Here is a 72,089-nt window from a genome sequence, read left to right as displayed (position 1 = left end):
ATTCGTAAGTGGTAGATGTCGCTTCCGTCCCCGCTTCATGTATGGTCTGTGAAGTGGAGGATTGATGATGGGGCTAGTCGGATGTTTGCAAGGACGAAGTAGTGGGCAGTTTGCAGAGGTGGAGCTATAGGCGGTCATTTATTCATTTTATTTGATTTGCATGCACAGATTCACAAGGACCCAGAGGAAAGAGTGAGAGAGCAAGCTGGCAACTGCCACCTGGATGGGCACAACGCCTGCTCACTATTTTGGGAGGAGGGAAGAAACAGAGGAAACAAAGATTAGAGGGGAGAAAGAGGAAAGAAGATGAGGAAGAGAAAAAATGACGACGACTTCGACTAGTATGAGTAAAAACATAAATAAAAAATATTAAAAAAAGAAAAAAAAGATCATCTATAAACGGGTGGCCAGGTCCGTTTGGTTCATAAATGTAAGGAGAGCTCGGTGGGCCTGGTCGCGTCAGGACGCACTAACACTCGGACAGAGGTTGTCGTCTAGGGTCGCGAACTTTAAGTCCTAGGAATTTATATTCCTTAATCAGAAAAGACCGCTGCGTAGCAAATGTGGGACAGTGCTCAAGTGTTTCACAGGAGCCACAAGCTGCACACAACGGACTGTCCACACGCCCTTGACGGTGTAATCGTTTACGCACCAGCACAGAGCCCACTCTTAGTTTGTGCAACAGCGCTCGGGAACGACGAGGCAAGCCACGGCCACGAACACGGGAAGGGAACGATCCATTCGCCTCACGCTGGTCTGAATGCTGCTTTAGGAGGTGTCGGCGTATAAGCAGACGAGCGTTGTCCATCGTACATAAAATTCCCGGACAGTCACAGCCATCATGGTTGCATGACGAAGCAAGGCCATCCACTTCTTCATTGCCCGCAATGTACAACAAGTGTACAACAAGTGTACAAACAGGTCATGTACAAACAAGTGGACAGTATACAAGGGATAGACAGACCCACGCCTTAAGGAGCGTTGCCCATAATAATATAATTACAACACAGTCACGATCCCTCCAAATGCTTCGCATACATCGATTTCAAAGGTACGTGTGATCTGCCCTTTTTTTTTACCGAGCAGCAATCACTCAAAGCGCTCATAATATCCTCGTGCATCCTGAACTCTTACGACAACAGAGTTTCATTTCCTTTAGTATTCAGCACATGATAATCTCGCGTTACAGAACTGATATCCCCTTCTGTTGGACCACCAGAACACTAAGACTCTTAAATAGAAAGCTCGTGAAATAGCTGAAGTTATCATTTTTTGCAGTCTTTTTAGGGTAAAGAGCGAGATTACGAAGTTATTCACTTATCAGACCACGTAATTTGACATTTCCAGAGCCTTACAAAAATCCTTAGATTCAACAAAAGGCACCATATCACTGGAAGAGGTACAAGATCCTCAGATCTTGCGATAAATCTTTAGGACTGGCATCAGTGTCCGCCGCGCACGGAACGTCTCGCGAAACCACGAGCGGCGCCACCGTCAAGATCCGGTTTTGGGTGAGGAAGGCTAAAAACGTCACTCCCTCGCGTTGAGCTGATGTACTGTGGAAGAGGGGCGAGTCCAAGGAGGCTCAAAAAAATTGCTGGAGTGTAAATTCTTGGCCCCCTGAGTGAAGCCGTGCCAAGCGTAACATGGTGGCTGCGGCAGCCATCTTACTAGGGGCATGATGAGCTGTTGGCGTTCGGCGATTGAGAAGGAGTGTTTTCCTCGCACGCGCAACGAGTTTAACGTGGCAACTTCTTCTGCTGAGATAGTGCTCAAACTCGTACTTGTGTTACTAGATTTCTTCAGCAAGCCTGGTATTTGAGGCAACTTTTATTGGAGATTAAGTTGCCGATACTAGTATCTGCGGATTATTTCTTCGGAAACAACTATCCTTGAATTTATAATTAACGCAGCCTTCAGACTAACAAGTTAAAGCCACTTGATGTCTAAGTGGCCACAACCAGAAAATGGCATGTTTCTGAGATCTTTAGAGGGCAAAAGCTGGCTTCGCTGTTGCCAGCAATGTATTGCGGGAGCCTCCACTCCAGAATTTTAAAGACTATGTTTTGTATGTCTGCCTTTATACTAGAAGAGGCACACAGAAGCAACTCTAAGGAATGTAGCGTTTATCGCGCTGCGTTGACAGTGCAACGCGATGCTCAAAAAGCCGTTTCCAACGCTTTGCTACGACGTCACGGTGGTGGCACCTGTCCGTCGCTTTGCGTTCCACACCTTATCACCTCCGAGACTGGCGCGCATCTTTCTCCCCGGGCGGCATGCCTTCGTTTTCGAAGATAAAACTGCCAGATGCGCTTGTATCTATTGTGCCTCGATGCGCTCGTTCGTCTCCGCTACATGCTCGAGGCACTCTAATGCAGCGCCTCCAGAATACCTTTAACCGATTTTCTTGTGCAGAACATTAAATAAACGTTTTGTTCACTTTCATCAGACGCAAGACTATCGTATTTCGACTACATTTGCGGTGTAACATGCGGATTTGGAACCAATTTCTTTAGATCTCTTTGGGCGAGTCATGATCGGACATGTGGATGGCAGTCTCTATCCACCTAAAGAAAAACTTACACGCAGCAAAAGCTAACTTCCAAATTGGCGTTTAATAGGTGGTCTCGGGACGCAGTTACTGTGGGACTATTCCAAACCTTGATGAGCGCTCAGTAGGAGGCGAAGTAATATACACTTGCTGCTCGGGCATTGGGGTCACAATAGGCTCGCTATTCTGCGGAAGGTATTTGCCATTAAAGGCTGATGAAATGCTCCCGTGTGATGAGATCATGCTCAGGGGCCTCCACTGTTTCTGAACCTACAACTGAGGAATGTGTGAGTAATGGATGCATATGAGCGTGTTGTATGCGCAGTGGAAAATAAATGCAAAATAAGGGCCTTTTTCGTGAGAACTGTTAAATTTCATGGTAGTGGAGTAATAGCCCCTCAAAAACAATATCTAAAGCTGAAGTGCGGAATCGTACATAAATGCAAAATTTAGACATTGCGAAAATTTGATGCCAATGTCGTGGCGGTTCCGGCATGCGGCTGTCGGGCCCAATACAGACGCCGACGAATGCCAGAAAGGTGGTCAAAAACGCCTAGCCGGTGCCGCTACCCCCCCCCCTCGCCCCCAAAAAAAAAAACGCTGTACTCTTTTAATAAAGCTCTTCTCATAACGCTTCTCCTGGACAACTGCAATGAATTTAAATAAACTTAATTTGACAATGCCCAGAGGAGATTTTCCGTCCATTTTCATTCATTCATTCATTCATTCGTTCACAAAATAGTTCGTTCATTCGATGATTGTTACGGCTAACTGTGACTCTTTTGGTAGATTCTGCCTCTTGTTTCTAACCGACATTTAAAAACCGCAGGTCAGTGTACTTTCCCTACCTTGTAGTGGCTCGCTTAAAGCATAGAGAGGAAACTATAATTTTTCCCGAAGTTTCTTCATTGTGCAGGTTACAAGAAAAGATATCCTGAATAGGCCGCCGAAACCTGAAATGTAACGGGGTCTATCACAGAGGCTCTTCAGGATGACTTGAGCCACTGTGTCCTTTATCTGGGCGACTTGTTTGTAATAAATGACATTGACTCATTTAGCAGAAGAGTACCCTGTGCTCTAAATCGTTACCTCCTTTTTTTACTCCCCCCCCCCTCCTTCCCGGACCAGGATTTCTCGACCTCGTGAGTCTTTTATGTAGTGGGACGGCTTTCTGCTCTCCCATGGTAGAGTACCAAGTATTCTAAATTGTTGAACATTTTTTTCTAAACATGAAAGTTTTAGCGGGACAGCTCAGTGCTCTTCCATAGTTGAGTACAAAGTACTCGAAGTCGTTTACATTTTTTCAACACAACTCTGAATCATGAACCACTTTTTCTTAACACACAGCTGTCATCCTGACAGCTGAGGCTAAAATTTTTGTCAGCTCGGCCTCGTCAAGTGTAAGGGCCCCCGGGACCACTTTATGCTCTCCCATAGTTAAGTACATAGTACTCTAAATCGTTAACTACTTTTTATAAACACACATGAAATTTGAGGTTGACGGGACGGCTACAGCGCTCCCATAGTAGAGTACGAAGTACTCTAAGTTCTTAACAACTTATTCTATTCACGCTCGCATTCCTTTTTGTAACGCTTTTTGGGTGTGTCCGAGCATGTTGTGTTCCGCCGCGATGTTTTTGGATTGGAGTTGGCGTTCACTGTTCTTGAGAATAAATTTCTCTACACACATATCGGGAAAGCTCAAAGCCCTCCCATAGTGGAGTACACCGTATTCTAAATCGTCGAAAATTTGTTTTAAACACATTATTTTTCGAGTTTGCCACGTTTTACATAGTGGAATATGCCGTCATTCAGGCTACGCATTCTGTGTACTGATGGACTAGCTGAAGCAGCGAAGTATAATGACTATTTTTGTGACCTGCACCTTGAGGTTGAGGACGTTGTAGGTAGCCGGCGGATCTAGCCTTGCATAATTTGCAGGCAATTGCCCCACCCGGTTTTCTCTTTGCTAGTTGTAGCGAATGTCCTTTGTTTTTTAACTAAACACGAGCAGGCTTTTAAAATAAAAATCGTGCATAGCGCGACGTAACCCTGTATAAGACGGCGGCCTTTATGCTATTCCACTTGCAGTATTGTGCCGGTACTCTATCTCGCTGCACTATACCCTTAAACATAATTGTCACTTATCACCAGTCGCATGTGCGGTCTGTAGCAATCAAACATTTTAAGGGAAGTCGCGACACCTGTTTCCTGAAGATCGAGGAACCACGCGGAAACACAATACCAGTCACTCTGTCACATGGCGAGCCTAATTGTTGCAGTTTCTAAAATAAAATTTGCCGTTTCTTCTTAAGCTCACGACATTTAAGCAAATAGTGTTCTATATCACCGTTTTCCTTGCACTTCGAGCACCAGGGCGTCGCGGAGAGTCTGATCTTGTGAAGCCATGCTGGTGTACGCGCTGATCCCGTTCGGATGCGATGAAGCAACAGGCCTCTTCCCTTGATAGCTCTTTTGTCACACATGGTTGGTGAGGCATCAGCCATAACGAGTGAAAATGCTTATTTACAGCTTCTCGTAAAATAGGCTGATTGTCTTTGGGAGTCTTCTTCATTGGTGTTAAGCTCCCGAGCACTCCGGGCAAATCTGTCAGCCGCCTCATTACCCGTTATACCCACATGTGATGGAATCCATTGAAACTTACTGTTTATACCAATGCCATGCAGGTCTTTAAGGATTCGCAGTGATCTTTGAGTGCATAGATCCAAAATCAATCCATGTTTTAGCCGTTGCAAAGCGGGCTTACTGTCCGAAAACAGCACGACTTGTTGCTGCCTACAAAGCTTCAGTTTCTTCAGGGCTGTGTTTTCTTGACGGTCAGTATGTAATACTGACCAGACATTTTAACCGTGTCTTAGGCATGAAGAAAAAGAAGAAGTTTAATTAGAAGAATGAAGAGAGGTCGGTCTGTATTAGATATGAGTGCTGCTGCACAGAATGTGGGATGACAGTGGACCTGACACGAATGCAAGCGAGCTTGCGTCGCTTGGTCCAGCAATTATCTTTGATAGATGTGTACAGATTAGCACATGGATCACAGTATTTATTCAGGGATGTGCAGGGATACTTTACGTATGGTATACAAACTTAACGTACGCCAAATTCTGGAGTTTGGTTGCGTTATGTTTTCCAGAAGTGCTGAGTACAAACTAAGACCTATCATATTGCTAGAAAGGCAAGCGCTGCGGCTGTGTCTCGGGCTACTTAGGTGTGTCGCGAATAGCGTGCTTTATTTGGAAGCTCGAATCTTTCCACTTGGTGCTAGATTTTGACAGCTTACCGCGCAAACATTTTTAAAACTCTACGATGTGCCCCTCTCCTGTTCACAGACAGTTTTCATCAAATATCCAGTTTCTTTCTTTAAGCGCCAATGGTGTCGTTATCAAAGACCCAAGTCATTTTTGTCGAGTCTCTGTTATAAAATCTTCACGTTTCCTTTCAGAATTTAACTACCCAAACCCTATGCTCGGTGCCAGTTGACTTAATTTTCCATGACATTTTCCCAAAAAATGCCAAGTTACTTCCAAAGCATGTTCTGGAGGGCCTCCTTCAAGACCATTTCAGTCATTTTCCCAATTATTTAGTAATTTCAACGGACGCAACGCAAAATGTTCAGAAGGCGAGAGTAGGTATTTTTCTCATCATCTTAATTTGCTTTTTGGACTCCGATTGCCTGACTTCACACCAATTTATCTCGCATAATTTATGGCTATTATATTGGCTCTTCGAAAACTAAATTCGCAGCACTAAAAAGCTATTATTATTTCGGATGCTTTGTCTGCTTGTACATATCTAACGTCCGCAAAGCAGTCTCCTCTTCTCAGGATATTTTGGTCTCTCGTACCGCGCAGCCTATCAGACGTAGGGTTTATTTGGGTCCTTGGGCATGCTGGAGGAATTGCACCAAATGAAATTGCTGACTCGCTCGCTTCGGCCGCTTTAAATTTCCTGGTGGTGCTAGTATCTCCACAGTTTCCTTTTATTAATGCCGAACAATTCAAACGCCTGTTAATCTTAAAAATCAACGAAACATCGCTCCTACAATCTGATGAATTTCGGCACTTGCAATTCTACATGGAACTCCGCAAAATGCATTTCTCGTCAATGTGATTTGACGCTCACAAGCTTTCGCTATAGAGTTCCTCGGTTAAATTTTTATCTCCACAGATCAGGATTTTCATTAACTAACCTTTGTGCAGTTTGAAATGAACCGGAAACAATAATCACTTTCTTCTCACATGCCACCGCTTCACCTCACTGTGCCGAATAATGCTTGAGAGACCGATTGGTATGCTCGGATTGCCAGTTAATACATCCACCCTTTTATCGTTCGGAGCCATCAGTTGGGTGCGGGCCGCAGTGCTATTCTGTCAGCGCTACATAAATTCATTCAGGCAACCGGAAGGATACGCTGCTAATGGTAATGCCAGATACATCCAATTCTTTGTCCCCCTTCTTCATTCTTGCTAATTTGTTTTGTATATTCTGGTTTATCTTATTCTTTTGCACTCCTTCACATTTTTTGAACGGAACATTGTTCTTATCTGATTTCTCTCTTTTATAGCAAGCGTTGTATAAAAATTTTCTATTATAAGGTACAGTGTGGCCGGTCCCCCTTGTGGGTATGAGCCAATATCTTCTAGGCGACAAGATAAGACAAAATTCCTTTAGTGAATTGCCTGTTAGAAACGCTGCTACATTTTTCTTTACTTTTCGGGCACAAGTTAGCCCCAATGAATAATTATTCTTACATCTGGATTTTGCGTAACGATTATGGCGGAGGAGCCGAGTAATGATCCCAAACCCGTTGGACTTCGAGGAAGCAGCCCGGAACCACGACCAGTCGCGCCAACCGAGCTCACGCCAGTTCATCAGTGCCAGCCGTCGTCTACGTGGTGAGCCGCCGGAATTTTCCCTGCCACCAAAGCCTAGAGGGTCTCCAGCCGTCTCCGGTGAGAGTACTGAAATGTCGTATCCAACCACTGCCGCGTACGTCGTTTCGTCTCCAGTCGCTGCATCCACGTCGTTGCCGATGAGCCACGGACGCCCGACCCTTTTCATGGCTATCCTCATGAAGACGCCGAGGGTTGGCTGGAAGCTATTGAGCGCGCGCCAACTGGAACAGATGGACCCAGGAACGGAAGCTCCGCCGCGTTTATTTAGCGTTGCAGGCAGCACACGAACGTGGTTCGAAAACCATGAAGGTGCCATTCAGTCGTGGGATGACTCCCGACGGAAGCTGCTGGTCACATACCCGAGCACAGACCGGAAAGAAAGAGCTGAAGCTTTCTTGCAAGCAAGAAACCAGCGCAAAAAAGAAAGCGTCGCAATGTATGTGGAAGACATGTGCTGGTTATTTCGCCTGTCTGATCAAAATATGAGCGAGGACAAAAAACTTCGGCACCTGATGCACGGGGTGAAGCAGGAGATTTTCGCTGGTTTGCTCCGATTCCCCCCGCGGAACGTCGCCGAATTTCGTACCGAGGTGACAGCGGTTGAAAAGACTCTGCAACAGCGAACGAGGCACTACAATCGAGATGGGAACGTCGCATCTGTAGACGCGGTGTCAGCAGTCTTCGGGAATGGCATCGACGTGTTACGAGAGATATCCGATCAGTGGTTCGAGAAGAGCTCCAGGAGCTCTTCTCGAACCCCTCAACGGTCTCGTCGTTAGCGGAAGTTGTTCGGGAGGAAGTCAGACAGGCAGTCCATGAGCAGCAGCCTCAAGCACAGTCGGTTCAAGCATTGGTTCTGATGCAGCCCGTAGTCTCGTATGCCGAGGTGCTGAGAGCCGCCCCTGTACCTCCTTTCGTTGCCCCTGGACCCTAATTCACCGCAGCAACCACCCATCTGCCGAAACCTCAATTCACGCCGTCCCCAGCTGAGACGAGGATCCGAAAAGCTGATAGATGGCGCACTCCTGATCAAATTCCACTTTGTTATCACTGCGGCGAAGCTGATCATCTTTACCGGATGTGTGAATATCGCCGAGCTGGACTTCAGGGTTTTCTCATAAACGCTGCATGTTCAATGAATTGGGAACGGCCTTATGAAATCGAGGAGTATACTTGTCAAAGCGTCAAGGTACTCCCTCCTCGCAGCAGCATGAGTCTCGGTCGACAGTGCCACTGAGGTGTCGGTCACCAAGTCCGCACCCATCTTCAAACTCTCCGTGGCAACTTCCCCAAAGCCCGCTTCGGAAAAACTAGAATCGGAGACCCGTGGAGGTAAGACTGCTGCCGACACAAGAAAACAACCTCCAGTGCCGATTTCAAAATGTGATGATGGACAGGAGACTACGTGCGAAAACGGTAACGTCGCTTCTGATTTGTCGGTACTTATAGACGGCTACGAAGCAAATACTTCGGTAGACACAGGCGCAGACTATTACGTCATGAGCAAGGGGCTTGACAGAACGCTGAAAAAAGTGCTGATCTCCAGGATAGGACCACAAGAGCGAACCGCCGGGGGACACCTTATCGATCCGGCAGGAATGCGTGCCTCTAGAGTCGAAATACGCGGCTTCTCCTACGTAGCCAGTTTCATTGTCCTGTCGGAGTGTTCAAGAGATGTAGTTATTGGAATGAAGTTCTTGCAGGCCAATGGCGCAGTTATAAACTTGCAAAAAACGTGCATCTCGTTCTCGACGAAACACGCCATCGCGTCATTCGAGAGTGAAAAACGATTCGATGCGCCCCAGATTGCAGGTGACGATGTAACAGTACCTTGTTCCGAAGCCGAGACCCCAACAAGGTCCCGAAGGCGCCACTGCTCCGAACTCCGCCAACACGGTCAGCAGCCGCTTGGTAGCGTGTGTTACTCAGCTCGCGACTGCTTTTGCGCAGAGCTGATAGACGAGTGGACGAGACGACGGTGAGTTAAGGCAAGGTTTATGTACAGCATAGCAATAGAGGCGTTACATATTCGGCACTGGGGCCGACAGCTGTTACGAAGCGCACCGCCGACAAGGTTACGAAAGGCGCCACGAAACTCGCCGCTGCCAAGGAGACCGGGTGCGCCGACTGCGAAAGGAGCTCGAAGCAACGAGATGCCTCTCTGACACATAGGTCTACTGCTGGCGACGCGCTGCAGGGCTTTCTTATAGGCACCAGGTGGATCCTTTGAGTCACCAAACGTCCAACCAGAAGCGCCGCTGGCCGTGATGTAAGAATCCTCCAATGGGGACCCGCCGCTGGGCCACGTCATGCTCATCCAATCCGGAGCCGCTGCGCGTGGTTGCAGCCACGGACGAGTGACGTTCCCACGCTTGCGTAAGACTCGCCAGACTGGAAGGCGCCGATTTCTTCAACGGGCTCGTGGGCTGAGGGAGCTCGCTGCGCGTTGCGTGACAGACCGGTGCCGCCGCTTGATGACGTCGTTGAGTCGATCATGTCAGGCGGGCTCGATTGCTGGCCTTGACACAGATTGCCTTTGCAGAGGCATTGGCGTCGGCGTGGACTCCCAGGCGTAACAACCAAGATCCATCATCGTTGTCACCGTAAAAAGCTAAGTATACAACGACTATGAAAGAATGGCAGAAAGCAATACTGGGCTATTATTTGAGAAAGGGATCTGCGCACCAAGAGGTATTGTACGGCTGCGTGAAGGGTGTACGAATGTCTTCCTGATAAATTTCCGAAATGAGGTGCAACATCTTGCGAAGGGAACTGTTGTTGGTCACTTGCACGATTACGTTCCGATTATGGATTTGAATTCTTCCGAGACTGAACCACTACACCTTGACGGCATAGATTCCATACTCGCATCTATTCACATCGAAGCAGCCCTATCACCGAACCAGAAACAGAAAATCGAGAGCCTTATGCGGGAGTACGCCTCGTGTTTTTCCACGTCATTGAAAGTGCAAAGAACATCCATAACCAAACACCGCATCATAATCGATCAATCCTGTTAGAGCTATTTGCCAGCACCCCTACCAAGTGTCACAAAAAAAAAAGACAAGTCATCAGAGGCCAAGTTAAAGAAATGCTTTGAGACGACGTAATTCAACCATCGGTCAGCCCACGGGCCTCACATAGTGCTGGTAAAGAAAAAGGACCAGACTTTGCGCTTCTGCGTTGACTACCGAAAATTGAACGTCGTCACAAAGCGGGATGTCTATCCTCTTCCAAAGATCGATGACACCCTTGACAGACTACGAGATGCGAAATTCTTTCCCTCTCTAGACCTCAAGAGCGGATACCGGGAGATAGAGGTGGACGAATGATATTACGAGAAAACTACTTTCGTCCCCCCAAATTCGTTATAAGAGTTCAAGGTACTCCCATTTGGCCTGTGTTCCGCACCCGCCACATTTCAGCGGATGATGAACACTGTGCTTTCCGGGTTAAAATGACAGTCCTGCCTTGTTTATCTCGATGACGTCGTGATCTTTTCGGCCACCTTTGATCAGCATGTGGAATGACTACGGACTGTGCTTGAAGCGCTTAGTTCAGCAGGGCTGACGATAAAACCCCAAGAGTGCCATTTTGGTGTTCATGAACTGCTTTTTCTCGGTCATGTGCTTAGCTCTGAAGGCATTCTACCTGATCCCGAAAAGACAGCAGCTGTAAAGAAGTTTACTACACCGACGGATAAAAGGACTGTCAGACGATTCTTAGGACTTTGTGCCTATTACAGAATATTCATAGATTTTTCGAAGATAGCGGATTCACTAACTCGACTGACGAAAGAAGACGCGCCTTTTACCTGGACGCGTTCAATGAGCTACGACAGCGACTCCTAAACCACCCCGTCCTTCTCTATTTCCACGAAGAAGCTGAAACAGAAATTCACATGGACGCAAGCAATTTGGGACTAGGCGCTGTCCTCGTGCAGCTGCAAAACGGAGAGGAACGAGTAGTCGCATATGCTAGTCGCACTCTTTCGAGAGCTGAAATGAATTACTCGGCGACGGAAAAAGAATGTCTGGTGGTAATATGGTCCATACAAAAATTCCAACCGTACTTGTCTGGTAGACCATTTCGAGCAGTGAGCGATCATCACTCACTGTGCTGGCTCGCAGGCCTAAATGACCCTTCTGGGCGACTTGCTAGATGGAGCTTCAGACTGCAAGAATAGGACATAACAGTCGTACACAAGTCGAGTCACAAGCACAGCGATGCTGATTGCCTGTCACGCGTACCAGTGGGATCTGTACCTGTGGAAGATGGAGACGACTTTCCGTTTCTTGGAGCCGTCAGCACTGCAGACATGACTGAATATCAACGATCTGACGAGGAGTTGCCTCAGCTGATCAAGCATCTGGAAGAGCAACCCGTGCGTGTTTCTCGAGTTTTCGTCCAGCGATTGTCGTCGTACCTGATGAGAAACAACGTTTTATACATGAGAAACTTCGAGCACAGCAGGGAGAAATTCCAACTCGTCTTTTTTCGGCCTTGCGACCCTAAATCCTGAAAGCCTGCTACAATGACCCAGCACCAGGACACCTCGGAGTGAGTAGAACATTGGCTCGCATCCGCACCAAGTACTTTTGGCCAAAGTTACTGGATGTTGTAAAGCATTATGTGAGGACATGTAGAGATTGCCAGAGACGCGAAACGCCTCCATTGAAACCTGCAGGATTTCCCCAACCAATAGAACCTCCTAAACCTCCATTTGAACAAGTAGTAATGGATCTACTTGGTCCACTTCCTACGTCCTCAATGGGCAACTGATGGATAGTAGTGGCGACAGACTACTTAACTCGGTATGACGAGACAGCCTCTCTCACCAGGGGCACGGCTATAGACTGAGAAATGTTAACCACTGAGCAACCGAGGAGCACAACGGCTATAGAAGTCACTGAATTTTTCGTCACAAACATTGTACTACGGCACGGTGCCTCAACGGTGGTTATCACGGATCTAGGAACTGCATTCACAGCCTATTTGACGCAGTGCATTATGAAACTTACCAACACATGTCATAAGAGAACAACGGCTTACCACCGCCAAACGAATCGGCTAACCGAGCGACTCAACCGTATTCTAACCGATATGTTGTCCATTTACGTTGACTTGGAGCACCGTACGTGGGAGAAGATACTGCCGAACGCCACTTTCACTTATAATACAGCTGTCCAGGAGACTATTTAGGTGACGCCATTCCAGCTAGTCTATCTTTGAATAGTTACCACGTCCGTAGATGCAATGCTGCCTGTAAGTGACAATACAGAGCACAAGCCTAAAATCAGCGAGTTCATTAAGCGAGCCGAAAAAGCATGGCAGTTGGCGCGACATCACATAAAACAACAACAACAACGCATTGATGCAAACCGTTACAACCTTTGGCGGAGAGGAGTCGACTACGCACCAGGTGACAGAGTTTGGATTTGGACTACCGTGCGGACGCCTGGCCTCTCCGAAAAGCTTCTGCGCGGCTATTTCGGCCCTTACCAAGTCCTTCGTCGCGCCAGCTCCTTCAACTACGAGGTCTCAACGGAAGGACAAGTGAGCTCATCGAGACGCCGAAGGAGCACAGAAATCGTGCATGTGGTCAGAATGAAGCCATACTATGACAGGCAATGAATTTCGAACTATGCACATCCGATCATGAGGAATACCTATTTCTCCAATGGAGACCACGCATTCAGACCATACCAGCAACACTGCTTCTGCGCATCGGGACGATGCGTTCTTAGAGGAGGGATAATGACGCAAGACAGACGCAATATTTAAACTACGGGCGCCCCCATAGAGATCAGCGGCCCGATGATGAGACAACAAAAGGCCGTGACGGTGCGCGCCTCCTCAGCATGGGGTTTTGACGAGAAAGAAGTGGTGCACCGCTCGAGGTCCCCTCGGAGATTGATTCCTTTTGCGGATCGCCTGTTAGAAACGCTGCTACATTTTCCTTTACTTTTCGGGTGCAAGTTAGATTTAGCCCAAATAAATAGTTATTCTTACACCGTCTGAATTGTGCAATATATATATATATATATATATATATATATATATATATATATATATATATAATGTGTGCGTGTGCGTGAAAGAAGAAAAATAGAGAAGTAGAAAGAGAAAACAACCAAAAGCTCACGTGCAGTGCCATTCATTACTTATCTATTATTATTAATTACACCATCCAGAAAGCAGTTCTTTCCGCACGAGCGAGACAGATGGTGCGCTTACACATTAAAAACCATCACATACGGCTGCTTCAACACTCAAACTGGTTAAGAGAGAGATAAATAGAGAGGAAAGGCAGGGAGGTTAACCAAGCTTGGCTCGGTTGGCTACCCTACACTTGGGGCGGGGGAAAAGGAGAATAATAGAACGGAAAGAGATAGAAAAGAAGAGTAAGAAAGAGAAGCATGAATAGTCAGCTCGATACTACACAGCACGGTCTCGCACAGTTCTTTCACAAGCGGTCGTGAAGTCTGGTGGTCCTTAAAAAGTACAAGAGGGCTTCCGTGGCTTTGCGCGTATGGGAAGCTGTCGGCCAAGGTCCCAGGATCTCCTCTTCTGTAAGCGGCCGGGAATCCAGCTGACAGAGCTTGGCTTCCATAATACGTCGTTCGGTCTGGTATGCTGGGCAATGACATAGACTGTGCTCAAGCGTTTCCTCGCAGGCGCAGATGTTGCATGCCGAAGTGCTCGCCATTCCAAGGAGACGAGGGTACGAATTCGTGAATGCCACGCCCAACCTCAGGCGACACAGTAAAGTTTCAGCGCATCGTGGGAGCTGGTTAAGAAATCTCTGTCACGATATAGAACGCATGTGTTGTCGAATGTGGCACACAACCGCAGTCATTACAATTAATAGCCAAGTCACCATCGATAGCCTTTTGCACTTTATTGGGATGTTGTTTCACCCTCTCTTTATTACATCGTTCAGTCAGGCCAAGGTAAGTGCGGCCGCAGGACAAGGTAACTTTATAAACAACAAACTGTGCACACACAACATAGTCATTAGGACGCTTAACTTTAAATCCCTTGTTTTTTTAGAAGGGAACAGGCTTTGCGGCATATCTTTGACAGTTTTTTTGGAGCAGACGGGACCACTCGTACACCAACCATATTTATAATATTTTCAAGATTGTGTGTCACTCTATAGATATAGGGCCAACATTCGTCTTATTCTGTGGGAGGGAAGTGTCATGACGCAGCCGATTTGGTTTCTTTAGGTCCCTATAGAGTGATTCCGTGACAGGCTACAGCCAAAACCAGTCGTGCAATCGGTCCCATACTTCGTGAGTTTTATGAGACATTTGGATCGAATAATATATCAGAAGTTGTTACACACAAAAGTTATAAAAATCTCCAGGTTATTGATAATATTATCAACGATTATTTGATAATATCTAAATGCGATCTAAACTAGTTTAAAAGTTGCATTGATTTGAAACGTGAAGTATTTGAGGTGGTTTTCCAGCCTCTAAAGCTTGCACGAATAATGACATGGTGGTACAGGCTCAAGTTTCTTGATCTTTCATCAAAATTTCAGGGTGACCACGTTTGTTGACTTTATGAGAACAGGAGCAAAAATTCATGGCTGCCTTTCTCTTCTGCGCATACTAAAGTAGTCAAGAGGTCTGTTTGTCAGACGTATTTGCCCTTTTACTTCTGTAACAAAACTGTGCTTTGACTAGCACACAGAAAAGCTTCGAGCAACAGGTTTTGCGACTGCAGGCTGGAGGTTACCTACCACGACTGGTCTTGGCTGTCAACGGGAGTTGTCTTCTGATTCGTGTTATTTTTAGACGTCATTTCCGTGACGGAAATACGTCACTGAAGTGTTCGTGCACCCCGTAAAAAAAGACGTTTCTTCTGTTTGTTTCTGCCACAACTAACGGTCGCTTCCTGAGAATTCTCGGACCTTTTTGAACACTGAAACTCTTCTTCGTCTCACTTGCACAACTAGAAGCAGTTATTTGCCCGAGGATATGGGCCGCCATTCCATTAAACAAGTGGAATCCACCTCCTTCGGCGAACAACCGTTGCGACACACGTGCATGTAAAGGCGTAAAGGTTCGTCGTGGTTGGGTTCCTTTATTGGCGTACGTTCTTTAAAATCCGGGCTGCACTCGCCTGGTATTATATTTCGGAATCCCGCATCCTAAGATTTCTCAGCTGCTTCCACACATTTCTGAAAAAAAAAAGAATAAAAGAGAGAATAATGTTCAGTAGTGTTGGAAAAGCAGTTCTGCTGAATGCCGCAAGATGGCGCAAGGGTTATGAAAGAGAAAGCTCGCAAGCACGCTACTGTGCCACAAAACCGCATGAAAATCCTTACAGGCTTAGCATATCCCAAGGAAAGTTTTGTAGTTCATGAAAGCTTATAGGTGACAAAACCTTAGTTGGTATAACCTCAGTTGTAACCTTAGCTCCTTAGCTGACGGTGTTGGTGGGTTGATTTCAGAGTAGTGTCGTTAGAGAACCTTCTGTGTGATTCTTTTGCAGCCCCTTTCCCCTTCCTAAGTACAGGGTAGCCAACTGGAGTTCTTTTTTGTAGACCTGCCCATCTCACCACAACGTTTCTATTTTTTCTAAGCTAAGAAAATGCATGGATCGGCCTCAGGTTTGATCCCCAGTCCCGGAAAAATGTTTCAGCTCCCAAGGAGCTTTGTGACTGTGAACTCCGTGCGTATTTCCTCGCGGCTTTGTGCTACAATTGGATGGTTGGCAATATTCTGGTATGCACCGGGAATACAAGATGGATATGCTAATGGCTGCTTTGGAGATGTCCACACCAAGAATATACCATGAAAGACAGAAAGAACAAAAATACGTGAAGTCACGGTATTACCCGTTTTCACGCCAGGAATTAGTATTCGAGCTTGCTTAGGTACTGTATAGGTCAAGGATTTTACGTGCATATTTGCGCAATGAAGACTTATGAGAAGTGCGGACGCACGTAAGTAAATTTGAATTCAAGGTTTCTACAGGGTATTGGTTCGGCCGTGGGTGTGTTTCGAAGCGACGTCAGCCCAATTTAGGCATTGAACACGACCGCTCCTGGCAAGGGACATGGCTTGCACCAGAAGTTCGAGTTCACTGTCGTGCTAACAAACTGAAATTTACTAGTTACCTCTCTGGCGAACTAATACAGCGTGCCTAGCTACATTGCAACAGATGAATTTCAGCCAGTTTGTTCACGAAGCGTTTCTATCAGCTTCATCCCGTTCATTCACGAAGCTCTCGACGGAACGATAATTACGTTCGTGTAATTCTTTATTCCGTGACGAACCGCGCCGTTTTGTTAAAAATGCAAGCGTGACAACTGTGCACATTTACAGCATGCACAGAGGCGCATGACAAGATGGTCCTAGCTTGGCTAGGTTTTTATCCTCCTACCACCCCCCCCCCCCCCTTCCCACACTTTTTCTTACGTTACCATGCAAGGCTACGTTATGCTCTTCTTTTTTTATCTTCCTTCTCCGAGTCTGTGTTCTTGTATCTCGTTATTTTTATATATATTTGTTTCTTTTCCTTTCTGTATCCTTTTTGTTTTTCTTTCCTTTCTTTCTCCTTTTCTTCCCCCCCCTTTTTTTTCTACTTGCTCTCTTTCCGTGGTCAATCTGTCACCTTGCATATTTTGACTTTTTCTTTATTTATTTATTTCTCTGCACTTCTTCCCTTCGTCTCTTTTCCGTCCTCTTCACTTTCACATCTTTTATCCTCCTCCGCGCTTTCTTCCCCACCCACTCGCTATACTTTACTACACAAGGCTCTGCTCTGCTAATGTGCCTAGATAGCCGTGGGGTTAGAAAGCCCTCCTTCGAATCCTTGGGGCGCGGGCTCGAGTAGCACCTCCCCGCAAAAAATTTTACTCCCAGGAATTTTTTCTCTCTCTACATTTCCTCCTCTTCCGTTCGCTCAATACTCGGTTTCTAGCCACTTACAGCTGTTGCACTCCACATTGGAGAGAGAGAGAGAGAGAAAAACAACTTTATTTATCCCATCTTAAGGGAAAGGGGCTGCGAGAAGGCGAGGGATTCTACTCGCGGTAGGCCTCTTTTACCACCCCAGCCCAACTCAGGGTAGCCTCCTAAAGGTAGGGGTTGTAGCTGCGCAAGGCATCCTCCCACAGCTGCTGACTACTTATTTGGAAAAATCGGTGCACGTGTTTTTACAGTGAAGCAGGGCCGAAAGTACAGGGAGGAGATGAAGAAGAGGACGAAGAGATCGCGTACCGGTTCACAGAGATTGCAAATTTCTATCCGCGACACAGGGCGATACTCGACGGCAACAGCTCTGTGGTATAAAATACGGGAATGGATGAAATCGGTACGATACCTTTTCTTCATCGGTGAATGCCTAAAAAAAAAAGAGAATACAGGGCGATAAGAAAGCGTTCATTTTTTATAGTAAGCCTCTATATTTATTGGTTATTTCACTTCATAGTTTTATTTAATATATGATTCCAGGTGAGAAGAAGCGGTGCAGCGTAATGTCCACTCCACAACGTTGAACAAAGGGGCGAGAAGTGCGCTGTACGCAAATACCGTAGCCTCTATTGACTCAACGAATGGCTATCTATGGACTATTATTATTGGCAGTGAATATACCCATGGGCAATATTCGCGCTGCATGCGCCAGATTAAGTATTACGCACTGTCCTGAAGCGTCAGTAAACGTCTAATATATATATATATATATATATATATATATATATATATATATATATATATATATATATATATATATATATATATATATATATATATATATATATATATATAAGAAAAGAAGTGTATTAAGGACTCGTTTTCCCGTGTTTTTACACAATATAATGATATCTAACTGAGACAATAATGCCATGGATAGGGGAAGTTATTAGACCAATTGTAATGTGAATGTGAAGAAAGAAAAGTGATTGGAAAGATAACTTGCCGTGGACAGGAACCGAAACTGCGACTTTCGAAGAACACGTTCGATGCTCTACCACTGAGCTACCACGGCGGCTATCCCCCCAGCAACTTTATTGAGCACATATGTGAATTTAAACGTGGGAGTGTCAGTCAGTGCCAACAATAGCCATGGTTGCGAGTTTGCGAGTTATATATATATATATATATATATATATATATATATATATATATATATATATATATATATATATATATATATAGGCAGGCATGGTGGTTGAGTGGCCGTAGCGTTGCATATAGTCTAGTAGATCCTCCGTGAGCGGTCACAACGTGGTTTATTTCGACGTTTCGGCCTAGAGTCTGGCCTTCAGACTCTAGGCCGAAACGTCGAAATAAACCACGTTGTGACCGCTCACGGAGGATCTACTAGACTATATATATATATATATATATATATATATATATATATATATATATATATATATATAGACTACGTAATCAGTGCCTGGAAGCATTGTAGCAGGAATGAATATCCGCCTTATGGTTGTTCGCAGTGTATAAGAACTTATACACAGTTGAAAGCAGGCAGTTTAAGAAGGTGACACCCTGGCTTCATGTTCACGCTTTATGACAGCGTGTGTTAGAGGTGCTCTAATACTCGTGGCGTCAAGAGTTGGCCGTGACCCGTCTGTAATTTATTATATGTGTGAGGGTTGTACGAGGCTGAAATATATACTGAAGGCAGGCCATGCTCTTGAAAAAAAAATAGAAGGAAAAGACACATGCTACTTACCATTTTCTCGTTAATGCATGACTTCTGTTGGAACAGAGAAAGAGAGATGTTACATATCGCACAAAAAAAAAGAACAGCGAGAAATGCGGGCGAATAAAGAGGCTGTGAGCAAGAAAACTGATGTCGAAGCACACCTGCAACCCCAAAAACTCACAGGATCGCCTAAGCATTCGCCGAAGACGACTCGAAGGCGAAAGCCATCTTATAGTTAGGAGAGAAGCTCTCTAATTCTGCACCTCACCGTCGCCACTATCGAAGCTCGCCGCCGCATCAGCACTCGCACTTCTCTCCCAGATGCGTCTCTCTTCCTCTTTCTTTTTCCCTGCCCTCTTTCCTGATTGATGTTGGGGTTTAACGTCCCAAAACCCTCTCTCCTCAAACTGTAGCTGTGTTGCCTGGGCTGGATCGCACTGCGATGCGCGCGCCGCACGCTCACTCGTTCCACCCACTGAGTGCAGCAGAGGCTCTCTCCATCCTACCGCCTTCATGAAAGCCTGCAGCGAGATCAGGCGCGTTGTTGTTCGGGTCCAGAACAACTGCTAGTTTTTATTGCGATAGCAATTATATGGACACTCTCGACTGGATTTTGCCGCTGGCGTCGACTTTGACGTTGGCGTCAGCGTTACCGTCACTCACCGTATACGTATAGGAATCTGTATATGCAGAAAAGAAAAAAAAATAGCAGAAAAGAAAAAAATAAAAAAGACGGGCACGCGGAATCGAACTTGGGTCGTCTGAATCATCACTGCGAAATGTTAACCACTGAACAACCGAAGAGCACGGCCTTCACCGTAAGCTATTTATATCTACCACTTACCCCTGCTGACGGGCATCTCGGGAAGAATTATCGTGTTTTCAGCATTACCAGCAAGACGGCGCAATGAGCGCGCGTCGTCACATCACGCGGCGGCGCGCCCTCTAATCACCCACGCGTACTTTGCCCCGCTTCGAGGCGATGAGCGACGCTCCCTTGCACGCCCTTATCTCGCGGTGAGGAGGAGGGGAGGATCGTCCGTCTTGACTGACCACCGGCTTTACTTGGAACGATTCTGTTGTAGTTACTGGGCACTCAAAGATTACCGCAATCATTGCAGTCTCCGTTTGCGAAAGGCGCACGCTTTTCAGACACAGCGAAGTAACAACTGAGACGCTTATTTGCGTGCCTTTGTACCTGTGAGTACGTTTTGTGCGTTATTTGTGCGTGAAAAACGCGAGGCTCGTTTAGATCTGCTTGCTAATATTCGTATGACCTTCCAATTCGTTGCGATCGCGTCCATTGCTTTGCCTTTGCGGCATAGCTGCAACATTTTTTTTTTCTTCTACGTAGGCTTTCTACCCCCCATCGCACTTTGGCACTGCCTCCTTGATCGGCTCATCTATGAACGAGTATCGAGGTCATGGTAAGATGTCATGATGTGACGTCGGAGTGACGTCATACGGTGACGTTGTCACTTGATAATGAATTTCAGCGTCACTCGTGTTGAGGCCAAAGGCACTGACGCCTACAGGTAATCTTCGCGTTTTAAGAGGAGTTTAAGGCTTCCGTCTTAATGAATTATAACCTTCCCTTTCAAAGAAAACTTGCGTAGACCGCATCGTGCTTTAAGGTTGAGCAATAAATACAAACAGTTTAATCCCAATTCAAAGAATCGCAAGTCAATTGGCTAACTCTCACGCGTACTTTGTCCCGCTTAGAGGATATGAGCGATGCTCCCTAGCACGCCCTTATCTCGCGGTGGGCAGGAGGGGAGAATCGTACGTCTTGGCTGGCCTCAGACTTCACTTGGAACGATTCTGTGGAAGTCAAGAGACGCGTAATTTAAGGACTGTTGGTCCTGCGCAGGGTGTACTTGCAAATAACCAGCAATGTTTGCGAAAACCGAGCGGCAAGCGTTATGTGCGCTGTCGACGCTGATATGTGTTAAAAAAAACGGTTAACGATATAGAGTATTTGGTACTCGAGCTGAAAGCCGTCCCGTGGGCGTCACACTTGCTGAGGTCACATCCGTGTCTAATAATATAGGCCTTGCTACCTCAACAAAGCGAGATATCCCCAAGTGTTGAAGATTAGGCGAGTTGGTTCGTCGCGTTTGCACTGTCATACCGCAATACGGGAAAGAAGATACTGCTGAGCTGCTGCTCAGCAGGGAAGAAGATACTGCTGACGAAAAAAAGAGTCCTCTTGCGTCGGTAGGTTAAGCAGTTCCTTTATTCCCCTAATGCGCTATACCAGTTCAGGAAGTGAGAGAACCCGCTGCGCTTTTGCACATATCTATTTGTGCTGTCAATCCGGCCCGTTTTCTAATTGTGACCATTCTTAAAAATCGCACAAACTCGTGTTCGCCTGTGTGAGAATGACGCCATGCTTCCTAACTCGATGAGTTCGCGAATAATTACTGCGATATCGCAAGGTTGATGCAAGCACGTACATCTATAGCAGCAGAACTTCTTTAAGTGTTGCTTTCGCCATCGGTGTTATCAACTTCCTTTGCAATGTGTCACTGATGTATTTTTTGCCGAAGCATGTCGTTCTGGTCGATGCTAAAAAAAGATGTACACCACGTGCTTGCAAAAACGCTGCCGTTATGAAAGCTTTATGGAACCCACGTATATTATCGCTACCATATTCCCGTATATTGAAACATTTATGCTGAGTGTGCCAGTGGCGAGGTCATTACGATGTCATTTGATTCCAATAACGCTTTGACTAAAGTTGTAATGTTCGAACAGCAGGACAACAAAGCTAATGGTGCTAAGCATACATACTCAAATAGCAGCTTGGTACCAGGTGGGCATGCTCTACGCACTGATTGGTCCATAATGTTAATGCAGATGCGACGGTAGCAGAATAGGCACGTAGATAGCTATGTGCAGCGACGATTCCTTTTAAGATAAACACCCAAGTAATAATTAGGATGGTAAAAATACAGCGTTCATTTTACTTCACGAAGGAAGTTTCCATTTCATGACGTCTGATGATGGCGTTGATAACTGTAGTAATAAATTTCACAATTACGTGTTAAACGTGCATGAGCTTCTAGGAGGTCTTGATTACTATTTAGGTGTTCATTATAGATGTTCTCCCCGTGCATATGTGTTAGGGGGGTAAAGAACTAGCGAAAATTTTACGTACCATTTCTTCCTTCACTTTGCCTTCTTCCTTGCAACCATTCACAGCCTGTTTCGAGACAGCAAAATGCCAGAAACTTTTGTTCATTGTATGTACAAGAAGAGAAGAGGGAGCATGCTAATGCGAATCGCGTTATCCTCAGGTTGACTTGGACAGATTCATGAAACAAAGGAGTACTTCAGTTCAAAGCCCGCTTACTTGAATGCGATAGAATGATCCCACGAGAAATTATGCAATTATGCTCGTTTCGCAAGAATTGTGCATAAGAGAATGTTTCAGCGATTTCTGATGAGAGACATGTCGTAAGCATAGGTGTCCAGCCAATGGCTAAGTTAACTTTCGAATGAACTTTGGATGTTCGATTCCAGGTCGATTAGACCAAGACGTTGAAGATAGCGGCCCGCCACCTCGTAGCTACTTTGTCATGTCAAGAGGTCATCACCTCCCTTTGCTTTTGTTGATAAACTCGAATGATTATTAGATTGTCATGTTGGCCCCGGAAATGCAGAGCTAACGAGAGCCAACCTCGTATATGTAAAAAGTTTCGCTTCTGTCTCTTAATTGTCCTCATTCACGTGCGCTTTAAACACTTCACCGCTCGAAGGATCCCTGCAGCTATGCCTTATACGTACTTGACGATTTTCAAGTATAGGTCTCTTAACCAAAGAAAAACTTTCAAACTATTACCGGTCTCTTTTTCCCCAAGAGGAAAGGAAGAAACTCGTTAAGGACCAAACCATACCTCTAAAATAGAAGGCCCGGGCTGCCAGATTTAACCTGATGGTCCCTGAGTGGGCCGGACCATGTGACACTGAGTTTACTCGTGTCTATTGTGGACGTAATGAGGTTGCCTCGCTCACTCTCCCTCAGACGTTGCAACAGCAAATGTAAATTATTCCCATGCTGCACGTATTACGTATCAGTGAAAGCGAGCAGCTAGCGCACACGGCCTTTTACGAGACGAAATGTTTGCAAATTCAGCACCCACGTGCGGGGTTAAAATCGCCAATTGATAGTTGCACTAACTTTTCGTGGAGTAAAGTGCCACTGCACGTCGCGGGGGCTGCGTATTTTAAAGAAAAAAAGAAAAAGAAAACATAATAACGAAAAAACAAAAAGAACAAAGAATGCAAGAGACGCACACTACATTCTGTTTTGTTTCCTTCGAAATGGATCGCTGTGCCGAGTTTTGCCGTGCATGTACCTGCCCAACCCTATCATCCGTCAGATTATGATTTCGGTGATAATAAATCCAAGCGACACTTGCTTTTGGAACCGGTAAACGCCGGAGGATCACTTTTTTCTCACAGTGATACAGAACAGGACAGTTACTACGTGCCATCGTATTATTCCAACAAAAGCAGCAGGATCTCTTAGCAGCGGCATCAATAGCATAAATTCAGCATCTCTTAACCATTACGCGTACTCTGATTATGCGACTCTGCCAAAACCACTATAATAATAATAATAATAATAATAATAATAATAATAATAATAATAATAATAATAATAATAATAATAATAATAATAATAATAATAATAATAATAATAATAATAATAATAATAATAACGTGTGTTCCAACACCCCAAAACAACGATGTGATTATGAGAGACGACGTTTAGAGGAAGGCTCAGGAAATTCCGACACCATGGGATTCCTTAACATGCGCCTAAATCTAAGTACGCGGACCTCGAACATGCTCGCCTTCATTGAAATCCCAGAAGCACTCTTGCGAGCGGTGAGGGAATTGTAGCCCATTCGGAGCCTTACGTCTACCCAGCATGAAAGATTGCTGGCAATCACTCAGTGCGGCGGGCAATCTTAAGGGTATTCTCGCGCATATAGTTGTTATACTGGATAGAAAAAATGGCTTAGCAGATTGCTTGCGACCATCTAGCATAGTGTAAAAGTCCTTATTGAGTGTGTTCCGCCGCTGGTTACACTCCAGGCCATGTCCAGATCGAACGACCTGCTTACCTTCAACACGCGTTCTTTCTTGGCGGCTGCGTCAGTTCCTTCAAGACAGGCGATGAGTTTTTCGTTTTTCTTCCTATCTGAAAAACGAAGTAAGAATAGTTACAACATGCGATCTTAAACGAAGCGTATCTAAGGTGAATAAAAAAAAGACAAAGGAAGCCCAGGTTCACCACCAACCCGGCTGATGTAACAACATATTTAAGACATTACAGCACACAGCAAAACAGGATAGTAATAACTACGGCAGTGAGACAAATGAGTATAGTCCTGCCACGGTAATAATACGCTTCTGTCTCATCACATGATGTGGGCGATGTAACTATTACTGGGTGTTATCTACTGAGGGTCAGGCAACAAACGGATGTCACGGTGGATGGACGTGTTTTTTGAGCGCTCCCGATCGACTGCGCAGATATGTGATTTTGTATGTTTTGAACTTGTCTTTATAATTATAAGGCAGCAGTTAAAACCTCTGTAGCACTTATTTTATTGTACGGCCTATTAGGGGGTCAGTCACCAGGTATTTATTAGTTTGTGCGTGTTTGTTTGTTTTTTGTTATTTTTGTTGTTTTCTTTCTTTTGCCACTCCGTGGGGGAGGTGCACGTACATTGAACACGCAAATTTTTGTAGTAGAGCATAGACTTTCTCTTTTGCGTTGGGCAGGGCTCGAGTTTTGTAGTTGTCGAGTGAGACCAGTCATAGGGACAATTGGTGTCAGAAAGACATGGTTAAAAAGACTGTAAAGTGTTCAGGATGTGGGGCGGGTTTAAAAGTGGACCCAAGTGTAGAAGCGGATGGAGGAGAGGCTGACGCGAAGTGTAGGCAATGTGAGGTCAAGGAAAAAATGGAGAAAATGATGGTTGCCTAGAGTGAACTGCTGGTGAGAATCACCGAGCTTGAGACTGCGTAGGCGACAGATCAAGAGAAAACGAGGGCAATGGGAGAAAGGTTGAAGTCCTCCATGGAAGCACTAGCCAAGGTGAACAGAGAGCGCCCTACGGAGAGAACAGTAGGGAACCGGTAATGAGAACAGCGGAAAAGAAAGAGCAAGCAAGTTTGAAAAAAAAAACTGATTCAGCCGGTTCAATTGTCGCAAGGCTCAGCTTCAGCGAAGTAGTGGTGGGGCTGGGAGGGGACAAAGCAGCCGGCGTCACAGGTGCAATTAACCCCCAGGTGCAGGACGCTCCATCTGAAAAGTCACAGCATGTGATAATTGCCGGGGACTAGAATTTAAATTGATGCACAAAAGCCATCAAAGAGAGGGTAAGAGGTGACAAGAGGGTTGCAGTAGGGGCGTTCCCAGGACGCAAGCTGGAAGCAGTCATGAGGCAAGCGAACGCAAAACTCAAAACTACAGCTGATAGACAAAACCTCGTGATAATTTCAGGCGGTTTAAACGATGTCTTAAATGAAGATACAGCAGGACTAGCAACCACACTGGCGAAAGACGTCGATGACATGCACGCCACTTCTCCTTAGGTACAGGTGATATGAATGATACCGTAGGTACCGATGCGTGATAGCAACCTGCAAAAAGCGGTTGTCAACGCAAACCAAGAGATATGGCGGATGAGTCGAGAGAAAGGCTTTGAGGTGGTGGAAATAAGCAGAGAGGTGCATAGGTGGGGTGGTTTCCAACGAGACAGAATTCACTTCGATGGGCGACTAGGTCATGAGGTGGGTTGGCGAATTGCAGGACGCGCAGTAGCTTTTTTCGGGGGGCAAGCGGACCCTTCACTTTACAGGATAGCTAGTAACGAGGAAAACAACCAGGCAGACTCTTTGACAAGTGGCATGAACAGATACGATTCCAAAGTGGCACCAGTATCTAAGATAGGTAGAGACCGGGGCAGAAATAGACGAAGCCACGAGCGCCGAGCCAATTCAGACATAGGACATATTAACATGCAGGGTGGTAGGAACAGGCTGAAGTGGGAAGAGATAGAAGAACAGCTAAGGGAGGAGAGGCCGATGGTATACGGTTTTGTAGAAACACATTTCAGGGACATGGAACAACCTCCTAACAATCCGGACCACGTGTGGGAATATTGTAATAGAACAGAAGGCAGCAGAAAGGGGGGTGGTATTGGGGCATTCATTCATAAAAGTACAGACTGGCAAAGGGTCAAGCAGGAGTGCAAGGAACATTTATGGCTAGAAGGGAAAGTGGCAGGGTGAATCGCACTCCTTGGTTTCGTGTACTTGTGGACGGGAGCCAAGCTTAGAGAGGAAAAGCAGGCAATGGTAGAGTGTATATCAAAGGACATTCAAGAGTAAGGAGGAGAGTGCAAGATAATTATACTAGGAGACATTAATGCGCATATTGAAGATATAGATGGGTATACCGACCCAACAGGCAAAATGATCATGGATATGGGCGAAAGGCTTGATTTGATCATTTTCAACAGTACCGAGAAGTATGAAGGGCAAATAACATGGGAGGTAGGAAGGCTCCAGTCGACGATAGATTACGCACTGATGTCACATAGGATGTATGATAAGCTCAGGGGAATGCACATAGATGAAGGTGGCTCCAGAAGTCTGGGTAGTGATCACAAACGTATCAAGCTAAGTTTTGGAACAGCAGTGAAAGTGGGAAGGAGACAAGATGAGCAAATATAGGAAAATTATTATTCAGAAAGGCAAATTGAAATAGCCACCAAACAAATTGAGAAAGTAATCACTCGGGATAATGAAACAGTGTGGACATACACGAATCTAAGTAGACTGTTTGAACTAGAGCTTTCTAAGGCCCGTGACAAGCCACCCCGGAAAAGTAGACACAAACCCAAACGTTGGTGGGTTGAGGAAGTTAGGAGAGCCATAGCAAAACATCAGGAAGCCTCTAGGGAATACAGACATGTTAAGCAGCGGGGTGAACCGACAGATGACGTTGAAAGAAAATGGGAAACCTTTCTAAGCTGTAGAAGGGATGCATCCCTTCTGATCAATGAAAATATTAGAAGAAAGGGAGCTCAGTGGCTGGCAGAAGCACATAAAAAAGATAGAAAGGCAAGTGCGAAATTTTGGAACCATCTAAACTCCCTAAGAAATGAGACGAGCCTAGAGCAGAGGTTTATAACTACAGCTCAAGGTGCTAGGCTAGAAGGGGACGAAGCTATTGAATATATAAGAACAAGGGTGACAGAAAAATTTCAACAAAGAAGGGCTTTATGCGCCACAACAGACAAGGATGAATTAAGTGCCACAATGGTTTAATTTTCACAACGAGAGTGGGAAAGGGCTGAGAAAAGGGTTCCTGTACATCAACAGGCCCAGATGTCATTGTAATAATGCTGATAAAGACGTTATGTCCGAAGTCTAAGCAGGTTCTGAGAGAGGCAGTGAGCAAAATAATAATCGATGGTGAAGTTCCAAATGGATGGAAACTTAGCAGGATGAGCATGATCTGAAAGGGGAACAAAGCTGACATAAATAACTACCGTCCTATAACAGTGACATCAGTGGTCTACAGGCTGGCGATGCAGATTATAAAGGAAAGACTGCAGGCATGGATAGACGATGATGGGGTGCTGGGGGAACTGCAGAATGGGTTTCGGAAACACAGGAGGTTGGAATACAATCTGTTCTCACCGACACAATGCATCGAAATAAGCAGAAAAGGAACACAGGTTCGTGTGGCTAGCATTTTTGAATATCAAGGGAGCGTACGATAGCGTGGTTCAAGAGGAATTGTGGGGAATACTGGACACACTAGGCGTGGAAGATGTAGTCGCTAAATTATTAAAAGATATCTATAAAGGTAACAAGGTAGTTATAAAGTGGGAAAAACAGGTATCCGAGCCTGCAGAGGTAAAACGGGGGCTTAGGCATGGATGTCCCCTGTCACCCTTATTATTCATGATGTACCTACAAGGATTAGAGGCCAAATTAGAGGGAATTGAACTGGGCTTCAACCTCTCTTTCGTCAAACAAGGAAAACTCATTGAACAGGCACTACCAGCATTGATGTACGCAGATGATATAGTGCTAATGGCCGACAACAAGGAATACTTGCAGAGATTGGTGGACATCTGCGGTAATGAGGGAGATAGGTTAGATTTCAGATTCAGTAAGGAAAAATAAGCAGTCATGATTTTTCATGACAATGAAGGTAGTGAGCTTAGAATACAAGACGTCACGCTAGAGATAAGAGATAAATACAAATATCTGGGCGTATGGATAAGCAATGTGGCCGAGTACCTAAGGGATCATGAAATATACGTGACGACTAAAGGTAACAGGAATGCACTGGTAATGAAAAACAGGACACTGTGGAATTACAATAGGTATCATGTTGTGAGAGGAATATAGAAAGGAGTCATGGTTCCTGCTCTGACGTTCGGCAAGGCGGTCTTGTGCGTGAGATCAGAAGTTCAAGCAAGATTATAAATTAAGCAACGTGGAATAGGTAGGCTTGCCTTAGAAGCTCACGGGAATACACCAAATCAGGGAGTACAAGGAGATATGGGATGGACATCATTTGAGGGCAGGGAAGCTAGCAGCAAGATAAAATATGAGAAGCGATTGAGAGAAATGGGGGAGAAGCGTTGGGCTAGGAAGGTATTCAGCTACTTGTACATGAAGAATGTCGATACAAAATGGAGGAAGCGAACCAGAAAATTGACTGGTAAATACTTAGAAAACAGCAGGGGGCCAAACCAAAATGAATTATCGGTTAAGAAGAAGTTGAAGGAAGCTGAGACCGATATGTGGAGAATCGGTATGATTAAGAAGTCTGCACTAGAGATCTATCAAACTTTTAAGCAGGAAATTGCCAAGGAAAGGATCTATGATAATACAAGGGGCAGTTCTCTACTGTTTGAGGCCAGGACGGGAGTATTGCGAACCAAGACATATCGGGCCCAATACGAAGGGGTAGACACGGTATGCAGTGCGTGTGGAGAGGAAGAAGAAACTGCCGAACACTTGATAATGTTCTGTAAAGGGCTTCCCCCTATAGTTCAGGATGATGGCGCAGAGTTTTTCAAAGCACTGGAGTTTAGGGACAGGGAGGGCAAAATAAGCTCTAAGCGGGTAGAATTAACTAGAAGGAGATTATCTGATTGGTGGCTAAAGTCAAGGCACGAGTGAAAATTAAACCCTTCACTGCAAAGTACGAATCCTCAACCTCACTGTTTAAAAGAAAAACAAATAAATCTAGTTCTTGGTTCATTAAGTATTACGGCTTGGTGGCGCCAGTCACCACCCGATATAAAGAGTACAGCCACATCCATCCATCCATCCATCCGTCCATCCATCCATCCATCCATCCATCCATCCATCCATCCATCCATCCATCCATCCATCCATCCATCCATCCATCCATCCATCCATCCATCCATCCATCCATCCATCCACATCCATTCACATCCGTCCGTCCGTCCGTCCGTCCATCCATCCATCCATCCATCCATCCATCCATCCATCCATCCATCCATCCATCCATCCATCCATCCATCCATCCTATTCCGTCTGCGGAATGCAGTGCGAAATCGAGTACCGCTGACCTAGACTCGGCTCGTGTCTCTCATCTTTGCCCTCCAATTTGTTCAATTTCGATCCCATTGACGCATTTCAGCGTGTTATGTTCGTTTGACTCAAATATCGTACTATCTGCAAGTCTTTGCCTGTGCACTTTTTAGTCTTTATCGAATCTCAAAGCTACTTTGCTGGCTTCGCCAAAAAAAGCCAAGGCCTTCGCGGAAGGCGCAGCACAGTCACAGCGAAAGCTAGAAGAGAAAACACTCATAGGGTAACTACTGCAAGCGCACTTGCTTGATACCCACGAGGGTATCAATTATAAACTTTTGGGTAGTAGGCAGGCATTCGCAATGCTATTTCTCATCAGTCTTCTGACAATCGTGGTATCAGCTGAACACTTGCAAAGAATTTCGTGGCAATTGTCTATGCAGTGGCTGACGACGATGAGGAATTATGGCTGAAGTGGGTATGCGCTACAGTTGATAGCTGAACAAGAACAAGCATTTGTAATTGGTTGGACCACAGGGCGGCCCAGTCGTTACGCTATTCGCATTGTGCGATGACTGGTTGTTCGTTTGCTGTTTTAAAACACTTTATAAGTCGTATTAACGCGATTGCTTTCCCGACATCAAGCCTGCCTAAGGCAAGTTTGCCATCATGTCACCAGCACCAGCGTAGCTCAATTGTAGAATACTGGGCTGGCGCCTAGCGGACCCGGGTTCGAGCCCCACAGTGTATTTGGTAGTAGGTTTACCAACAAGTCAAAGCGCCGGCGTTGCTCAATGATATAATACTGGGCTGACACCCAGCAGACCTGGTTTCGAGCTCCACTGTGTCTTTGTGCTGGGCTTTTTTTCCCTACTAATTTCACGTTATGTTACAGACACCGGAGGCGGCGGTAGTGGACAACTGCGCGTGAACAGAGTTGTGATCTCATAACAGCTTTCGCTGAAAAAGCAGAAACAAAGTGTAGGAATTTCGATAAAAGAAGCAGTGTAGCAGCAGCAACACCGACGACGAATACAACAAGCGAACACGTCCACATTGGTCTGAGCATGCGCCATCCGACTGTTTGCACCAAAGAATACTTACATTTCTCCCGGTCGGCACCACAGTCTACGGTCAAGAGGACCGCCGTCAAGGTCACGATTGCAAAAATCACCACTGCAGCGTTCATTTTAGCGTGCCTGAATGTATTTGCCTGAGAACGAGGAGCACGCGCCGCTGAAAAGTGCGTAAGAATGAGACCCAGAAACGTACTGGGTGCTTTAATATAGCCGGGTAGTCGGCATCAGGATCACCTATCGCCATCACCCTTTAAAAGCAACCAATTTTGAAGTGAGCCGAGGCAGAGAGGTGAATTGAATGGCTCTCCTCTCTCTTTCTCTTTCACTCCTTGAGCTAGACCACAAGAGCGTGACGCACTTCGGCATGACGTCGCATGGTACTGCGTACTACGTTATCGAACACAAAAGGTTCCTTGAGGTTCCGAGCCCGACGCACGACCATGAAAGCTGTGACCTCGACAGAAAACAGCACCGCCTGGGACATGCGCTCGCGCTTTAGAGCGTGGCCACTCTCATTCGATTAAAAGACGCCCGAAACTGGACAACGGACAGCTGAGGGGACAACGAAAACTCCGAAAAAACATGCAAAATCAGCAGACACTCTGGAAGGGCAAAAAAGTTCCCTTGACCATTCGTGACATCGCGTGAAACTCGATGCACGCGCAAATTTGGATTGTGGAAAGGCAGGTGGCCCATAGAGAAAGAAAAAAAAAAGTTCTCTCTGGGTGGCCTATAGCGTTTTGCGATGAAAGCTGCTTTGCACGCGATCATGCGGTAACACGCTAAGGTAGGCTGAGATGACAGACCATTCTTCGCGAACGAGTGGAATAGTGAAGTCGTGTTTTAAAATGTTCAGAAAATAAATTGAAAATTGTTACCATGGTTATTACAGGGCTGTCATCACCATTCATGTGCCAAAATCGAGGTATAGTATTACGCTACAGCTTCATAACGTCCTAATGCTTTAATTATCACAGTCATTAATCTAATTGAATTAAATCTCTTCCCAAGCTATTCTCGCCGTTTTTCGAACTATCACCGCTACCAGATTGCGCTCCGTCGCTTCAATGAGCTTGAAATCACCGCCACCATCACATTCTCTTATTTTCCTATCCAGTGCCCATTTTTGCACCCTATGTCGAGATAATATAATCTATAAAGAGCAATTTCACGTCCTGGACTTGATTTAGCCCTTTCGCTTTGGCTATCCATGGTTCTTCCCACTGTTAACGAATGGGAGGCTTTTGCGGCGATATCAAACATATTTTTTGAGGCCCAGTTTTTTTTTCATTTACTAACTTTTGTATTATTGCAGTGTCCTTTAAGCCGTTTCCTTGATTTTAAGTCTTCTCTGTCTATTTGCACTTACGAATAAATGCGCGTCTTCTTTATAAGAGAGTACACTTACAGCTCAGGTTACACACACACACACACACACACACACACACACACACACACACACACACACACACACACACACACACACACACACACACACACACACACACACACACACACACACACACACACACACACACATACACACACACACACACACATACACACACACAAACACACACACACACACACACACACACAAACACAAAACTAAAGTTGATGACGATTTAGTGATCAAGTATATTCTGCTTTGAGGGCTCTCTAGAACTCTGACTCACTTAACTTTTTTCTTAATCAACCGCACTCGAACTCAAACTCACTATTTACCATGTTATTCAAGCGGACCCATTCAGACTCAGGCTCGCGGCTAGATATGAGTTTAATTGGGCCTGAGTGAATCAGCTCACGTGTCCCTGAGCCTAAAGCTTGCTTTTCTCTATCTTGATGTCAATGCTCTTTTATGCCAACATCTCACATAATCAGTGCTGCATGATTCACCCTTTAATATTTCATCTCAAAATACGAGTTCTAGGTAATCGATTATTTCAGCAAGGACCTTTTTATGAAATAACCCATTTAAACGAGTTATTTCTATCAAGAACTTTTCACGAAAGAGTTTGTGGGGGAAGGTCATGGCACCCCTCCCGATTTACGTCTCTGACGAATAAATACCGAGGTGGAGCATGAACGTGAGTGCATTGAGGTATGCGCGAATAGGCGAGTATAAACGCAAGACGATATCGAGACTAATGTGAAGACGAGTAGGATGGGCTATAGATCGCCACTAAATGCTGGACCTGACTCAGAGTCACTCAGTAAGTATCTTTTGCCCTTCGGGCTCGCTGGCACTGAAACTCTCAGACCCACACTCACGGGTGTGTGAGTCAGTCTGAGTGAGCGAACTCACGAGTATATTTCGACGTATTTTATTCTAAGTGATTAACCTTTTGTCGTGATTGCAGCATGTAATACTCTTCTTCTTCTTCTTCTTCTTCTTCTTCTTAGTATTATTAATATTATTAATATTATCCTTTCACTGACTAGCCATTAATTTGTTCGAGGACATACTGAGAAACACCAAGGTCTTCTGTATTCACTATTGGGCGATGGAGAAACATTGTTGGCAAATAGCCTTATAATGAAAGTCGAATTACATGGCCGCTTGGGAAAAAAAGCTTAGAAAGAGCAAAGGGCCAAGGATGTTATCTTGATATACATCAGTAGATACTTTCTGGAAGGAGGACACGAAGTTAGTGCAATGGTAAATAGATGACGATTAGAAAGAAAGGGGAGGAGGAAAAGCGTTGCTTACAAGAAAGGTCCATTTGCTTTCGATCGTAAACATTACGATTAGACATATAAACTTAAGCATAAACTCTAGGCTTGCAGGGAATAGCATCCATCTCCAGAGTTAGAGAGAACCCCACTGCCGGATGACTGGGAGACCCTGCGGCACGGCTCGGACCCGGACGTCTATTAGCCGGACCTTCTGGAATGCCCGTGAAGCCGTCAGTATATAGGCTTGATTTGTTGGCTATCTTCCGTTTGATGCGATTGACACGTTTTAGGGACGAAGCTCCTCAAGAAGTGGGTCTGTCCATCCCTTGTATGTATGTATGTAGTAGTACGTAGCCACTGGTGGCGCATACCCGCTCTAGAGAGCGGGTATGTGCCACAGGTGATGCGAGGTGGGAGTTGGCGGCACTTGGAGTGTTCACTAGATGGACGCACGGATGAACGGATGGGCAGACACACTAACAGGTGGACGGGCGCATGGATAGACGCGCGGACGTACGGTCGGATGGATGCACGAACAGACAGATGGACAGATGGATGGACGGGCTCATGGACGGACGCATGGACAGACGGATGGACGCATGGATAGACGTATGGATAGTCGCGCGGACGGACGGAAGCACGGACGGGCTGATGGACGCTTCGCCCCACTAATCATCATTCACTCCGTGGAAATGCATTGTGATTTTTTTCACGGGAACCAGGAAATGAAATGTATTATGCTTAAGACAGGAACAAAAATTGGTAGATACCACGTACGTACAGAGGGAATTGATGATATGTGCAGCGCGAATGAGAAATGTTGATATGCCACTTTAAAATCAGCACAACGTTACGAGGTGGAGGTAAAGGATGCAGTATATGACTTCCGTGTGAAGATTATCATGTTTAAATATGTCGTTTACCTTCGTCATCTATTTACGTCACGTGATACCAAATTTAGTATATGTGGAGCTAGCAAACCACCACGAGCGCGTCATGAGCGTGGTATGTTGTGATGTTCTTACATGACACGCGCGTCATGATTATCGTGTTTGCACCAGTCATGTACCTTTGCCATCCGTTGACACCACGTAACACCAAATTCGGTATATGTGGAGCTAGCGAAACAGCCATAAGCGCATCATGAGCATGGCATGTAGTGATGTTGTTGCATGACACGCACCTCATGATCATCATGTTTGCACCAGTCACATGCCTTCGTCGTCCATTCACGTCCAGTAATACCAAATTTGGTATATGCGAAGCTAGCAAAAGAGCCACGAGCGTATCATGAGGGTGGCATGTTGTCATGTTGTTACATAACACGCATGTCATTATTTACATTTTAGGGTCTGTCGCCGCTTGTGTTCGCCATGCAGTCATGTCATACCATACCGATTTGGCAACATGTTATGCGCACGAGACCATTGCAAAAGCAGCAAAACCATGAAATGTAAATCATGACATTCATGACACTAACGTCATGAATTTTATGTTATGACTAGTCACTTATGCTCGTCATACAGTCATGTTACACCACACCAATTTTGGTATTGGTACCATTATCGAAACGGTCAGGAGAGCCAAAAGTGATAGGCGGCTAGATAGATAGATAGATAGATAGATAGATAGATAGATAGATAGATAGATAGATAGATAGATAGATAGATAGATAAATAGATAGATAGATAGATTGATAGATAGATAGATAGATAGATAGATAGATAGATAGATAGATAGATAGATAGATAGATAGATAGATAGATAGATAGATAGATAGATAGATAGATAGATACGCTAAAAGTTGCCGAAGTTCGCTAAGAAATGCTTCGCATTTAATAAACATCGTGGGACATGGAACCTACAACCACGTGTAAAATGCTGGTATATGCAATATATGCAGAAGATTTGCGCAGAAGAAAAAAACACACACACACAGTAACTGCGCAGAGATACAAGAAGCCATAAGGTTTGAACAGATTGACAAAGGTTGTCAATCTATGTTAAGATTGAACAGGCGTTTGTTGAGTGCAAAAAATAAACTTTGAGCGCATTGCCGCAAAGTGCAAAAGGAAAAAAAAAGATAAATAGCTGTGAGAAAAAAACACAAAGAGCACTTCATTGAATTCAGGATCGATGAAGTATACAGGATTTCTTTACGTGTGGGCGTTGTTACATCAGTCCAGCCGGCCGCGGGTTGAATGACTGGCATCGAGAACACTACTCGAACTCACTGAACGGATCGATGCCTAGTCGCCTAGCTCAGCACTGCAAAACGTGTGGATGTCAGCCAATTCTAGAGCGGCGCATCGTTTTCGAAACGTACAGAAAGCAAAGAAAACGTGAGAATATTGCAGCTTACCATATCCATGCACACATATTATTATTTGTTGGGGCTTAACGTTCCAAAACCACAATTTCTTTCCGAGAGACGCCTTACTGGAGAGCTTCTTAAATTTATGCCACCTGGTGTTCTTTGATATGTACCTAAATATGGGCACATAAGCCTCAATAATTTTGGCCTCCATCGAAAATACGGCCGCGGTGGCCGGGATTCGCTACCGCGACCTGCGGGTGAGCAGACGAGTGCCTCAGACTGACTAGACCACCGTGGCCGCTATACCCATCCAAACGGAAATGTTCGCGTCATCATCATGACTTCTCTCCATGGCTGCGAAATAAGTTACTTGTCGAAAACGTGACAGATTGATTTCCCAACGAATCTGACATGTTTCCTCGTATTTCTGCGCTAACACTGTTTTTTCTTTGCCCTTCTGCGAAAAGGAAGGAAGGAAGGAAGCAACAAAAGGGAGAAGGCAGGGAGGTTAACCAGAAAGACATCCGGTTGGCTACCCTACACTGGGGGGTTAGGGAAGGGGACAAGAAAGACGAGAAAGAGAGAAGAGAGGGAAAAGAAAGAAAAGGGTGGGGGAGTGACTGACAGTAATTTCACTGCAGCGTGTAGAACTCTACCACATGTCAGAGGCGTTCACACAAGCCTGTCTTACTCAGGAAACACAGCAGGGCCTTCACTGCCTTGTGGACTGTCGAGGCATGTGGACGTTGCTGTAATAGCACCTGCACAGAAAGAGGCCGATCATCCAGTCGCCGCATTGCGTTGGCAAGTACTTGTCTATCTGAGGCAAATCGAGGACAATGGCACAGCAGGTATTCGATATTTTCGTCGGTGCCGCAAATATCGCACGCCGCACTGTCAGTAATTCCAATTAACGTGGTATAAGCTTTCGTGAAAGCAACTCCCAGCCAAAGGCGATAGAGAAGCGAAGCTGCACGTCGATGCTTCTGTGAAAAGATGTTCTATATAAACCCTACTTCACAGTCCTCAATATATTAAAAATTGTCAGTTGTCAGCTGAGCGTCGTCGTTTTTCGCTCTTTGGCCGTGCCGTGTCCAACCCTGTTTCTTCCCGTCTTAATCATAAACCAACCAGCCTAGTTAGTTGAACTCCTGCAGCGTATTATGCAGAAATTATGTTCACTGAATTGGTAAAAAAACCCTGAAAAATGTGCCTACTCCTTCAGTCGTTCCCCTTTATTGAGCGACAGTGAAGTTTGGGAGAGAATAAACGTTTACTACTGTACGGAAGCTGGAACAACCAGGGTGAAATCGTAAGAAGCAATAATAGCCCAGAGGATCTTAACATCCTACCTGTAACGACAGAGAAGGTAAGGAAAGCCTTAAAAGCAATGCAAAGAGACAGAGCCACTAGTGAGGATAAGGTAACAATAGATAATCTGAAAGATGGTGGAGAAATTGTGTTAGAAAAACTGGCCACCTTTATACGAAGTGTATCTTGGTGAGAAGGGCACCAGAATATCAAAAGAACGCCAACATCATCTTAAGTCATAAGTAGACGTCAACGACTTCAAAATTACAGGCCGATCAGCTTAATGTTTGTTCTCTACAAACAATTTACAAAAATAATAGCAAAAAGAATTATGGTTACATTATTGTTCAGTAAACCAAAGGACCAATCAGTATTTCATACAGGCTACTCCGGAATAGACCATATTCCTACTAGCAATCAGGTAATAAAGCAATTCGCGGAATACAGCCAACCTCTATAGATAGCTTTCATGAACAACGAGAAGGCGTTTGACTCAGTCGAGACATCAGCAAGTAATGCGGGCACTAAGGAATCAGGGCATCGACTAACCCTACAAAAACATTCTGGAGAAAATCTACAGCTACTCTAGCTCTCCATAAAGAAAGCGACAGAATCCCAATAAACAAGTGTGTCAGGCATGGAGACACAATCTCTCGAATGCTATTCACCACGTGTTTACAGGAGGCTTTGCAAATTCTATATTGAAATACTTAGGGATAAGAGGCAATGAGGAGTATCTAATTAACCTGCGATTCCCTGATCACATTGATTTGATGAGTAACTAAGGCGACGAATTACTGCTCATAATTACACAACTGGACACGGAACGGAGAAAAGTAGGTCTGAAAATAAATATGCGCAAAACCAAAGTAAGGAACAACAACCTCGGAAGAAAACAGTGCTTCGAAATAGGTAATAGTGTACCTGAAGTTGTAAAAGACTACGTCTACTTAGGACAGGTAGTAGCCGTGGAGCCGAACCACGAGTGGGAAATAACTATAAGAATAGGAATGAGGTGGATCACATTTGGTAAGCATTCTCAAATTATCAATTGTAATTGGCCAGTTACCCTCAAGAAGGTATGTAACATCTGCATCTTGCCGGTACCTACCTACGGAGCACAAACCTGAAGGCTTACAAAGAGGGTTCAGCTTAAATTGAGGACGACGCATCGAGCGATGAAAAGGAAAATGATTGGTGTAAGTTTAAGAGACAAGATGAGAGCAGAGTGGGTCAGAGATCAAACCGGGCATAAGGATATCATATTTGAAATCAAGAAGAAGAAATGGGCATCGGCCGGGCACGTAGTGCGTAGGCAGGATAACCGCTGGTCATTAAGGGGAACCAACTGGGTTCCCAGAGAAGGCAAACACACGGAGAGACAGAAAGTTAGGTTAGGCGATGAGATTACATCGTTCGCAGGCATGACGTGGCAGCAGAAAGAACAAGACCGATTTGAAGGGCAGATCATGGGAGAGGCCTTTGCCCTGCAGTGGGCGTAGTAATGATGATGATGATAAGTACTGTCTGTTGGTAAGTAAAATGGTTGGGGGCTTTCGTCCCGAGTTCTACTGGCTATAGCGGCTCGCCAGGCCAGGTCCAAGGTTGCCGAAAATTGCGCCTCCCCCGAGCAGTATGATAGCATGTGTGCTTGTATGAGCATCGAGTTTGCCGCAACAGGACACGAGGGACAGCGTAGTGTAATGTAAGTGTGGGTGCCCCCCCCCCCCGCGCTAGGGGCACCCATCGCGTTATTCGGAGGGGTGCACTTAGGAAGTGTGTTTAGATTAGGGTACGTGCTCTTCTGAAGACGCTACCAATCTCTTCATTGTGCTTTGTTCAGTTTCAGGTGCGGTGGTGCCATAGTCCGTCGCTCCTGCTGTTGTGTTTATAAAACAGCAGCTCGACCACTTGGTCGCCCATCGTAGTCAGGGGCTAAGTTATCGTCTACAGGTGTATCCGTTGCTTGGTATGTATTTGCGCGCGAGCGAGCCGGTCGGCCCTGTAGCGATCAAGCTATGCCTTGACCCAGCGGGTCATTCGCCACGCCGGATTAGTGCCAAAAGGACAGTCTCGCCACGGCTGGACGGAGGAAGCAACAGGGGCCGACTACACGAGACGGCGCCCACTGATTGACAGTGGCGCCAACTGTGTGGAATGTTGCCAAAGAGGGTTTTGGGAGCCGCCGCTCTATCTCCCGCCTTGGCCACGCATCGTTAGCGCGTTAACCAGCAGACGACGACGGCGCTTGTCAAAGGGCTCTCCCCAGAGGATTTCACGAACCTGGCACCTCTTGAAAGGGCGCGCTAGGATCTTCCCGTGGGAGCGCAGCGCGAGGCCGGCACCAAAGGGGTCGAGGCGCCTGTGCGCCTTCCGCTCTCCCCCTCCCTGTTCTACGGCAGCGCTGCGACTAGTGGCAAGGGTGTGTGTGTATGCGCAAGCCAGTGTTGTGCCTTTAGGAACATACATGACGGGCGGTACTTCGCTGAGAGGAACTTCCACGTCACCATTGGTCCGCATTGTTTTGTGTAGTGATCCCCAACCTAGGGACCTAGGGAACGGGGGTCAACAAAAAGGGCGTGCAGCGCCTCGCCCATCTCTCTTCTCTTCTGTCTTCGTCTCGACAACTCACTGTAAAGATGTAAATAAATCCGTTAAGTTTGCTAAAAGCTCTCCCCTAGTCCTTGGCTCGACGGAGCGACGGCGATCGGCCCCGCTACCCGCAGACTGCGGTCGCTGCGACGCGCAACAACTGGATGGCAAGCGGTTCGATGTGAGCCTGGAGGACGGAGAATGAAGAACACGCCGAGATCATGGAGACTGGCAGCTGTGGACTGGTGAGTGCTGGCTTTGGTTTTTTGGTTGCCAGGCTGATAAGATAGAAGTGCAATCTTTTCGCTGGTAGAGGCTGCCACAGAAGCAGTTATTTACGGAACTTCTGGGTAGAGAGTGAGCTGCACCACACTAGTTCTCTGTCATGGATTGGAAGCGTTTGTTGAAGAATCAGCTCCTGATTCTGGGGGAGGAGCTGGGAGCAGAAATAGATGCGTGGATGAAGAAAGACGCAATTGTTAGCGCTATCAATGGCTTGAATCTGAGCAGTGAAGATATTAAAGAAACATGGAACGAGATTCAAAAGCAACAGGAACAGGAGCGCGAGAAAAAGCGTGATGAACAGGAGCGTCAGGAAAGGCGAGAAGAACAGGAGCATCAGGAAAGGCGTGAGGAACAGGAGCGTCAGCTAAGGCAAAAGGAACAGGAGCGTCAGCTAAGGCAAAAGGAACTGGAGATAGAACAGTTGCGACTCGAAGTGGAAATGAGGAAGATGGCAGGGGTCTAAGGAGTGGAGGTAGAAGGCAGACAAAATCTTTGTGATTTATCTAAACTAATGCAACCCTTCAAAGTAGGGCAAGATGTGGGCCTCTTTCTTGTGAACTTTGAGAGAACCTGTGAAAAATCGAAGCTTGGTCGTAGCACATGGGCTCGAAATTAGTTAAGTTTGCTGCCATGTCAAGTAGCGGATGTAATCGCGTGGCTTCCGGTGGAGGATGCGGACAACTATGAGAAAGAGAAGGATAGCCTTCTAAAGAGGTTCCGACTTGCGCCAGACGCGTTCCGCCAGTGGTTTCGCAATCTGACAAAGAAGAAGGGCAGCACGTATTCTGAGTTTGCCTATGAGTTGAAGGTCAACTTAGTAGAATGGATGAAAGGAGCCAACGCTTTTGGGAACTTCGAAATGGCTCTTGAAGAAGTGGCTCTCGAACAGTTTTTTTCAAAACTTTCCGAGCCAATGAAACTCTGGATCCAAGATAGAACCGGCGTAAAAACAATACGGGCAGCGGCCGACTTTGCTGACGAGTACGCGTCACGCCGGAGAGAAAGAGACGACGTTCCTCCAACAAAAGCGGGAGATAAAGGGAAACATTGGACGGCGAAGCAGGGAGCTGGCGCAGGTACGACTGCACAGAAAAAGACGCACTTTGCTCCAAGTGGTCAAGGATCACAAAACAAACAGGAAGGAAAGGTTTCGGGGGATTCTTCCAAAAAGAGTCCTTTTGAGGCTCGGAAACCACCTACTTGCTACAAATGCATGGAGGAAGGGCATATTGCCGTAGGCTGTCGTAGGCCCAGGCCAGCCCTTTCGTACACTTCTGACTCAGCAACTAGCGAGGAGCTTCTTAGTCCGTACCTTTTTAACCTAACAGTGAACGGAAAGCCGTGCCGCGTCTTACGAGACAGTGGGGCAACCATGGATCTGGTGCACCCGGACTATGTGGCACAACCAGACTACAACGGCAAGTGCGCATGGATTAAACCAGTTTTGGAAGATGGAAGCATTTGTCTTCCGGTAGCTCGAGTAATCCTGACAGGGCCGTTCGGAGAAGTGGAGACGGAAGCGGCGGTGTCAGACAAGCTGCCCCCGCAGTACCCCTATTTGTTCTTGAATCGGACCGACCGTCTGCTGAGAGGACAAGGGAAAAGTTTTCACGAGGGAACAGTAGAAGCCTTGACACGAGCTAAAGCACGAGCGTTAGCAGCCGAACTAGAGCGGCAAGAACCGAGTTTCACCGGAAGTCCCGCAACACCAGCTGGAGTCAGCGCAGTGGAGCCTGCTATCCCGTCGCCTACTGAAAAAGAAAGAGAGGGGTCAGAGAAGCAGACTAGCACTAATACAGCGGAAAGGGAATCAGAGGAGGGGCTGCTCGTGTTGCCGGTATCAAAAGCACTAAGCAATGTACTGGGGAAAGTGACAAGAGACGAGCTCATAGAGCAACAAAAAAGCGATCCCAGCCTTAAGGAGATTTGGAACATCGTCAGGGAAGGGGTGGTGAGGAAGAATGTCAGTTTTACTGTCAAAAGTGACATCTTGTACCACCACTACCGGACTGCAAAAGGTCGCACGTTCGACCAGATTGTAGTGCCGGCTAAGTATCGACCTGACATTGTGGATCTCTGTCACGGAGTTGGTTGGTCGGGACATTTAGGAGCTCGGAAGACCAAATATAGGCTCCTAACGGAGTTTTATTGGCCAGGATGCTTCAAAGAAGTTGAGAAGCACGTAAGAGCGTGTGACACCTGCTAGAGAGTGGGAAAACCGCACGAGAAGGGAAAGGCACCACTTAAGCTTGTTCTGCTCATTTCGGAGCCATTTCGCCGGCTGGTAATAGACGTTGTGGGACCACTCCCAGTGACAAAGGCAGGCTACCGGTATTTGCTTACCGCCGTTTGTCCAGCAACCAAATTTTCTGAGGCGATCCCAATGAAGGAGCAAAGCTCCGTAGAGGTAGTCAACGCACTACTGTCTATTTTTTCGGGAGTGGGCTTTCCTCAGGAGATACAGTGCGACCAGGGCTCAGTATTCACCAGCGTTCTCACTACGGGATTCCTGTAAAAGTGTGGAATGAAAATAATCCACAGTTCCGTGTACCACCCGCAGTCCAATAGTGTAGAGCGGTGTCATTCCGTGATGAAACGAGTTCTGCGAGCCCTTATCTTTGAAAGGAAGTGTCAGTGGGATGCTTGTCTTCCGGCAATGCTGTTTGCGCTGAGATCGGTCACTCATGAAGCGACGGGTTTCAGCCCCGCGGAGCTGGTTTACGGACGGACGCTCAGGTCTCCACTGCGACTTTTGCGCGAAACATGAGAGTTGAAGAGTACCGACCCTACGGTGGTCGAGTACATTCTGGAATTACTGGAAAGGCTGTGGTGTGCTCGCGACATTGCTGAGGCGAACATGAGAGAGGCGCAAAATAGAGCCAAGAGCTACTACGATCGAAACGCGAAACTGAGAGCTTATCAGGAAGGCCATCAGGTAATGGTCTTGCGCCCCTCGCGAGCAAATGAGCTGGAGATTCAATGGGAGGGGCCCTTTCGGGTTGTGAAGAAGCTCTCAGACACAAATTACGCGCTGGAACGTAAAGAAAGACGCCGAGAGGTTGTCATTTACCACCACAATTCAATGAAGAGTTATGTGGGAGAAGTGCAGAAAGTGAACTTGGCTCTTAACGGCACGGAGGAGCTAACACCTGAAATTCCAGGCTTGGTGGAGGTTGGAATATCAATGGAGGTTACCGATGTCATGAAAGCCGCAGCACCGGCCGAGGGCTTGACTGAGATGCAGAAAGTCGACTTACGCAACTTGTTGTCAGAACACATCACTGTTTTCTCGGAAAGGCCAGGGCGAACTGAGGTTATCACTCATGACATTGAGCTAACTTCTGACACCACTGTGAAGTCGAGGCCGTATAGGCTAGCCCCGCGACAGCAGGAGATCTTGAAAAAAGAAGTAGATCGAATGCTCGAGCTTAAGCTTATCGAACCTTGCGAAAGCACCTGCACGTCCCCTATAATTCTCGTTGAGGTTCCGGGGAAGGATCCACGGCCTTGCGTGGATTACCGCAAACTTAATGCGATCACGAAAGACCAAACCTATCCTATACCCAACGTAGAGAAGCTGGTGGAAAAAGTGAGCGCCGCTAAATACGTCTCGACTTTGGACTTAGTAAGAGGCTATTGGCAAGTTCCAATGACTAAACGAGCTGGTGAGTTATGCGTCCTTTGTGGCGCCGACGGGCACATTTAGGCCCCTAGTTCTGAGCTTTGGCCTTAAGAACGCCCCCTTTTGCTTTTCAAGGCTAATGAACCGAGTTCTGCAGGGGGCTGAAGGCTACGCTGTTCCCTACTTAGACGACATCGCTATTTATTCCAATACATGGGAAGATCACCTGTATCATCTTAGCGATGTCCTTAGACGTTTGACGCACGCTGGACTGACAGTGAAGCCGACTAGCTCGCGCCGAAGTACGGTACCTAGGGCACGTGGTAGGGCAGGGCAGGAGGTGACCTGACGAGTTGAAAGTAGAGGCGGTTAGCGAGTTCCGGCAACCAGAAAGCAAGACGGCTATCCGCTCCTTTTTTAGGGCTAACAGGGTATTATCAGCGCTACATCCCTCAGTACTCGGAGGTAGCCGCTCCGTTAACGGATGCACTGCGTAAGAAGGCTCCAGAAAAGGTAGTTTGGAGTGCGGAAATGGAGGGCACCTTCTAGGGGCTCAAAGCGGCTCTTGTTAGCTCACCCGTACTGCATGCACCGAACTATGATCGTCCCTTTATTGTGCAATGCGATGCCAGCAACAGAGGCTTAGGAGTAATACTGTGCCAGGAGGATGAGAACGGGAACGAGCACCCTGTGTTGTACGCCAGCAGGAAACTCTCTGTTCGTGAGGAGGCCTACAGTGCCTCGGAAAAAGAATGTGCCTGCAGAAGAATGGCGATTTGGGCTAGTTGGTTTGAATTCATAGTAATAAGGGCTGCAGCGCGAGCACGAATGTGCTAGAAGAAACAGACAAAGTCGAGGTACGGAAGGCAAAAGAACACAGCGCTCGTGTTGTCCTCTTTTGCCTTCCGTACCTCGACTTTGTCTGTTTCTTCTAGCACATTCGTGCTCGCGCTGCAGCCCTTATTACTAGGAATGTGCCTGCATTGTGTGGGCTACTCAAAAATTAGCCTGCTACCTCTACGGAACTTCTTTTGTCTTCGTCACTGACCACTGCCCACTGACATGGCTATCGCAAATGTCGGGAAAGAATCCACGACTACTACGTTGGAGCCTTGCGCTTCAGGAGCTTAACTTCACTGTGAAGTATAAGAAGGGAAGGATTCCGCGAACGCCAATGTTAACACATTAGGCAGAGCTTTTTAGCTTTTCTTTTGCTTTTGCTTCCTTTTGTGTTCAGTTGAGGGACGCTTTTCCGTAATGATTTTAAGGGGTCTTTTGAGTAATCGAAATATTTAGCTATGAGTAAGAGTATTAGTGTGATTGCCATTTAAAAAAAGTGTAGGTGCATTGTGGCACATTTGAAAGGCCGGCCTGGTTGCCGAAAAATCATTGCCGGCACTTGCTGGTTCTAGAAGTTGGTCTTTGTGGTTTCAAAGGTGTTGGGCAACTGCGGTTACTGTGATCTCTCCCGTCAAGCAGCTGATACTACCCGACGTCCGTGATCTTCCCGTCGGCGGAGGAGCTGTAGCGATCAAGCTATGCCTTGACCCAGCGGGTCATTCGCCACGCCGGATTAGTGCCAAAAGGACAGTCTCGCCACGGCTGGACGGAGGAAGCAACAGGGGCCGACTACACGAGACGGTGCCCACTGATTGACATCGGCGCCAACTGCGCGGAATGTTGCCAAAGAGGGTTTTGGGAGCCGCCGCTCTAACTTCCGCCTGGGAGCGCATCGTTAGCGCGTTAACCAGTAGACGACGACGGCGCTTGTCAAAGGGCTCTCCCCAGAGGATTTGACGAACCTGGCACCTCTCGAAAGGGCGCGCTAGGATCTTTCCGTGGGAGCGCAGCGCGAGGCCGGCACCAAAGGGGTCGAGGCGCCTGTGCGTTTTCCGCTCTCCCCCTCCCTGTTCTACAGCAGCGCTGCGACTAGTGGCAAGGGTGTGTGTGTAGCTGCAAGCCAGTGTTGTGTCTTTAGGAACATACATGACGGGCGGTACTTCGCTGAGAGGAACTTCCACGTCACCATTGGTCCGCATTGTTTTGTGTAGTGATCCCCAACCTAGGGACCTAGGGAAGGAGGGTCAACAAAAAGGGCGTGCAGCGCCTCGCCCATCTCTCTTCTCTTGTGTCTTCGTCTCGACAACTCACTGTAAAGATGTAAATAAATCCGTTAAGTTTGCTCAAAGCTCTCCCCTAGTCCTTGGTTCGACGGAGCGACGGCGATCGGCCCCGCTACCCGCAGACTGCGGTCGGAGCGGCGCGCAACAGCCCGTTCATTACCGAGAACAACCGTATGTGCCGGGCTTCAAGCGATGCCATGGTCAGATACCATTTGTGCTAGTCAATTTTCACTGCACCTTCTTGTTCTTGCATAAGCGAATTCTTACTTCTCGATGGGAGCCATCGAACTGCCTTTGTTCAAGAAGTGGTCGTGACGCGGCGCCACATATAGGGTACGGCGCGAGGCTTGTGTCACACGTGCATCCGAGTGCTGTCCCACCGAAATGCGATATACGCACGTTCCATTTATATTATTATATGTCTGTCAGATTTGTTCCTTCGTGTTGCTTCCTTCATGGCCTCCAAGATTGCGGGCGCGCGGCGTGGTTCTCACCAAAAAACCAGCAAGTATCACCTCACGCGCCCGGCTACCGCGAGGGGGGGCGTTTAATGTGGGTTCCTCGAGCGGCGGAGATCACGGCAGAAAGCAGAGCGCTGCGGCGTTCGCGTGGTTACCTTGCGAGCATGCGTCACTGGCATTCTGCATAGAGGAAAGAAAATTTTGGAAAGTCAAAACAAATGTTTGATTCAATGGTAGCGATTTATTAATTAAGTTGCCGACTGATTACGGTTTATACAATTGATACTATGTGTATGCTGTAGTTTTTTCTGTTAGAGAAAGTGACGTCAAGTTTTGCTTCTTCATTATTTTGCTGAATATGTCATACGGCTGCGTTTCCTTCTGCACGTCGGATAGGAAAAAAAATAAACTTGGGCGCGAGACGCCAGCATGCGCAGTGGTGGTGTCAAAGGCGCCGACAACGCCGAATTCGCGAGTAGGTGCGGCTATAAAATGCTCCACGTTTTATAAAAATTGACAGCCCAATCCACAAGCTACATCGGAATGCCGCATTCTGCACTCACAGGTTACACGCAAATAAACGGGTAACTTAATTTCTTGTTCTTTTCGTGGCACTACCCCTGATTTAGGTTGTAGCGCTGTTTAGAGAAATATTACAGGCGCGTTGACGTAATCACACCTGCTACGTGGCTTTCTTGCTTTTAGGGCAAGCTTTTTATAGCAATACATAGTCGGTCGTCCTTCTATCCAAGGTAGCCAGCATATCTATGGAGTGAATAATATGATGAGTGGGGCGAAGTTTTCGTCCGTCCGATGCGTGCTGTAGTGTGATAGCAGTTGACGGACGCATGGACGAACGAATGCATGGACGGACGGATGGATGGACGGATGCTTTACCTCACTAATCATTCACTCCGTACATATGCCGTGGTTTTGTTTATTTAGCCCTGGCGCGCCGAACAGCGTTTTGCTTCTCGTGAGAAGTCCCACTGAACGTGTCTCATCTATAGGGGAGACCTGTTGTGGCGAGCACAGCTGGAAGGCGGATATCTTGCAGAGGCATCGCAATTTTAACTGCTCTAATATGGGCGGCGTCAATCTACAGCAAAATAAAAACCCCACTTGAAAATAAAACGCCCCAGCGTTGACTGTGCCTCTCGTACTCCTTGACCCGAAATTTTCAAACGAACACAAACTTATAAAAAAGCGTAAAATCGTTTTTTTTCTCGCCACATAGAAGCTTCGCCAACAGCGCGGCATCCTTTTCTAGCGAAAGAAAGAGCGCCGCCGTGCGGAGAAAAGAGCGGGCCACGCCCACCTCTGGAAACACGTGGTCTCCATGCGATTGGGACGGCCGGAGAGAAACCTGCTGCGCGCCCGCCATCTTGGAGACCACGCTTCCTTATTTGTGGTTCGAAGTAATGCCACCACTGCCTCACAGCGCTCGTGTATGCAGCAGCGTCACAGTTACAATACCTCATTGGTCACCCGCATTGTACTAAAAACGCAGACGTGCTATCTCTGAACACAATGTCGTCTTCAGAGCCAGCGTGACCACCAACATGCTGCACACGGGGGTGAGAACGCCGCCCACGAATTTGTACACAACTGAACAAATCCACGCATTTCCATGAAGTGAATCATGACGCGTGGGCGGAGCACTGGGAATCGTTCTTTCCGTAAATCACCCATGACCTTGCCCACTCGCGCATGTAAATGAGTGACAACGAGCGTCCGCTGAGTTCCCGCGCCCTCCACTATGGGCTAGAAGCTAGTTGTCGGCGTTGCTGTTTTCCCGCTGCTTCCCGAGTTCTCACCTCTGGTGTAGCTTGCTGTCTGCGTAGACGTTGAGCCGCCACATGCCATGCTCTCACTTCCGGAGCAGCAGCTTGTTGTCGGCGTTGGTGCTTTGCTGTTCGTGGGTGAGAGCGCTTTCACGACCTTTTATTGCAATAGCAAATATATGGACACTCTCGGCTAGATTTTGCCGTCGATGTCGGGGTCGATGTCATGCACCGTATATGTATACGTATCTATATTTATATGTATGAAAACGCAAGAAAGGAAAAAATCCAGAAAAAAGCACTCCTGCGCGCGTAATCGAACGTGGGACCTCTGCTTTGTGAAAGCGAGGCGTGAGCCACGTGCGCTCTTTGCGCCATCTTTGTGGTGATGCCGAAAAACAGCAGCAATAAGTGGTAGATATAAATAGCTTGCCGTTTAAACGTTGTGGAACGTTTTCCGGGGAGTTTCTGGAATGCATAAAATTACTGATGATTTCATGTATTAAAGAGCCACCCCGGAGAACGCTCCACAACGTTTAAACGGCAAGCTATTTATATCTACCACTTATTGCTGCTGTGTTTTCGGCATTAGCACAAAGATGGTGCAATGAGTGCACGTTGCCACATCGCGCAGCGGGGCCTGCTCTAATCCCCTACCTGTACTTTGCCCGGCTTAGAGAACGGGAGCGACGCTCCCTCGCGCGCCCTTATCTCGTGGTGGCGAGGAGGAGATGATCGTACGCCCTGGCTGGCCTCGGGCTTTACGTTGAACAATTCTGCTGTAGTTCACGGGCGCACAAAGGTCACTGCAATCATTGCAGTCTCCGTTCGCGAAAAGCACGTGCTTTTCAGGCTCAGCAAAATAACAAATGAGGCGCTTATTCGCGTGCATCCGTATCTGTGAGTACGTTTCATGCGTAATTTGGGTGCGAGAAACGCGAGGCACGTTTAGATCTGCTTTCCATTTTGCGCGTGACCTTTCAAATTGTTGCTCTCGCGTTCATTGCTTCGCCTTTCCGGCAAAGCTGTGACTTTTTTCATCCATGGCAGAAAAAAAGACTCGGTGGTCTGGAAAGCGCTTACTCTTCGTCGTCATGGCGTATAGGAGGTAACTTGCATATGATGTGCCGTCATGGCAGCACCATCGCGATCATGTGCTGGCGTGATTTTCGCCGTCGTCATTATGATGGCTTAGAGCTGTGCCGGACAACGCACGACGAACAAGTGCTAGGGTGCTTCACCTACGAAAATTTCTTCATGTGATTTCCGTCGTGAGACACTACCTAAAAGGCTCTCTCCCCCATGAACTAAAAGCACACCCGAAGGCTAAGCGTTGGGCGAAAGTATAGGAAAAGGCTACAGAAGAGGGTGGTGAGCAGCTAGATCGGGTGGATCTGTCTGACATTAAAAAAAAATAGAGGAGGCGCCAGAAGAATAAATACGGGATTCCTCGATATGTAGATCAAGATCTATTTTTTCAGTCATAAGATTCAATTTTAAGGAAAGATGTGACCGCATTAAACACATGAAAACGCGTTTATCAAAGGGAGCATTATTAAAACGCGCATGCAAACACGTCGAAGAAAAGTTGGTGCAGAATAAATAAAAACATAAAAATGGGGGACCAGCAAGCTTCCCGTTACCGATGTCCTGTTTCTAGTGTGTAGTTCAATCACTCAGTTCATGCTTTTAATTATATGATGTCACTCGATAAGTTTGAATTGCGGATTAGTACAATGCAATCAATAAAACTGAAAGTGGATTGATTGAGTGAAGGCTTCGCACATGCCTGCATTCTTTATAATGATTAGCCGGCTTGATACCACGAACAATTAGGCGTGTGAAAGATTTTAGACTTTCTATGCACAAACTACGTGGTATTAAGAGAATATGCGCAGTAACGCGTGCCTTTTGTAATAGGTGTCTGGCTTTAAACAATGAAGTCGTTATTATAATCACATGCTCTGACCACCAACGGCAATGTAAACTTGCGCAATACAATGATACTGCTATAATACGTGGCGTATTTTGAAACCTGTACACAGGACGTGAGAGTTTGTAAAGCACGTGTGGTTTTCACGGCATTTACAAGTGGAGCAAGTTATTTTTGCTGTATTTCAAAACATGGCGAAGAAGTGTTGGAATTGGTGGATGCTCTTGCCGGAACGAAAGTTTTGTAATCTCATCGGCGTGCAGAAAGCGCTGCGGTGCAAAAGTCTGTTTACTTGTGGCAACAAAGCAAAAAAAGAAAAAAAAAAGCAGATGCATGGCTGCATAGTAGAACGCCTGCTTCCCAAACAAACGGCCTTGGTTCGATCCTCACTCGGACCCAGTGAATTTTATCATTTTATGTGCACCTTTCTCGAGTTTTCGCTCACAGACTAAGATGATGATTTTTTGCTCACAACCAACGATGCCGACACCGTAATTTCTGCGATAACAGCTGTTTGAACTATCAAGTTAATAAAAAAAATACTTATTAGGGCACAAAACGTATTGTACAGAATCCTATCAACGACATCACACTTATGAGGCAACGTAACCAGCCCCTAGACGAAACAAAAATTGCCCAAGGAATCCTTGAAGGGTCATCATCGTTATGTTGGAGTGAGCGCGCGTGGCGAGTTCGTGCCGAGAGGAAGAAGAAACCGACGCCCTCGAGGTTCGTTCGAACACCCGTCGCCAGTGAACAACCAACCAACCATCGCCATTATGTCCCAGTCATCGTTAACTGGTAATGAGGACAACGCTGGGCGTGCGATGTCACCAGGTTCACCCGATCACCAGCAGCAGTCGCGGAATCAACAGTCGTCACCGCAGCAGCTGCGTCTTCAAGCGGACCGGCGACAGCTGCCATCTCTGGTACAGAACTTCGGCGCCTGCTCCGTGGAGATGTCCCCGAGTCGAGCTCGACAGAGACCCCTGCGGAGCCGAACCAACGAACGCCTTATCGAGAAAAATGTTCGCGTTTGGCAACCCTCTTCCGTGCTCCTCAAGAAGGTATGCGCTTCATACGCTGATATAAAAAGTACTGCTAGTACCAGGTGCCGGTATCTATCTATCTATCTATCTATCTATCTATCTATCTATCTATCTATCTATCTATCTATCTATCTATCTATCTATCTATCTATCTATCTATCTATCTATCTATCTATCTATCTATCTATCTATCTATCTATCTATCTATCTATCTATCTATCTATCTATCTATCTATCTATCTATCTATCTATCTATCTATCTATCCATCTATCTATCTATCTATCTATCTATCTATCTATCTATCTATCTATCTATCTATCTATCTATCTATCTATCTATCTATCTATCTATCTAGATAGATAGATAGATAGATAGATAGATAGATAGATTGATTGATTGATTGATCGACAGATGAGTTTAGATAGATAGATAGATAGATATTAGGTAGATAGATTGATAGATAGGTTTATATAGATAGATAGATTGATAGATAGGTTTAGATAGATAGCTAGATCGATAGCTAGATAGATAAATAGATATAAAAGATCAATAGAAGTATTATTTACCAGACTCATATAGCTCTCTGTTTTCTAATAACAATATAGCTGCTAGGGTTTTGAACGCATTCACCTATATGCCCTCGCTAATGCCTGCCAAGTTTATTTCGGTGAAGGGCAGCTGTCCATTGCGAGCTTATAGTTCACGGATTACTCAAGAAAAAAAAATAACGATAAAAGATGTGCGGGCAAGACCTCTGACGATAGGTTGGTGGCCAAGTGTTTGAGACCCTTGTTCTTAACAGTGATATTATGCAAAAATGTGTGGCTCACTTGGTAGTTTGCCATTTATAAAATGCCAAACTAGAGTGCAAGCAGGAAGGGTATATATATTGAAACACGGACACTTACACATTAATTTAAAATATAGGCACCCAGACAGTCTGGATCATGGGTCAAGAGAACAAGGAACACGTTGCTTTTCTCACGTGAAAAGATAAAGGCTGCCTAGAAGTTCTCTGCGTTTTTGCTCTTATTTTTCGTCGCTCCGCAAAACGCTTAACACTTGGGCCGTGCCGAGCGCAGAGTCTGCTAAATATTGGCACAGAACATCGGGTGACTGTAGTGGGAACTCTGGCGCTAGTTTCTATGGGAGCTACAGCGCACGGCGTTTCAGCGAGCACGGGAACTCTACATTCCTTCTGGTTTCGCGTGGTTTGAAACTGCTTTGTAACAAAACTGCAGTCGGCAGTTGTCCGACAGTTTTGCTTCACCACCTTCACCTTTTAGCATCACTATTTCAAATCAGCTCACGAAGTTCGAAACACTTTATTCTTTCATTCGAAACAAAACCAACACACAGCAATAGAGGAAGCTGCAAGTGCGTTCGCCACCCACAAGCCACGAATACGAGGTGAATACGTGTACTACCCATCATTCCCACGGTCCCTCAACGACCGCAGTGCCAGAGCTTCTTCTAGTTAATTTCAGGACACTCAATGGTCCTGAAAATCTTGTCTTCTTCCGGATAGGGTCATTCTCGTGACGTTCGCTTCGCGGTAAGCTTTAGGGACGAACGCTTATCCCCACCACCTGTTTACAAGCGAATCGCGTTGCTGCCTCTATCTCTCTCTGTTTCTGTCTCTCTCTCTCTCTAAAAAATAAAAAAACCCTTCAAAATTTAGCACGGCAAACTTTATAGCGTGACCTAATGCACGATAAAGTTCGAAGAAGTATATATATATACATTTTTTCTGAAGTGATGCAAGTTTTTGCTTGGGTGCGTCTGCGCCAGCACATGCACGCGAAAAGCCTTACATACTGAACCTACGCAGAAAGGGAAAAAAAAGAACTAGCCTGCCTGGCTCTGTTTTGTGGGTCGGGACATGGAGCGTAAATCACCTTCTTTAGAGCGAGCACGTTAACTATTTCTTGCATCACACGGCTATCTGACGAGAGTGAAATTGTCTTCAAAGAAAGTTCACGGGCCACGCGGGTCATATATACACGCGGATAGCTAGGTTTCAGAAAGTAAACCCAGAAGTCTCTTCTTTTTTCATTCTTTGAGTGTGCTTGAGTGTTTCAGACCACCAAAAACGAATCATAAAACTAGAAATGTTTAGAGGAAAATTAAAACTTTCCACAGCAAAAAAGTTACGGCGTATTGCATTCATTTCAAAAGCCGATTACATGCGAAATAATACGCACAAGTAGCGGCCTATGCAAAATTTCCTTAATGCTTTCAGCTGCTGGAAATTAATAAAGTCTATCTCTCTCTCTTTCTTTCAGCCAAGCGTCGCAAATGGTACCGACGTACTTGTTAATTTTCAGTAATTTCTGGTATATCGTACCCTTAGCAGGCATGTTAACTACACCGGGCCCCAAAGAGTATCCTATGGTTCGATGTAACATGGACACTCACGGTATGGGACGAACTGCAGGTTATGGTGCCACGATGTGCGTATACCTTAAGAAACGGGTTTCGCCGTATTCCTCTGAGTTGAGATTATGGTTCACTATGGATTGGTGAGTCGTAGGGATTCGTATGTTATGTTGGTTCCATTTTTATGGAAGCGGGTGGCTAACATTGCCACCACAATTGGTACTGCGCCGAAATTACGAAATTACAGGTTCCCTTTAAGAAACACTGTCAACCACCAGCCTGACCCTACGGCTAAATACTTGACTGCTACACAGAATACTTGGGTTCTATTGCACCTGTGAGCGTTATTTTAATGTTTTTAATGTTTTATTATTTTTAATGTTTCCTTCACTCTTAATTTTTTCCGCCTCGACAGTGCTGTCTATGGTGGCTGCGGATTATCTGCGATACAAGTTGTCTAGTGCTTTCGCTTAAGATTTCCATTCCAAAGTCTGTTACCACCACTCCTGGGTTAAGCTGTCGATCATCTGCGGCTCACATGCACATGCTATCAGCCGTGGTACGCGGATATGCGCCACACGTGACTGAGTAACAAGAAATAAAAAGAGGTTTCATTACGTACGTGACAAGTATATCAAGCCACACATGTTAATCGTGTTCGCCGTCATGCGAATTTCGGTATATGCGGAGTTGAGGAGACGATAAAGAGGGCGCAGGTAGCTGGGTATACGAAAACGGTTGAAGTCCCTTTGGTTCGTGAATCAAACTTCCGCATTCAATGATGCGTCCAAATCAAGCTTGCACGAATGACAATGTAGAAGGAAGGTAAGCATGTGACGCAATCAGTTTCCCACGTATTGGTGAAAAAAACAAACAAAAAAAACCGGACGTCCCTACTGAGGGATACGTCCAACCACATTAAGATGAATTTCGCCAAATTATCTGTTTTCCCTGGAACCTTCATTGCTTGCAATGCATTACTTGCTAGTACGGTAAGCTGCGAAAATGCTAATATGCCCACAATTCCCCCCCCCCCCCTCCTCATCAGGTCTCTGGGTCATGCCCAAATAAACCTACATCCTGTGCCATTTATTTGTCGACAGGGTATTTAGGGCTATATATATTCGCGACGCACGACGCCTATCGCGCGAGTCCTAATAAACGGATCACATGCACAGAAACGCAAGAGAGACCTTCTGATTACGTCAGCGCTTGGCTGGCTTTGAGCGCGATGGTCGGCTTGTCAGTTCGTGTTAGAGAAACCATCTCTCTGTCTCTCTCTTTCTCGCTCTCATTGCCGTTTCCAATTAATGCGTCTCGACCGAAAGAGCTCTTGATCCCGGAGCGTATTATCGATCCCCTCTTATCGCCAGGGGTCACCAGACACGGACGGAATTAGACTGACCTCATTAGCGTTCGAACAGAAGCGAAAGAAAATCGGATTTACGCTGTCTAATACAACGTCTCTTCGGGGACGTAACGCCATTGGGAGAGCGGTTTATCGCGACACCTATAGTTCACGCTCGTGCAGCATTTTGGAGTGCCAACGATCCACTATTATACGGCTGACCCGAAGTATGGTAGAGTGATGGAAGTGGTATAGCCGATGTAGCCGTTACAGCCGATATAATTGATATATCTGATATAGCCGCACAGTGTAGCCGATATAGTAAAATAGCCGATATAGCCGGTATAGGCCTGCTTACCTCGGTCTGTATACTTGAACTGCAAGCACGACGACGATGACACAGAAGAGGGCACCAACTAACCCATGCACTTGTTCTGGGTGTCCTCTTCTCGTTTTCGCCTATACTTGTATATTTGAATGTAGCTCACCAACGTGCTCAAACTGCGACTCTATTGTGTACACTCAGATTCACATGTATCGGCCGCTCGGTTATACTGCCATCTCTACAAGTATTCCTCACTACATGAACTGAAGACATTTACCTATAAATAAGGTAACAAACTTGGCGTAATTGTACAATTTCCTCGGCGCTTTCACCTAGGTCTGGTCGTTTTTTTTTTGTTAGCCACATACACTTTAGGGCTTCGAGTCATCGTATAACTCAACGATGATTTTTATTTATTTACAAAGATTAATCACGAAAACAAAACCTGTCAGCCGGTGGGACATGCGTACTTGCGATTTCGTAATTACTAATGCGATGCTGTAATTTGGTTGAGGCTCCCGTTCCCTTTCTTGCGACTTTGCGCATGTGTGTTGGACGAGGCGTTGGTCCCATCCAGAAAATCTTGTTGACCACAGGCGCAACGCATGGCATGAACCATATGGCACAATCAGCGAGTAGTTGGTATTGCCTGAAAAATATACCCTTCCCAAAACCTAAAATTTCCTCAAGACAAAATATATTCAAGTATTGTCAACCGCACCCACCATCACGAACAAGTGAGACCCAACAATTTTTTTCACTACCGATAAGAATGTAGTAATCATTCGTGTTGTCCTACGTGCCAAATCTACGATATGATTGAGGCACGTCGTAGAATAGGAATTCGGAAAGCTGGACAATCTGATGTTTTTTGACGTGTACTTCGCACAATTTCACCTGCATCGACATGCAACCATCGCGGCTGGGATCAATACCTTAACTTTTGCGTCGGCAGCCAAGCACTTTAACCACTGCACCACCGAGACGGACTAAAGAGCGTAACAGACGACGTTTAAGTGCACATAAAAATTAAAGCAGCTTGACTCGCATGCGGTTACACTGTCGCCAATCCCATTATCGCTCACGGTTATAAAGTGCTTCTGCAAGGTGCGGTTGACGCTAGTGCGATATAGTTAAAGAAATTCCTTAGTGTATTCGTCCGCAATGAATGCACAACCGATTTACCGAATGGACCGAGTGCACAAGGTAACGTCCGCAAATTCGGAGTTCTGTGCACAACTATCGAAAGGAGCATGCAGTGGCGCGCAATGTGGCGAGAGGCCCGATAATCAGCGAGAGCTCAGCCGTAATGACATCCCCGTGCACGACCCAGTGACTTCTGGCGGGGTCGCTAAGTACGATATACGAGAAGAAAATTCCATCACAGCACAATGAGGACAACTCATCGCTGACAACACAAGAAAAGTAACATAAGCCATTGATGGGGTGCCGGAAATGAGTAGATAAACTATAGATAAACTGAGGTAGTATTGGACGGCGTACATGCTGGTGCATAATTGACCATAAATTCACACACTGATCGCGCAAGCTTTACACCAGATTCTGAGGCAAGCAGAAGCTTGCAGCACTGTTATGTTTTTCTGGTATTTCCAGCGGAAACGCCGTTATATTCATATACTCTCGTGTGATGGTTACATCGCGGTATATGACAAAATAACCACTTTGCGGGATACGCAGCAGTTTTGCAATTCTGCCGGGAATCGGAAATCTTAGGCTATGCACTCAGATCGCGGCAAGCATTGGCCTTCTCAACGCTTTTCTCGTTATTTCGTAAGTCGCTCAAACACACCGTGCCCGCAGTAGTTCGCGAGCGAAAATGCCCTGCTGATGTGTTTTTCTCTATGCTCGTTTTCGTGTACACCTCCAAGGATAGACAACCATAACTTTTGGAATGATGAAACACGTAGGGCTCTCCTGCACCCGATTAGTGAGAGGAGTGACAGTTGATGAAATTTATAATTCTTTATTGTTGAACTACAGCTCGTAGAAATGAACAAACACATTGAATTCGTAGATGCAACAAGTGAGCGCTAGATTTAGGGTGCTTCGAGTACTATTTTTTTTTTCTCAAAAATTGCATACGACTAATAAAGTGGTCAGAAATCGTTCAAGATGACACGTCGTTAAAGCCAAAATTTTGAGTAGTGGACTTGTCTTCTTCAAGACAGCAAACACCTTCTTTACAAGCATGCTTATATATATACCTTGATCGGTTCTCCACCAGCCCTGAAGTAGGAGAAGGAAGAGGAGAGGAGAGTTGCCTTGTGCGCAAAAGTGGTCAAATAAATAGACAACGGGGCTATCGAAGATAGCAAGTAAGAAGTGACAAAATGACTAGCTGTGCAGTAAAATGGAACAGAGGGTAAGAATGTCAGAGTAGCATAAAGCGAACACTGATAGATGTCCCTTTGAGAGGGGTAGTATGGCGTACAGCCATGCTTCCGGTATGGTCAAAGTATTGCATAAATATTACAACCTCACTGATAATTTTTTGAAGAAAGCAAAGTAATAAAGGTATGATTTAGAAAATGGCAAGAGCCGAGACCAGGAAACAAATTGACCCCGTATCTGCATGTTACACCGCAAATGTCGAAAGGCGATAGTCTTGTGTCTGGAGAGTGGGAACAAAACGTTTATTTGATGTTCTGCGCGAGAAAATCAGTGAATGGTATTTTGGAGGCGCTGCGTTAGAGTGCCTCGAGCGTGCAGTGGAGGCGAACGAGCACATCAAGTCACGTCACACATGAGACATGAGCGCTATCTGGCATTCATCCTGAAAAACGGGGCGCACGGCGTGCGCGCCCGTCTCTCAGGTGATAAAGTGTAGAACGCGAGGCGACGGGTAGGTGCCACCACCGTGTCGTCTTAGCAAAGCGCTGGAAACACTTGCCCTTTTCGTGCAAGCGTTGCATAGTCAGCGCAGCGTGATAAGCGCTACGGTCCTTAAAATTACTTATGTATATCTTTTATAGCAAAAGATGAACATGCAGAATATACACGTGTTGTTATGGTGCTTCATATATACGCAATTATTGCTTTTTAATTGACAATTGCACACGTATGAACGCTGATTCTTGAGCAAGATATGTGGGCACTGCGGATGGGGTCGGCCATTTAGAGTATCTTTTGGTCACTTTGATGTCGTTTAGAGTACCGTTAAAGGTCGAAAAACAGGCAAATGTACAGACAGACAGACAGACAGACAGACAGACAGACAGACAGACAGACAGACAGACAGACAGACAGACAGACAGACAGACCAAAATTTTTGCGTCGAAGGTCCCCAAGAAAGACTACTGTCTTTAAAAATGTATTCAGAAAACTTTATTTCAAAGCTTACGCTTGAAAAAAAAAAGTGCCTGGTGCACCCATAATATATGTTAGACAGAGTATACCTATTTATTTCAGGAAATACTTCATTAAAACGGTTTCAGCCTACGCAGTGTCGGTAGTTCGAGTCGATGAAAACCCTAAGCCATGTGGACACCTGTTTGGAATTGGACACTTCCTCGCCGGACAGGGGACTTTGGAAAATCGGGTATGGTTAGTTGGAGTTATATCTTTAGATATAAAAACAAAATGCTTTAAATCTGTTTCTTGGAACGTCGCGAGGCTGATGATGGCTAATGAAAGGGACAAAATATCACGACCAGTTAAATTATTCTTTTCTCAATTCCAAGCAAACCGTAGCTAAACCGTCGTTCGAAGAGCTTTTTCGCATAGAGCGCGAATGACTCGCGGAGCGCAAACAACAAGTGCAATTACATTACACGCGTCCACTGACGCAGGAGTTCCTGAACATCATGTTCATCACGGCAGCCGTGTTCACCGTGACGGGCGCCGTGGTCGCAGTGCGCTCTGCGTTCGGCACGGAGCCCGAGGACGCGTGGGCGCTTCCGCTGGAAGAGGACCTCCAGGCGAGCCGGAAGAGGCTCTACTGCTTCTTCAATCACTCGGCGCACCGGCGGCCCGAGCCGGTGCGCTTCGGCGTGGACAACATACGCGTCGAGCTGTGCGACGACATCGTCTACTGCTACCTGGGCGTCGACCCGGCCACCGCCAACATCGTCAGCAAGGTGGGCTCACGTTAGGACGACGAGATCGCGGAGAAGAGTTGCACGAAATAATTTACGGGAGAACAAATGCACTTCTCTACACCAGGGCACGATTGCGAGCAGCATGTGCGATGACTTAAATTGGGAAAAAAATGAATAAAAGTAAGCGAATAAAATTTTATTTAATACACAATGTTGAAAATTACAGCAGTACATACGGTCACGAAAAATGTACAAAGAGAGAAAAAAAAAGACCCCATTTCCTCTTTTTTACGTTCGTATTTAGTCCTTCGGAAAACATCAAATATTTAAAGTGCGAAACGATTAAGGGCAGCTCTGCCTAGATTTCGATAGTGCAGACTCTACTTGTTACAATCGACTGAAAAAATGCTGCTGATTTGTGCTTGAAAGTAATTAGTTGAAAAGTGGAATATTGATCCCCGCCGCAGTGGCGTAGTGGCCAAGGTTACTCGGCTGCTGACCCGTAGGCCATGGGATCGAATCCAGGTTTCAATGGTTGCATTTTAGATGGAGGCGAAAATGCTTGTAGGCTCGTGTGCTAAGATTTGGGAGCACTTTAAAGAACTCTCAGTGATTGATATTTCCAGAGGCATCCACTATGGCGTCTCTCATAATCATATATGGTGGCCGTGGGAGCTTAAACCCCACATATCAATCAATCAAGTGTAAAATGGAAACGTACGCAGTAACGTTGTGCCATGTGAGTTGCAGCTGGGGACAAATTTGACTTCTATCAACCATCGAGTAAGCAAATTTCAGTGTGCCCGTGCAGCCACAGGCCCGCAGTAACGCTGCAGTACATGATGTGGGAATTCACCGGCGAGCAGAAGGGGTACCCTTTAAAATTCGGCAGACACGGCTATTTCAAACGGCAGGGCCTGACGGGAAGGTGACCCTGCGAATCCATGACCTCGCCGGTTAACTATGGGCCATCTGGCACGCCGAGGCATCTGCCCGTGTCCAAGGACTCGAGGCCTTCACCTATAGCCGGGTTGCTTGTGGCCTCGCCCCGTCAAATACCACCGGACATATTCAATGATGTTTTAAAAAGGGCAGAGCGACATGTGCTCAATGGTAGAGCATAAATCAGAATGGTAGTGCAAAGAAGCACTGACTCATGTAAAGGCAGTATTACAAATACATCATAAGCAATTGATGCCTTAGGATTTTGGCGAGTTAGATAATCGTAGAGTTAGCTAACTTAGGGTTAGGTAATTTATTGACCTGCGCTGCGCGACTGATGGAAACAAGGCGAAGAAACCTACACAAAGCTGCAGTACCAGAGTTGTTGGGATGGTGTGTGTCCTTGTTTTCGTCTCAGTCGTGCTAAGCTTATAAACAAGTGTTTCATATAGGTCACTTTGTGTCGCTTTCGTGGAAGAGTATCCATAGGCGGGTTTTGGATTACAAGAAATTAATGCTGTAGGCACTTTTTTTTTTCAATATGCAGGATCCCAAGTTTGACATCCAACAAGAAAGCCTAAGGAAGTTCACCAGGCTACGCGATAAAGGTAATGCAAACAAAATATAAACTTTATAAACGTTATGAAACCGAAACAATGGTCGGACCTTTATTATAAAGGCTCAACCGCTGTAATTGGAAGTTGTATGGCACAGCTGCGTTTTCTACATGACGAGTTGTTTCAAAAGAAAGTGTAAGCTTCGTGAAAACGTTGTTCCGAAATAATGTACATTGGTGATGGGTAGTGCTAGAAAAAAGTGAATAAAAAGCTACGGTTCTCTTGTTGACAAACAGTTGTAATTTTTAGGTAGTTGGCGTTATTGCAAATCAAGGAGCTGCAGGGACAGTTTAGCAAGTAGTTTTTAGCCACCTTCGCGAATAGTCAGTTGACGACAACAATATTACGTCAATGTATAAGGTAAGTACCCCACTGTATGAAGCCAACTGACACATTGGGGTTTATAAGAACGAGACAACTTACGCGAAAAATCGGAAAATAACACAAACCGTCGAAAAATGTGAGCTCGCAGTTTAGTGAAGGTCACCTTCCTATTTTTTTATTTAAGCTGAAGTTCCGTAGTCTTCGATGGTAGGCGTGATTGACAATCTCAGCTACATTTGACGAACGTTTGCCGATTGTGTGCCGATACGCCGATTGTGGGCTCGACTTTATGCAATGTTATTGGACATGCAGTGCTTCCGAGTTTGCCACCGCTTAGACAACGCGGTGACCCACTGCTTTTTAAATGCGAAGCACTTCTTAGCGAACTTTGGTGACTTTGAGCGTATCTATCTATCTATCTATCTATCTATCTATCTATCTATCTATCTATCTATCTATCTATCTATCTATCTATCTATCTATCTATCTATCTATCTATCTATCTATCTATCTATCTATCTATCTATCTATCTATCTATCTATCTATCTATCTATCTATCTATCTATCTATCTATCTATCTATCTACCTATCTATCTATCTATCTATCTATCTATCTATCTATCTATCTATCTATCTATCTATCTATCTATCTATCTATCTATCTATCTATCTATCTATCTATCCGCTTACGACTTTTAGCTCTTCTGGCCGTTATGGACATAGGATCGATACCAAACTTGGTACGTCATAACATGACTGTATGACGACCATAATTGACTAGTCATATTCTGAAAATGATGACATGTATGCTATGAATGTCGTGATTTACATTTTATGGTCTTGCTGCTCTTGCGGTGGTTTTGTTGACATGTTGCAAAACTCGTATGGTATGGCATGACTACATGGCGAACACAAGCAACAGACCCTAACTTGAAAGTCATTACATGCGTGTCATGTAACAACATGACTGCATGCCAAGCTCATGATGCACTCGTGGGCGTTTCGCTAGCTTCACCTATACCAAGTTTGGTACTATGGGACGTCAATGCATGACGAAGATATGTGACTGGTGCAAACATGAAAATCATGAGATGCGTGTCATGTAAGAACATGACTACATGCCACGCTCAGGGCGCCAATACAATTTGATGTGACCTGGCGCGCGTGCGCACCGGCGTTCGTTCCGTCGCGTCACGCCGGTGATGCCACGCCAGGTGCCGATATGCCTGCCATATACTCGCAGGCGCGCACCGCGCTGCGTTGCTTTGACGCATGCGAGTTTGAGCGCACTCGTCGACCCTCCATCACGAAGAGAGGAAGACGCAGTGCTGTCTGGGTAGAGCTGGGTAACGCCATCGGCACGAAATGCAGCATGTTGGATTTCGCACCGGTTGCCGCCGGGCCGCGCCGACGGACGCTGGTCACGCCGGTCACGCCTTGCGTCAGTCTATAGAGTGCTCGCGTTTTGCTAGCGTAGCGTCGCTGCGCCTACCGTGCGCGTGCGTCAACGTTACGTTCGCTTATAATGAGCCCTTCACGATGCATTCGCGACCGTTTCGCTAGTTCAACATATACCAAATTTCGTGTTACGGAACGTGAATAGACGACGAAGGCGTATGACTGGTGCATGCATGATACGCGTGCCATGTAAGAACAGGACAACATACCACACTCATGACGCGCTCACGGTCGTTTCGCTAGCTTCACATATACCAAATTTGGTATTACGGGACGTGAATAGATGACGAATGTAAATGACAGGTCCAGACATGATGGTCAAAACATGCGCGTCATGTAAAACATCACTAAACGCTACGCTCATAGCGCGCTCGGGGCCGTTTCGCTAGCTCGACATATACCAAATTTGGTGTCAGGTGAGGCGTATAGATGACGAAGGTAAATGAGACGTTAAAATGTGATAATCATGACATGGAAGTCATGTATGGCATAATTTACCTCCGCCTCGTTACGTTGAACTGATTTTAAAGTTTCATATCAGCCTTCATCATTCGTCCTTCGCATATCCTCGATTCCGACTGTACGTGGGATCTGCCAATTTTTTTGGCTCGTTGTTTTTGTTAGCATATATTCCAACTGAAACGTGGGGTATGCTATTTTAATATTTGTCTGTGGTACCGTATAAGGTTCTCACTGAAACACGTGAGAAATGTATGAAACTTATGCATTCCGTGAGAAAATGTACACAATTCCTGTATTGTCACACGGATTGTTTCAGCAGGCATGTAAAGTTACGGTGCACTGCTTTGACGAGGCTCATGACAGAAAGAAAAACACCACCGTTACGCTACGCAGATGTGAGCTTGGTGATCTGGGCCGCAGTGGGCGGCCGCCGGTCGGACGGCGAGGCGTTCCGCAAGCTGGCAGGCCAGCGACGCTACCGCGTCGAGTTTTCGGAAAACGCGGCCCGGTGGCTGCTACAGTACGGCTTCGACGGTCTGGTGCTGCACTGGCCCAACCCCATGGGCGACCAGGACCGCCAGGCGTTGGGCGCCTTCCTACGGACACTTCGTCGACGCCTCTCGGCCGATGGGCAGCGGCTAGCCATCGTCGTGCCCGCCGACAAAGCCGAGCGCCTCTCGGGATTCGACGTGCAGGACATCATCAACGTACGTCTTACGGGCAGTGGGCGCATTAGGAGGAAGCGTTTTATTCGCGTTTTTTTGCCGTTTAAGTAATGGTGGACTATCAACTTCGCTGGATAATAAAGTGAGGTAGCTGACAAAGCGAAGTAGTTGATCAGCTTGAACCAGGTTTCGCCCACGTAACTAAGAGCCTGTGCCATGCATGATTGAGTAAAAAAAAAATATCACTCAGGCATTTTTTTTTTGCTTGGTTAACCAGGGAAGCTGATAAGTGCAGCTGCGGTGTTTCTTACGAGCTGTTGCATATCGAAGTGTCAAATCTTCTTTTGTTGCTTCTGATTTCCCTATCACTACGCTTAACAGATGCATGCTAGAAACTTGCCATTTTGGAAACGCTATTTCAAAGGATATTAAGCACAGCTCAAGCAGTTTGCTGGTTATGATTTTTTATGTGAAATGAATGTGTCACATATCAAAAAACCCGAAGAGAAACTAGGGCAAAAATGGAGACGCTTCGGGGTAGGGTATGTGTCAGCGCTGCTTGTTAGCTATAGTTTCTGCATACTAACCAATAGACACGTTTTGCCGGATTCCTTTCTATATATTTCTATAAAAATCCTCCGTTATACGGCTTCACTTTATGAAAAATAGAAAGGTTGAGTTACAATCGCTGATTCTAGCCTAGCGAAGTCCGTAACATCAAACTTCAGATAAAAGGTGAAATGAGTTCAGTCATTAATTAATTAATTCATTCATTCATTAATTTTCAGGTTTATTTTTCTTGATATCTACTACACTCCGTTTCATACATCAGGTTTACAATGCTGTGGAGGCTAGTGAAACTTTCAACAATGAATGCGTTCGAACTAAGAAATGGCACGGTGGTTTTTCAATCTTAACCATGATTTCTTTTATTTTTGGGCTCAGTAATAAATATAATCCTTTGTGCGTTAGCGATGAGGACACCGTGTTATACGGCTGTCTATAATTTGGTCCAGATCACTTAGCGCCCGTTTGTTCTCAATTCTTGATGATTTATTTGTAGCGTTTCGCGACGCTGTGCGTGCGCGTACGTGCCCGTCTTGCACGGTCGTTTACGATGATGAAAGCCGAGCGCGGGAGGTGCAGAGTTGCTGATCAAACTTTTGCATAGCTTTCAGAGTGTTGCAACTGATATTTGAAGCGGGGTATAGAATATCCGCTTAAGTAGCTATGTGCATAGAGTTTTCTAATACACACTAGAGGGAACTCTGGCGCTAGTGTCTATGGGAGCTGCAATGCACGGCGCGTCAGCGAGCATGGTAATGATGGCTACTACACACATTTGTCTGACATTCGTGCTTCTGGCCTGCTTCTGGCTTCATGTGTGTTAGCGTGGCTTGAAGCTGTTTTCTCACGAAACAAAAATCAGCAAAAGTTCAGCGGCTGCACTTCACCACCTTATTTTTTTAGACTTACTTTTCCAAATCGGGTCACAAAGTTCAAAAGGGTTGCATCTTCCTTTCAAAGCAAAACCAAAACAGCAATAAACGAAGCCACAAGTACGGTTCGCCGCCCGCAAGTACGAAGACTAGGCAATGTGTGTACTACCCATCATTCCCATGGTCGCTGCACGATCGCAGCGACAAAGTCCCCTCTAGTTAATTTCAGAAAACTCTATCCCTATGTGTGCCACTTGGGCGGGCGTTATGCTTCTACAACTAAACTGTGAATACCCAATGACCGCTTTTCATTCGTTCATTTCAACGGCTATCGGTACATTTACTTTAACCTGCCCCTTCCTTGGTGAATAACTTACAGGCATTTAAGTGGCACCATTCCAAGAATTTTCATAACCTTGTCATAGTTTGCTTAAAGGATGAAAGGGAAACTCACTTTCTTTCCAGCCGCACTTGCCATTGTTATAGTAAAAATATAAGCTATCCGGATAGGCGTTAGAACACTGCAGTGTAGCCAGGTAATACATGGAGGTTCTTCATGATGGGTACTTGCGGAACCAGCGTGATCTTTTCAGAGGAGGCTCAAAATCTCGGCACGGATGCCAGCTGCCATCGCCGTCCATCCGTCCGCGAACTGCCTTTTAGGGGCGAAGCTTTTTATAGCGGCACCCGTTCGTCCCCCGTATTTTGTAACAAGTATAACATTTTGACCTCCAAGGTTGAGCCGGTGAGAGACTTCTTCTGTGCGTTGTTGAACAATAAAAAATAGTGCTCAATGTACATGTCAATGGCTGATAATGAGGAATGAGAGACAGGAGCATTGGGCTTTTAGTTAACGCGCAGGCTGCGATCACCGTTAGCAGCCATTGGCATGTACATTGAGCACCATCTGACAAGAAGGGGTTGCTACGTTATACTCGCTGGGTGTAACCTCCTTAGCTTTAGAAAGGTTTAGCGAGCGTTGAGCCGCAGTGCCATGAATACAATGAACTTGTATATACCATCAATGAACTCGAGGTGGTTAAAAATGGGAAGTAGATACGAAGCGCAAGCCGTAAAAAAGTAAAAGCCGAATTCTCCGCCTTTCATTTCCCATTAGCAGCCATTGGCATGTACATTGAGCACTATCTGACTGAAAAAGTTTGCTACGTCATACTCGCTGGGCGTAACCTCCTTGGTTTTCGAAAGGTTTAGCGAGCGTTCGGTCGCAGTGCCATGAATACAGTGAACTAGTATATACCATGAACTCGATTTGGTAAAGGTGGGCAGTGGACCCGAAGCGCCAGCCGTAAGAAAGTGTGCGTGGGCCACCTCTTGTTTAGTCCTTGGAATGTCCGCTGGATGGCGGTGCTTCTATATGGGGAATATATGATGAAAAGTTGCGAGATGGTGGTATTTGGAGTGTTGAATAGATGGACGAATGGACACACAGACAGATGCATGGAATGACGCATGAATGGACGCAGGGGCGGATGCATGGACGAATGCAGGGATGGATGCATGAACAGACGCACGCACGGACGGGCGGATGGACGCATGGACGGACACATTGACGAACGCATGGACGGACGGAAGCAAGAACGAATGGACGGACGAATTCTTCACCCCACTCTCCATCATTCACTCCGTGGATATGCTGCCATTTTTTTTCTCTCTGTCTGCCGGGGCGGCGAACCTCTTTCTTTTTTTTTCGCACACAATCTTTCTGTGTAGGTCTAGAGAAAACGAAACAAAATTAAAAAAAAACAGTCCATGTGGAGGTGCCTGAGACCTCTGACCCTTTCTACGGAGTGGCCCGTCGGTCAGACTGGCAGACGCAGTTCGAACGCAGGAAAGCGCCCAACGCGCAGCGGCGCTGCGCGCGCTCACGTGGGGCACGCGACGCGTGAAAAACGAGTGAAGCGCCCTCTCTTCGGGATGCAACGCCCGCGCTCGCGCGCGCGCGCTGCACAACCGTCAGATTTACAACCTGCACGGACCGACACGTTCACGTCAGACTTGGTGGTGTAGTTATACACATGCATATACGTATGAAAAGGAAGTGCTGGCGAGCTGCAGACGCGTTACATATGCCCGCGCTAAGACGATTTTACAACGAGAGAGAGAGAGAGCGGCGAACGTGAGGCCAGCACGTGTTTCGCCGCAGGCGACGTTGCGGCTTTTGTACGCTCGGTGAAGTGGCGGAACGAAGGTAAAAGTAAAGGAAAGATGTGGGAAAAAGTGACGAGGGTAGCCACTCCCCGCGACAATCCGTCGCCGCCTCGGGCGCTGATCTTCGCGCTATACACAGGACGGGAGCTGTCCGGACACCGAAAACGGAGAAAAAAAAAAGTCAAGCGATGACCTGAGGCTTCTTTCGCGAACATCGAAACACTATAAACACAAAGTAACCAGCGCCAGTGTCGATACTCCCAGTAGTATCGCACGGAAGGCGACGTAAGAGCTGAATACGAGTGAATTATTGGAAGACTATGAGAAGTCCATGAGAAATAAAAAAAATGGCAGCATATCCACGGAGTGAATGATGGAGAGTGGGGCGAAGCATTCGTCCGTCTATGCGTCCGTCTGTGTGACCGTCCATGCGTCTGTTCGTGCGCCCGTCCCTGCGTTCGTTCATGCATCCGCCCCTACGTCCGTTCATGCGTCCATCCATGCATCTGCCTGTGTGTCCGTTCGTCCATCTATTCAACACTCCAAGTCCCACCATCTTGCATCTTTTTATCATATATTCCCCATATAGAAGCACCGCCATTCAGTGGACATTCCAAGGACTAAGCGAGAGGTGGCACACGCACACTTTCTTACGGCTTGCGCTTCGGGTCTACTTCCCACCTTCAACCACCTTGAGTTCATGGTATATACTAGTTCACTGTATTGATAGCACTGCGGCCCAATGCTCGCTAAACCTTTCTAAAACCAAGGAGGTTACGCCCAGCGAGTATAACGTAGCAACCTTTTCCTGTCAGATAGTGCTCAATGTACATGCCAGTGGCTGCTAATGTGAAATGAGAGACAGGAGGATTCAGTTTTTAATTTCTTATGGCTTGCGCTTCGTATCTGCTTCCCCCTTTAACCACCTCGAATTCATTCATGGTATATACTAGTTCATTGTATTCATGGCCCTGCGGCTCAACGCTCGCTAAACCTTTCTAAAACTAAGGAGGTTGCACCCAGCGAGTATAATGTTGCAACCCTTTCTTGTCCGATAGTGCTCAATGTACATGCCAATGGCTGCTAATGGGTATCGCAGCGTGCGCGTTAACTAAAAGCCGAATGCTCCTGTCTCTCATTACCCATTAGCAGTCATTGGCATGTACATTGAGCACTATTTTTTATTGTTAAACAACGCACAGAAGAAATCTCTCACCGGCACTACCTTGGAGGTCAAATGTTATACCTATTTCGGGTATGTGCCACTGGTGGTTACGTACTACGAGGGACGCACAAGCCACGCCATAAGGAGCTACGCCCCTAAAACGCGCCGTCAACGTAACCTTCAGAGCTCCGTTACTTGCACACTAACTGCACGAGAATGCGATGCGCTCGAAGACGTACCTAGATACACATTCTCCTATAGGTATGCTGCATCCATCAATCCATCCATCCATCCATCCATCCATCCATCCATCCATCCATCCATCCATCCATCCATCCATCCATCCATCCATCCATCCATCCATCCATCCGTCCGTCCGTCCGTCCATCCATCCATCCATCCATCCATCCATCCATCCATCCATCCATCCATCCATCCATCCATCCATCCATCCGTCCGTCCGTCCATCCATCCGTCCGTCCATCCGTCCATCCATTCATACATCCATCCATCCATCCATTCATACATCCATACATCCGTCCATCGATCCATCCATCCATCCATCCATCCATCCATCCATCCATCCATCCATCCATCCGTCCGTCCGTCCGTCCGTCCGCCCGTCCATCCGTCAATCAATCAATCAATCAATCAATCAATCAATCAATCAATCAATCAATATATCAATCAATAATTCATTCATTCATTCAATCAATCAATCAACCATACATTCATCCAATCAATCAATCAATCCATTCATTCATCTACCCCCCTCCCCACCCCGCATATGGTAAAGCAGCGAACCTGAAACGTGTGGCTTCGATGTAGAATCACGATCTGCAATCTACCAAAACGGATTTTTCTTTATTTTAGGTTTAGAGGAGAAGCCCCTTTAGACTACAGAAGATTTGTAAAGAACCATCTGGTGTCAACAGAAGATGTAGCGAAGGTGCGTGTTAACAAACCGAAACATCTGTGCACAACAAAAAGCTTATCAAAACGGTGTTAACCAGAGGAAAGGCAAAATGAAAGCCACAATGCCTTAAAAACGACATGCAACCACACATCAATCAAAGCATACGACAGAACAAAATGAAAAACTGCTAACTAGAACAAAGTAGAAAGCCACACCATTAAAAATGCAAAGTGGCAACATCAACGACATCTGAATAAAGCAAAACACCTTTGAATAACGAAAAGGTTATCAAAAAACTATTAACCCGAACAAACAAAATAAAAGGCCACAACACCGTGAAAAACACCGACATTTAACCACCCATAGATCAAAAGATATGACAGAACAAAAGCTTAACAAGAACAATATTCACAACTTTCACGATCTATTGGGGCCGTGACTATATATCTAACATGGCGGTCGTTGAAATGACCGCCCCGAAAGAGACGATACAGGAAAGTAGACTTTTGGCGAAGACTGCAGTTTTTCGCGCTTCGGTGGCTCTCGGGTTTATGTTTTTTTGAGAAAGTAGGGGAGCGCTAACATGCTATATTAGGTAAATGAATGCCGGGTAGCATATTTTGAAGATAAATATGCGCAAAGTTGTATCGTATCGAGCAGACGAACTAAGCGCGAGAACTTCAAACCTGGGAGTTGCTGTACTCTCGCAAAAAATGGGTGCTGCACCTGTACGGGCTTCAATTATTTGCGTGTCAAGTTCAACCCACTTAACTTTTGATGGCTTTTTGGGGTGCTAATTTGAACGGGACGCTCGATTTACCTCCCGGTGTATATTAGGCTGTGTACATCGAGGCTCGCAGTGACATCAGTCGGCCTTTTTCTTTCCCTTTATCTTGACAAACTCTGAGTTGCGGCAATATCGAGACCATTAACATCGTTGAAAAACGATCACGAACGCATGAAAACAAGCAACAGCGTCTGCTGTTTGAAGAATGTTCAGAATTTCAATCATCTCAACAGAGATTCCGGCCGCGCCACCGCTCAGCGGCGTCACGATACCTGCAAGTCTCGAATAGAAAACCATGATTCACAATCCAAAGCACACTGTTTCGCCCCATCATCAGCAATAACATCATGGATATGCGTTGGTCTTGAAAAATTTCTCCATCACAGCAATAAACAGTTAAAGGGTTTATAAGTTGTGTATCGTCGATCTAATCTGATGGATGTTAGGGAACCCCTAAAGTATTCTGTGTGTAGGAATTGATTCTGTGGTGGGAATGCTGTATAGATATACACATTTGCTGACGAAACCTGAAGCTAGGATGAGTGCGGATACCTTTCATAGTGGAGACGGGGACGGACGTCCGTGCGTCCATTCATGGAGCACCACATTTTGTAACCGCCTAGCCATAAACGGCTTCGCCATAAAAACAATATTAGATATATTCATGAACAAGAGGCGCTGACGCTATTCGAGCGAGACACGTGGCATCACCATTCAGGTCACTACAGCGATGGGTGACATAAGACCAAATAAATCGGCAATGGAAAAAAAAATGGCAGATCCCACGCACAATCGGGAAGGTTATTTCACTTTAAAATCAGTACAACGTTATGAGATGGACGGACGTTTAATGACTCTTAAAGCTGACAAGTATGTTCGTAAAACTGCACATGGCGATCCCTGAAGGAACGTTGATCTCATTGTGTTGCGTCCAAGATGGTCTGCTGCGTTACCCCAAGTGTAGCAGCTCAGCATTAGGGCAAGCGTCTCATACTGCCGTTACGGTATTCTGATAGTTATGCGGGCGCTTGCCAGGTCAAGTTGATCTTGAAGTTGGTGCACTGCGTGGAATGGGAAAGGAAGCGTGCACAACGCGGTCAGATTGTAGGCGCAGTAAGAGGAATGGAGTTTTACAAAATTTCTTGCATGAATAATCGCGGATGCGTACAGTACTACAATTTTTTCGCTATGTGAAGGCATTTTAAATTAGTTTCTAAGAAGCAATATCTCGCTTGCTGACAAGATATGCACGTATATTCAATTTTCGGCTGATTGGTCATGTGATAGGTACTAATATGAATAGCGAGACAGAAATATTTCATGCTTCTTCTTTACCTCGCCATAATTAGTGTAAACAGTGTTTAGAAAAAATATCATCATACCGCAGCCAGTTGACGTCAACAACACTTCAACATAACCCCATGACGTATGCGTGTACTAAATATAGGTTTACAAGATTACTGAAATAGAGATAATTTACATGAACACAGAACATGGAACGCTGTGGTGGGCAAAACGCGAAATCGATGCTTCACAATTATGTCACGGAAAGATATGTATCTTCCCGCACGATAATTGACAGGCGAAGCCTGTTCCAAAACTATTAGTCCCGATAAAACGCGGTTGAAATTTGTCCCAGATACCAGGGATTCCAATTGGTGTGAAAAGCAGCACTTAGTCACCGGGTCCGAAAGATGCAATGCTATGAACGGCGTCATAAATGACCTTCCATTTTTGCTGTCTCGCTTCAGTGTTGATGTGAGTATCATGGTGAGCATGGGATTTTCGGTAACTGTATTCTTCGCTCCAAGACTGACATGAATCAACAGTGCTCTTAAAAAAGGAGACCCCGAGAAAGGCCGTAGGGGGACGTGCGTATACGAGTTAAAACAGTGAGTAGCCAGTTGTGGGCTGAACGGTCGTGTTGTAGGTGAAGGTCGTAAAACTGCATGTTCGTAGAAAGGTATCCCAGTTTTTGTGGTCGGCTTGGACGTAATCAGCTATTATGTCAGCAAGAGTACGATGAAATCATTCGGCAAGA

At 46.1% G+C, this 72,089-nt stretch overlaps 1 protein-coding gene across 2 annotated transcripts; it reads right to left on the bottom strand.

Moving 5' to 3' along the window:
- Positions 1 to 15,544: 15,544 nt before the first annotated feature.
- Positions 15,545 to 36,661, bottom strand: LOC119182672 (uncharacterized). Of its 2 annotated transcripts, none has more exons than XM_075888382.1 (6): positions 36,524 to 36,661; positions 24,288 to 24,364; positions 22,313 to 22,357; positions 19,180 to 19,203; positions 17,812 to 17,832; positions 15,545 to 15,661 (listed from the first exon to the last, which is right to left on the bottom strand). In XM_075888382.1, the coding sequence occupies exons 1-6, from the start codon at positions 36,627 to 36,629 to the stop codon at positions 15,632 to 15,634; spliced, it is 303 nt and encodes a 100-aa protein (XP_075744497.1). In that variant the 5' UTR covers positions 36,630 to 36,661; the 3' UTR covers positions 15,545 to 15,631. The 2 variants fall into 2 exon arrangements, with proteins under 2 accessions (XP_075744497.1, XP_075744498.1); XM_075888383.1 differs by lacking the exon at positions 36,524 to 36,661 and adding an exon at positions 30,865 to 31,086.
- Positions 36,662 to 72,089: the final 35,428 nt, after the last annotated feature.

The sequence above is a fragment of the Rhipicephalus microplus genome, chromosome 3, assembly GCF_043290135.1.
Source record: "Rhipicephalus microplus isolate Deutch F79 chromosome 3, USDA_Rmic, whole genome shotgun sequence".
Lineage (NCBI taxonomy): Eukaryota > Metazoa > Arthropoda > Arachnida > Ixodida > Ixodidae > Rhipicephalus > Rhipicephalus microplus.
The sequence above is the reverse complement of the archived record's forward strand: the minus strand, read 5'-3'. Positions and strand labels throughout refer to the sequence as shown.

Bases quoted from the DNA above. Each gene is read 5' to 3' on its own strand.
- LOC119182672 (XM_075888382.1), bottom strand. From the start codon at position 36,629: ATGCGGCGACTGGATGATCGGCCTCTTTCTGTGCAGGTGCTATTACAG. The intron at 24,365-36,523 runs GTAAGACAGGCT...TTCGTTTTTCAG, and splicing joins GGCCCTGCTGTGTTTCCTGA to ATAGGAAGAAAAACGAAAAA. The intron at 22,358-24,287 runs GTAAGCAGGTCG...GTCTCGAAACAG, and splicing joins AGAAAGAACGCGTGTTGAAG to GCTGTGAATGGTTGCAAGGA.